This window comes from Bombus vancouverensis, unplaced genomic scaffold, assembly GCF_051014615.1.
Source record: "Bombus vancouverensis nearcticus unplaced genomic scaffold, iyBomVanc1_principal scaffold0022, whole genome shotgun sequence".
NCBI lineage: Eukaryota > Metazoa > Arthropoda > Insecta > Hymenoptera > Apidae > Bombus > Bombus vancouverensis.
In genome coordinates, this window is record NW_027468913.1 from 1,183,554 (window position 1) to 1,255,642 (window position 72,089).

A 72,089-nucleotide genomic window follows, 5' to 3' on the forward strand; every position below is an offset into this window, starting at 1 on the left:
GGAATGCGAAGATCGATGGGTGTTTTCGATAAGCGAAAACACCGTTTGCACAAGCCAACACAGCGAACGATCCTTTGGTTAAATTCTCGAAGGGAAATTGTTCTGTTATATCTCTCTTACAATCGCATGCAATGATGGCAAGAATATCAGTTAATAGCAATGCCGGTATTGTTCTTAATTTTCGATTGACCCCGACGATGTATTTAATAGTCCTTTCTGTGCGGGACTTGTGTGATTTCGCAAGCCTTGCCCAAAGACGGGCAATGTTTTGCCAACAATGGGAGGAGGAATGCGAAGATCAGTGGGTGTTTGAGTAGCTGAAAACACCGTTCGCACAAGCCGACACAGCGGACAACCCCTTTGTTTAAAGTTTAAACAATGATTCTATCCTCAAAACCGTTCACGAAAATAAAACGAGATCGATGGTAGGAAGTTCTAATTCGATTCTCGAGGGCAACGAAATTATCAGAGAAGAAGGAAATTTTCAAAATTAATTTTCTTACCTTGAGGAGTAGGTGCTGTCTGGCGCCATTACCTCAGCTGCTCCGGTGGTCGTCGATGTTTTTGTTGGGTTTATTACTTGAACTCGAATATAGTTTACTATCAACTTTTACTTTATTTATCTATTTCGATACAGACTGAACAATTTACTAACTGGATTAATATCGCAATTACAATGCCCGTTTCTGTCTAAGCGATGAAATGAGGACTTCAAAGATAAAATTTTCTTTTTATTTAGTCGCGGCTCTCTTTTCTTGACCGAAAAATTAAAGACCCCGAAACGCAAAATACTATACAAAATTTTTAAATGCAATGATGAGCGCAATAACGAACGTAGTAACAATGAACACAAAGAGTGAACAAAATAATAATGAACCGTAATAACAATGATCACTAAGAATGAATACAAAAATAATGAGCACAATATGGTACGTAAATTATAATGAGCACAAAGAATGATTAAAATAATAATGAGCGCTGCGCTATGTTGCTACGCTTATTTATAATGCCATCCCCCACGGAGTGGTGGTCCACTGGGGCTTCACTTCCGTGGGAATCGGGATGTTGCAGTTTGGGTTTCCTGAAATCGTACGTGGGACTGTCTTCTCATATCTATGATTCTTACCTCTGAATGAAAATCGACGCATCATAATAGTGTGATGCTGGTAGTGAACATCTTAAGAGAATCTTAATTAGCCTAGGCCCTGTTTTTAATATTTGATTTCATTCGACTGCATGTGGCCTTCTTTCATCTACTGGCCGTCGGTTTTTCGTAATCGCCACGCAAACACGTGTTGCCGTACGGGTATATGTGTCGCTATCGAGTTTTACTGCCTCGGCTCCCATTGTTGGCATAACATACGGTCAGCGTTACAGTTACGTAATTATTTCATTCTAACCACTTCTAGTTAATTATGATTGCGACAATAGATCATGGGAGTTGTGGTGTCTTCACAAGAGATACCCTGCTTTCTCCCATGGGTTATTTACATTTTCCATTTCTGCTGCTATATTTTTATTGATTGTAGTATAATTTGACATTAGTTGATGTACGGTACAAGGAGAAATGAGAACATTCTCCCATAAGAATATTATATGTTTTACCAGTTTATATTTTTTAAATGTTATATTTTATAAATTATATGCATGCAGAAAAGATATGAAAGTTATAGAAGGAAATCTAAATAGAATCTTGTTATATTTTTTATTGATTACTATTAAGGTGTTTTGAACGCAAAATGATAGCTTATACGCAATATTTTATTGTTTTACTTCTCATTAAATTATGCAAGTAAATCAGTTAGTCAATCAAAGTAAGACTATATATACATTACAAATAACTGTAAAGTCTTAAAAATTACAAAATTCATTAATGGATATTGAAACATGGTAACATAATCCTTAGAAAGGTCTGTGAAATATAACACAAGGGTGAGCAGAGAGCAATCGCCGGTATCAACGAATGCCAAAGGATATGCCAAAATAGTAGGTCTTATTAAACGATCTTTTATTAAACGATCAACGCTTTTGCAACGATGTAAACATTTGAAACATCCAACACTGAAACGCTGGATATTTCTCGCCTCTCGCCGTAGAGAAAAGCTATAGAAATTACGAAAGTACGTATGCAGTGTAGGAAGTATCGAAGAAAGGATGTATTTAGTGATGGAAAATAATTCGACTCGAATGCGTTAGATGTTCCTAAGAATCATGCAATACTAAACCATTATTCAGATAAAAGGAAAGGAGAAGAAAAGTGGAAAGATTAGAAATGATATACTTGCGTTGCGAACTTTGGGACGGAAACGGAAAGAAGATGCGCATGATACGTTTAGAATATGAACATGTTGGGTAGTGGAGAAATGACACTTATAGATATATGGAAGGAAAAAAATAATAACGGATGGATTCTTTCGTTCGTGCACTTAAATCAGATGATCATGTGGTTAGTATGAATTTCTGTAATAACGTCATTGGAAGAAATGGAGTTAATTATTCCTGCGCGATATAAAATGCAGCATACGCCAACCTCCTAATTATGGAAATTTTCATCACTTTATAGACGAATATATTTGTATGATTTGAATGTACAACTATCTCTAAAGAAATTACATGTAGAATTTTAGCATGTTTCTCTTGGCATAAAAATTGTGCAATATGATCAAGCAACAGTGATATAAAATAATATCACGTTGCAGTTTATCTGAACGAAAAAACGAAATATTTACTTGTGTAATATTCACAAATAAAACTATGCAATTACCAGAGATATCGCAATCGATCGAAAATGTTGCACGATTCAAAACAGTTTCTTAAAAAAAGTTGAAAGAAGTGTTGGTTTATTAGATCATGTGAAACAAGAAAGTATTCACATAATGACAACTCCGAGGCTCTACTTCCTAGGATTATAGGATTTGGAGGTGCAGTTCTACCCCAGAAATGCTTGTAGAGCCTCTTCACCTCCCTTGCCTCTGGCGGTTGCCTGCCTGGTTCTAAGTAAGCCAAGTCATTGTTAACAATTACATCGGCCAACATCCTTGGACACATTTTAAAGATCTCCTGACAGCATGCGTTGACCCAAGATGACGGCATGCAGATAGGTTGTGTTCGCGTCGCTTCGTACACTGTCCGTGTGTACAAACAGTACGCCACGAATGTAATCCAGATGTCTTCACGTGGGCAGACGCCACCCGCCACCCGCCACCCGCCACCCGCCACGAATGCAAGCATGGTTTTGCAACCCTTGAAAACGCAAAAGCCTGAAAAAGGGGCAGAGTGGTCAACCCCTAAAGATACTAATATAAGCGCTACACCGATAAAGCAAAACAGCCCAGAAATCAAGAAGCGGTCTGATGAAGAGAAGGAGGATACTAAAGAAGAATCGCGGCCAATACCCGACATAAGGGAACGAGCTAGCGATATGGAAAAGAGGGTCCTACCATTCTGCCACGACCCGAGCAACAAAGTTAACAAGGGCAAACCGCAACGATAATGCGTTACTTTAAGGATATGAGAGGATTTGTGGAGAATCTCCTGCTCCACAACTGTCATCTAGCCGGAAGGCTAGAACAAGCTAAAAGCTAAGAATAAGGAAACTGCGATATTAAGCGCTGTGAGTAAGTCGCTGGAAGCCAGCAAGCGGCTTAAAACGGCCGTTAAGAAAACAACGAAGGCCGAGTCAAAACAGCTCTCGTACGCGGAAAAAGTGAAGATGGCCAGCAATAAAGCGGACAAATAGCGGTAAAACCACCGAGAAATGTGGTTATAATCCGGTCGGAAGTTGAGGATGGTGAAATAAGAACCAGCGGAGAAGCGCGCGACGCGCTATTCGCGCTAGTAATCCCCCGTAAAGGGGGAATACAAGTCACAGCAGTTGAAAACAAAATAAGCGACACCGGCCTAATCGTGGAAACGACGAAGGACTGAAGCCGGAAGGACTGAAAGCGTTCACAGAGGATGTACAGAATACACACATAACGTACGGACATTCGGAGAAAAAATAAAATAATCAGATGACTCATGCGAAAAATCGTTCTTCACATAAGTGGATGAATATCTGAAAAATATTCGAAATTCGAACATCTTACACATGTTCGCACATTTATCGAGAAGTGAGTTGTGTATTATACAATTTTTCTAGATGTATATGTTTTTTTGTCACATAAATGTTATTAGGCCAGTTGCTGAACAAGAGCATAAAGATTCATCACTTTGAGCAGAGGCATATGCTTGTACGAGTTTAAAATAATCTTCTTACCATTGAAATCTATCCATAGTTACGCTATAAATTATAATACAATTTGTATATTGTATTTGTATTCAACAGTACATCTCAACTGAACAAATGTATTGCGTAACAACTATTTATCACTAAAGCGAAGATGTCTAACCCAATCGAATTTTATTGTCAATGTTAGTATTATTTTAGAAATGATATAAATAGTAAAAATGAAAAGGAAACAACTTTTAATTCTCTGATAATTTAATAAGAGGAGCATCTAACGCTCCTTTTCTCTCGATCTGTTTAGCAATAATTTTATTCACTAATTTTTCGAGAGCTTCCAATATGATCTCACTGCGCTCAAGACTGTCAATAGACAACGTGCAGAGAAAACTTTGATGCCTCATCTGTGAAATGCCGTCAAAAAGGCTTTAAGTGAAAACATACATACATGCCTGTATGAAAACTGCAACTGCTCATGAATTCAATTTCGACTCGGATTTGAGAATCCTATAAGATATCATTTTAAACTATACTAAATATATAGAGTACGCTGTCCCGCGTATCCTGAAGATATCTTTAAAATGACGGTCCTACCAAATTAAATTCAGACTGTTTTCTGAAACTGCTTAATCAAATGATGCATTGATTTATTTTTATAATAGTAAATCTGGGCATCAGAAATTTGCTCCGTCCATTTGAAAGTCCATCGAACTCGGTCTATTTATCACCGTTACGAAACATATATACTCTAGTAGGAACATTCCTAACACGATAATGCTTAGAGGAAAGCACGCCAGAATCGCTGTCTCTCAAATCCATTCAATGAATAAGAGACGAATGAAGATGCGTATTATAGTTATATGCAAGTATCTGTAAAGTGGTGTGAGACGTTCGAACAGGTTTGTTCGATGAAAATCAGCTACATACTCTGTTCCGGGTGAAGAAATGAGCCGCAAGTGGAAAAGGGTGAAAAGGGAAGGGGAAATAAGGAGAATACAAAGAGTTGATGAATGTAAGGAATGGAAGCTGAATCTCAAAATAAAGAACAAGAAAAAACAAGCTACTTACGATAACACGATTGCTAGTCATCTGTTCTCGATGACGATTGCCTATACCACCGCCCTTGTTGAATATTTTAGCAGTTCTAGTATATTTGAGCATATTATATTTATATTTCGATGCACACTACCTCTTCGACCATTTATTTCCGTGATTATGACTGAAGAACAAACAGAAGATACTTATCGTAAATGAAATTTAAGCAAGAAGGAACTTTTTGCGATGTTAACTCCAAATGAGAAAATATGTATATATCAGTATGGATCATGACCTGCCTATTTTTACATTAAATGTTTTGAAAAGTTGTATTTCAAAGCATGGCATGGTTTTCGTCGAAGGAAATCGTTTCGTGGAAGGAAATAGTTTCAAATAGTGAAAGAGCAAAATTATATAACTCTGAAAGAATAATATAATTTAACATGAAAATATTAAAAAACTGAGTACATCGAAATATAATAGATATTTTACAAGGGAAGTAAAAATATAGGTAAATAAATATAAGTAAAAAAGTATAAGAAATCATTTATTTTTTCTAAAATATATTTTGTATATATTTTATCTTCTATTTATATTTCTTTACATAATTTTCACAATATATTTATGAATTAGATGTATTTTCATAACCTACTACTACCGTTCTACTAGCGAGTTTTCGCATGCTCAATGAGATATGCAGTATAGGAAGTGCATAAATATATATTTTTTATGTATCTTCAAACACGAACTAGAATATCGAGCATGTTATCATTTTCCTGTGGATTGTAAAATGATCAACCGTGGTTGATAAATTAACAAATTGTAAAAATTTGTCGATTTGTAGTACGAGTGCGGAGTGCGAGTAGTAACGATAGTGAACACACAATTGAATACCCAAACGACAAACTCCTGAGCTTTATACTTATTTTTACGTGGGTCCAAACTTTATAGTATATATAGTAGTAGTAGATATAGTATTAGTAGTAGATATAGGCTCTGATCGCTCTGGGTTATTTAAAATATATGTCGGGTTAAGATCGGAATTTTGGGCGCGTGACAACTCTTCGCGTGGACTAGCCATCGTTTCACAAAGCCGAGATTATATGTACGCGTATATACAAGACTATCACAAAGCTTAACAAATAATTAAGTCTAATGAATAATAAATTTGATGAACAATGAAGTTAATAAATAATAAATTATACGAATAATTAAGTTTAACAGATAATAAGTCTAATGAATAATAAGCTTAACGAATAGTAAGATTAATGAATAATATGATTTACGAATAATGAATTTAATGTACACTATTAACAATGTGTTTGTTGGGTTCAAACGAATCCACGGCCAACGAGATAACTCTTTACTAAGCGTAAAAATAATCTTAGGCGCAAAATACGATTGACGAAAATGCTCGAGGTGTCACTCTCCAAGGCAATCGCACGAATTTGATACGCACTCGTTAGAAGCATCGAGAAAGTTCCGAACGCCGTTGCTAGGCAGTTTCTGCTTGGAGTTTGGTTATTGATACAATGTATGTCCCATTGTATCGGCACCTCCGAGGTAACCTCACACGTGGCTAGGCCCGCTCTCGAGGCCGCATGCCGCCACAATCACACTTCTCGGAAAACCCATACAACCACTCGTCAGACCTCCGTTAGGCAAAACGTTTATCTCGTGACCGTGGCTACGTTCGGCGACCAATTGTCACCTCGAAGCCAATCTCGCTATCACTAATTTTAAACAATTACAGCTATAATAAAATCTAGGCTAAAGTACTAGAGGATGTTCCGAAAATTTCCAAGGAAAGACTTCGGCTTTCCTTTCATCTCCGACATATAGGTAGAGAAATAGGAAAGGATAGGGGAAGACGTTTGGATATAGTGGATTTGAAGTACAATTTCATTCGCAAAATATAGCGAACCAAGAAAGAACCGTGGAAAGATTTGGACATTTGTGCGCTTCATGTGACGCTGGAGAGAAGAAAAGAAAAAAGAAACGAGAGGGAAGAGACCAAAAGAATGAAAAATGAAACCTTTCTTCACAAAAGACAGAAAAGATTCACTATGCATATTATTCGCTTCGCCTTATCGTTATCCACGTACGCACGCACGCACGCACGCACGCACGCACGCACGCACGCACGCACATTCACGGTTTCACCTTATACACTTGTTGTCTACTATCGTATCATTTTACCGACCAGTAGCGGTTGAAAATCCTATGTACTGTCTACCTCTCACTCGGTCGCAGATACATCGTTGAAGCCAGTTTAGACTCTAGCTCTGTTTAGACTCTAGGATATCGCGCGGGAATATACGCGCTTTTTCTCATACCTATAGAAATGTTAACTCAAATTTGGCGAAATTACTTATAATATTTATATTGATATTTATTTGATCTATTAGAATCGTTTTTAGATTAATATTTATATAATATTCCATAATCCATACAATGATTTTCCTCAAGCAAATAATAATTTAATATTTTTTTAAAAGTGTGATATCGTCCAAAACAATCGCTTCTGTGTAATGGAACATTGCAAAATTTACAGACAAAACATATTCTACTTCTTTTCTTTTTTAATTGTGCAAATTCTACATTGGGGTTTTGGGGCTTTTTTACTCCGACGACTAGACACTATGTTTATAAGTTTATGTTTTCCGAAATTTGGTAGTCTTTGTGGGTGATCTAGTCTGGATGATCTGCTTGTCATATGTCTCATAAGTGTTTGCTGTACTAGATATTTCTTCGTCGTTTTCCTTTGATCCACAATCTTCTATCCACGAAATTATCACTTTTTGCAGGAAATTTTTTATATGTATTCTTATTCTATGGCCCATAATCATTCCCGTTGGGGCCCCGGGAGCATCTTCTTTCGTCCCCTCGTAGTGGTGATCCCCACCGCTTGCCCTTCACCGTCGTTACTTCTGAGGTGATGGGCGTGATAGGTATTGAAGGAACACTCGAATATGTTTAACAATAAATATTTATTAACAAAATATATTCGGTGAGTATACTTGACGTAAAACTCGCGGTTATTAATTTCGGTTCGCGGTTCGCGATTACAAGTTCGAACTCGGGTAGATTCGGGTAGATACGATTCGATATGCGCTACGAGTTCGGACGATGATTGCCTGAGATGTCGAGCAACTCGGATCAGTGATTGCTGCCAACTATCAACTATCAATTCGGACAGGCGTCTCGCGACTGACTTTCCGTCACGATGATGCTGGATAGGAAAAACTATGATGGGGTGTGTCTAAGGATACGAGATCATCGGATTCGTTTAGGAAAGCGTTGGTTCGGAAAGTGAGGGAAGTGGACGTCGTTGTTAATTGGCTAAATTTTGAGTTGGTGGTTGGAAAAGGATACTAACCATCCTTGAGAGAAAGATGCTAGTAGGAAGCGTCGTACGTGAGAAAAGCAGATTTCCCGTATCTTCCCGTAGTAGGTGGTAGATTTAGGGACTATTGGGATAAAGACTGTTTGTCCGTTTGAAGGACCTTAATTAACAAAATCCTAAGATTGGGGTTAGGTTGGGGTTAGGTTTAATTAATTAATTTAAATATTTTAAAAAATAATAAATTTTATTTTATAAATAAAATTTTTTATTGATCATTTATTAATATTTTTTATTATACTTACTTGATTAGGAAAACAAATAACTGAATACCCATATACTAATTTAAATATATTATTTACATCATTATATTTTATATATTTAATTTTATCATTTTTTATAAATAATATTTGAGATACATTGAATACGAATTAGTTTCAACTTATTAACTACGAAAATAGGAATGGGGAAATATGAAAGAAAGTAGGAAACTAAGAAGTATGTTTTCATGCGGTCATAAAATTTGCTAGGGTATAAAGCCAGGTATAATTCCTTAGGAAATTTTGAAAACATTTGGGGGGGTGCAAACCCTTGGAGGCGGAGCAAAAGACACTTTTGCTGGACTGCAATGTCCGTCTGTTGCGATTCTGTCCTGCTTCTGTCGTCCTGTTTCTTAAAAACTCTATAATTTTCACTGCTTTAATACTTTTCTTGAACTATCAATATTATATAGCAGTGCACTATATCCAATTAATAATAATAGCAGGATACTCTGAATTGAAATTAATACGTACGGTACATTGAGTACATAAAAAATAAATATTATTGTTGTTTAATAAAATAATTAAAATTAATAAAATTAAATTCACAATAACAAATTCTAAAATAAATTTAATGTTAACCAACTTAAAAAAATTAAATTTCTTAATATAATATTAAATTTCAAAAAAATTTTATAAAAATATCTATAATTCCCAAAATTATTGTTTTTATTTAAATTATTTTTTGTTAAATTTATATATTAGTTATATAGTTTAACAAAAACATTAATTTTGTAAATTAAAAATTTAAAAATATTAATATAACTATAGATAATTTTAATATATTAATTTATTATTAATGAAAACTTTTATAATTCTATTCTTCCTTATATTTATAAATTTAAATATTAATTTAATTTTAATTTTAAATTATTTTTATATAAATACCTTTATATCACCTTTAAAACAAATATTATATTTAATTTTTTATATTATTTTTATAAAAATAAATATCATTAACATATAAACAAATAATTTCATTAAACTTATATATCTTATTAATTATTTTTATTAGAGGAATTTTAATTTTATTTTCTTATTTTATTAGTTTAATTAATGAACCATTTAAAAAAACCAATTATTTAAATTTATTTTTTACAAATTTAATTTTAATATTAACTTTTTTATTCTTAATTAATCATTATGATATAAATATTAAAATATTAAATTTTAATTATTACAAAAATAATAAAATTTATAATATTAAAACATTATATTTAAATCCCAACTATTACATTCTTTTAATATTTATTATTTTCTTAATTATTATATTATTTATTATAACAAAAATTTGTTATATTAAAAACAAAAACTTACGAGCAAAAAAATGAAAAAAGTAATTTCATCAATTTATAAAATTCATATAATAAATTTACCAATATCATTTATTAATTTACCTACTCCAATTAATATTAATTACTTATGAAATTTTGGATCAATACTTGGAATATTTTTAATCATTCAAATTATCTCAGGATTATTTTTATCAATACATTATTGTCCAAATATTAATATTGCATTTTATAGAATTTCAAATATTATAAAAGATATAAACTCAGGATGATTAATTCGATTAATTCATATAAACGGTGCATCATTTTATTTTTTCATTATATATTTACATATCGCACGAAGTATATATTATTATTCATTTAAATTACTACAAGTTTGATTAATTGGAGTTTCAATTCTAGTTTTATCAATAGCAACAGCATTTCTTGGTTATGTATTACCATGAGGTCAAATATCTTTTTGAGGAGCAATAGTAATTACTAATTTAATTTCAGCAATTCCCTATATTGGACAATTTACAGTTGAATGAATATGAGGAGGATTTTCAATTAATAATGATACATTAAATCGATGTTATTCATTTCATTTTATTTTACCATTTTTAATCTTAATAATAGTATTCATACATCCAATTATTCTTCATATTACAGGATCATCAAATCCAATTCATTCAAAACTAAACATTTATAAAATTAATTTTCATCCATATTTCTCAATTAAAGATTTAATTACAATCATCTTAACTTTTATTTTATTTATATTAATTAACTTACAAATACCTTACATCTTAGGTGATCCAGATAATTTTAAAATAGCAAATCCAATAATTACACCAATACATATTAAACCTGAATGATATTTTTTATTTGCATATTCAATTCTACGAACAATTACAAATAAACTAGGAGGAGTAATTATACTTTTTATATCAATTTTTATTTTATATTTAATTCCATTAATTAATTTAAATAATTTACAAAATAATAAATTTTATTTTATAAATAAAATTTTTTATTGATGATTTATTAACATTTTTATTATACTTACTTGATTAGGAAAACAAATAATTGAATATCCATATACAAATTTAAATATATTATTTACATCATTATATTTTATATATTTAATTTTATCATTTTTTATAAATAATATTTGAGATATATTATTAAAAAAAATAATTAGTTAATGAACTTGGATAAGTATATGACTTGAAATCATATTATAGAAATAAAATTTTCCATTAACTTTAAATAAACAATTATCTAAGTATAAATTAAAATTTAATTATATAATTAAATTATTATAATTATTAAACATAAATAATTTATTTAATTTAAATCAAAATTAATTATATTCACATTTTTTTTTAATTTTAAATTTATCTAATAAATTTATAATTTATTTAATAAAACCTATAAATAAATTAAATATAAAAAATAAAAAATTTAATTTATATACATATATATATCTATAAATATATATGTGTATATAAATATTTTAAAATTTAAATACACATAAATTTATATATATATATATTTAATATATTTAAATACACACACAAATTTACTTATTTATATTTATATATATATATATATAAACACAAACTTACTAATAATATTAATATATTTATATAAATACATACAAATTTATTAATATACACACATATTTAAATATATATATAAAATACACACACACACATATTTAAATATAATTTTTAAAATAAAATTAATTTTTAAATTAATAATATTAATTAGAAATCAATAAATAAATATTAAATAATTTATTTATATATATATAAATTTAATAAAAATTAATTTTTTAATTAATTAAATTTATATAAACAAACTTATATATTTAAATATAATAATTAAAAACTTAATCTATATATATACATATAAATTTTTATAATTGTTAAATTAATAAAATTAATTTAAAATTAATAATAATTTATTATAAAAAAATTTTATTAAAAATTAAATATTTTTTTAAATACAAATTAAAATACTATCAAAACAATAAATCCTTTTATTAAATAAATTAATATTAAATATATTAAAATTAACACTAATAATTCAACCCAACATATTATTATTAATTTATCATATCGAATACGAGGTAATACATCACGAATTATAATTAATAAAATTAAATGAAATAAATAAACTAAAATAAAACTAAATGATCATCAATTTAATCCAAAAAACATTATTGTTAATAATAATCTTATAAATATAACATTTAAATATTCAGATAAAAAAAATTAATACAAATAATCTTCTATAATATTCAACATTAAATCCAGAAACTAATTCTGATTCACCTTCAATCAAATCAAATGGAACTCGATTTAAATCAATTAATGCTCTAATTATAAAAATAATATATAAAGGATATATATAAAAAATATATATATATATTATATTGAAATTTTATAAATATAAATAAAGAATAATTCTCAATTAAAGTTATTAGTAAAAAAAAAACAAAAATAATAAAATTTCAAATGAAATTATTTGAGAAACTGAACGTAATGAACCTAAAATTGAATAATTACATAAAGACACTCAACCAATTATTATAATTGGATAAACCATTAATCTCAAAATTAATATTAAAAAAATAATTCTATAATGAATAAAAAGAAAAGAATATATTCAAGGATAAATAAATCATAATATTAATGATAAAAAATATAATTATTGGACTATATAAATATAAATTATTAAAATTTAAAAAAAAAATTCCTTTGATATCAATTTTAAAGCATCTCTAAAAGGTTGAAATAAACCTTTAATTATTAATTTATTTGGACCTTTTCGTAATTGAATATAACCTAATATTTTACGCTCAAATAAAGTTAAAAAAGCCACTCTAATCAAAATTATAAATATCATTAATAAAAAATTAAAAAAAAATATTATATATTATAATTTTATTATAATTTATTTAAATTCTAAATTTAATGCACCAATTTGCTAATATAATCAAAATTATTAATTAAAGTTAATAATATAATTTAATTAAAAATTATAGTCCTTTCGTACAAATAATTTATTTATTTTTATAGACAGAAACCAATCTGACTCACGTCGATTTGAACTCAAATCATGTAAGATTTTAAAAGTCGAACAGACTTAATTATTAAACTTCTGCATTTAAAATTTATCTTAATTCAACATCGAGGTCGCAATCATCTTTATTAATATGATCTTTAAAAAGATATTACGCTGTTATCCCTAAGGTAATTTATTCTTTTAATTTATAATACAAGATCATTAATTATTCTTTAATTGAAGTTTATATTTAAAATAAAGTTTTATAAATTTACTAATCCTCCCAATTAAATATTTATATTTAAAAAATTTAAAATCTAATATATGTAAATATAAAATTCTATAGGGTCTTATCGTCCCATAAATATATCTTAGCATTTTTACTAAAAATTTAAATTAATTATATATATATGAGACAGTATATATCTCATTAATTCTTTCATTCTAGTTTTTAATTAAAAAACAATTGATTATGCTACCTTTGTACAGTCAATTATACTGCAGCCATTAAATAATTAAATCACTGGGCAGATAGACTTAAAATTAAAATCAATAAGCCATGTTTTTGATAAACAGGTGAATATATTTAATTTGCCTAATTCCTTATATATATATATATATATATATATATATATATAATTCAAAATTTATTAAAAAATAAAAATTTTAAACATAAAATATTACTAATATAATCATTATACTTAATTTAAATAAATTATAAATTATTTTTTTTTAATAAATATATATTATTCAATTTTATATAAATTTCTTAAATTTTTAAAATAAAATTATTAAATTATTAAGTATTTATTAATAAAAATTATTACTAAATCAATATAATTATAATATAAATTTTTAAATAATAATAACAATAATAATTTAATTACATATTTAAATTTATAGATTATCCCATAAATTTTTTATATAAAAATAAAAAAAATTATAAAATAAATTTTTTATATTTTTTATATATAAATTAAATTCATTTAAAAAAAAACTAGATATAAAAATAATCGATTAACATTTAATTTCTAAATATATATTATAATTTTTTATTCAACAAAGACATAATTAAATATTTAACTCTTTTTCTTTCGAGAATAATAAAATTATTAAATTATATTAATTAACCCTGATACAAAAGGTACAAAATTTATTTTACTTATTTAATTCTTTAAAATTTCATTCACATTACTAAATCTATAAATCATTATATTATTTCATAAATTATTACTTTAACAATTATTTATTATACAACTTTACAAAAATATAATTTAATAAATTTTAAACTAAAATATTAAATTTATTATTTAAAAAAAATTCAATTTAAATAATTTTCATTAAAAATGAAATATTATAAAAACTAATTTTTTATCTAAAAACATTTTCCAATATTTTTACTATGTTACGACTTATTCCACAAATGAAATTGACGGGCAATTTGTACACTTTTCAAAACTATTTTCAAATTAATTAATTTATTAATTTTACTTTTGAATCCTCTTTCAAATTAATATTAAAATATAATTATTAAAAAATTAAATTTATTATAACTCATCAATTCTTAAATATACTACGTTTTGATTTGAATTAAAATTTTTTATTAAATTTTTATTAAAATTAATTTTATATAATAATATACAACAATACATAAACATCTACTTAAGTTTATCTTATCGTGGATTATCAAATTAAACCACAAGTGGCAGATAGCGCGGAGACAATGTATCTATGTGCTGAATCAAAAGTAAAACTTTTTTATTTCTAATTTCTCCAAAATTAAACTTTTACTAATATATTTGTGATGGTAGATTTACTTATTGATATGTATTTAATTATCATTTACTCAGTAAGCAAATATGCTCCAAATTATATCGTGCTTGGTCTTATCTGAATGAGAAAAGTGTGACAAATATGTTGGTAAATGATTTCATTTACTACAATGAATCAAAAATAAAAAGAATTTGATTTATGAGTTGAGGGTCTCAGCTTGTGGGAAGTTTTTAATGTTTGCGTAATGTACGCCTAGTATAGGTGCTCACATAAACGTTGCACTTCATACTACCATTTATTGACTTACAATGTAACCATTCCTTAGACTATGAACTTACAAACTAGTATAGGGAGGCCCGATATTGTATTATGGATCGCTGACATTTTAGGAGGGGGAAGAAAGAGAATAAACGTATGAGATATATAATTACGTATATATGATTACACAATTGCAGGGAACATTTTCTTAATTTAACTGTGTTTGTATAACTGTGTTTGTCAATTCACATCAGAGACCAGGCCACACACCGCGGGCAGGATGGCGCCCAGATGTCTGCACATCCTTGGCGCGTGCCCTCAGTAGTCCTAAGTACCCACCAGGGGTCTTGGAATTTTCATAGTTAAGGTCCTTCAGGCCAAGCGAGTATCTCTTGTCTTAGATTTCCTTTTACGTTTATTGTTTACTACGGGTTAACAGGGAAAGTAGGTTTTCCTCGCGTCTGCTATGTTGCGTTAGCAACTTTCTCACGAGGGCGGCTAAAACCCTTCCTGGTCCACCAACCGTCTTATTATCCAATCGGATATCCAAAGATGTCTACTACCCTCACTTCCTTAACAAAAATTATCATCAACAAGTCCGATAGTCCCGTGTCCTTAGACACACCCATCCCTAGCTTTCCCCAGACACAGTATCGTCAGTAAAACTTCACTTATTCCGTATCCTTAGAATAGTCAACATATCTTTACCGGTCTCTATCCTCATAACAGTCGCGTACTTAACGTATCAGTGTAACTAGGTTTTACATAAGGTGATTGGAGTGAATTGTGATTTGTGTGTGTTAATTCAGTGTGTATTTCATTGTGATTGCTGAATTCATAATAAAGATTAATGAAAACAAAATTAATAGTTGTGTTACGACTCAGCTATTTTATTTTATCGTCTAACCCTCAAGTTTACGTGACATTTGCATTGTTCTTTTGTGATCTTTGCTTACAATCTTTGGTTCATTTACTAACTGAACATACGGTTTTCTTATTGCTATAATTTAATTTTCTACGGTGGTTAGCCACCAATATTTATCTTTATTGTCTTTGAGTGTCTCACTTAAATCTACGGTTGACAATTTATACATAAGTCTTATATTGCTATCCTTATGGTCTATGTCGCTATCGTACAGTATTTTTTATTATTACGTTTCTGCTGTAGTGATAGAATAATGCTAAGTTATTATTGTTTTGGATTAATTTCACGCTATCTAAACAGGTGAAGGATTCCGGGGGGAAATAACCTGTTTTTTGAACGTGTTTATGGTATAACGGGTTTGACTATAGATTGTGGGCGACGATGAAGTTTATGATTATTTTGTGTATCTTTGACCAGTGGTCTGACTAATTTAAGAATGAAGAATCGATATGGATTAATTTGGGCTCTTCGTATAGCTTGTGATTTGCTATATTTGCTAAATTTCAATTCTGGCAATCTATATATTCCTAAACATGCTGTGATGTATTTTCTTTCAATGATCCTTAATTTTTCCGTGGCGTTGACACTTACATTGAAACAGATTTAACGACCATACATTAGAATGGTTGGTCTAATTAGTGTTTTGTAGCAGTGAAGTTTTATTGATCTGTGCGAATCTTTCGAGTAAGGTAGTCTTATGAGGTATAAGAAGAATTTATCTGCTTTCTATAACTGTGTCTTTATGTTGTCGTTGTGATTTAACCCGAAGTTTAGATGGACTCCGAAGCATCTAACTTTGTTTGCATCGGAAAATTTTCCGTTGATATTTTCTGTTGTATGGAAGAATATTTTCGAATTTATTCTCACGTCGTACTTTGCTTTTGAAGTTTTTGAAATATATGGACTGAACGAGATTGTTTCACATTTATGGGTGTAGATTCTTAGCTTCCGTGTTGGAAAGCGTAATTTTCTACTTTCTTGACTAGGTCTTGCAGCTGGATTTTTATTTGTCACGGTTTATTGTTTCTGATGTAATTAACATATCATTTACGAATGCTATTGCTGATTTATTATTTTGATTGCCGTTCTTGTTCATGCCATACATTTATAATAGGACACTAAACATATTATATTGAACAGGATAGGCTGGTTTACCGTGTCTTACTGTAGATCTCGATGCGTTTGGTTCTTTTGCTTGATCCCTCTGAGAGGTAGAAGTATCTATCATTTTCTTTTTAATTTTTCCTTTATTAAACGTTCTTATTTGTTTCTACAAATACTTACATTTTTGTATCATTTGCTAATTACTATAGCATGGGGATTTCTGTGCTATTACCCATAATAAAAAAAAACAAAATAAAATAAGGAAGGTTTTTAACGTTTTAATTAGAATGTATGGGTGTGTGATTTGTTAATAATTCAGGATGAGTAAGGATAACTATTATCATTATTATTATCATTATCATTATCATTATCATCACGTTCATCATCATTATTATTATCATTATTATCATTATTATCATTATTATCATTATTATCATTATTATCATTATTATTATCATTATTATTATCATTATTATTATTACTATTATTATTATTATTATTTTCTGTGTCCCTTGGTTCTCCTGTTATTTCTCATTCTTCTATTACGTGTCTCAGGTCTTCTTTCTTTTTACATAGCTTGCATCTTTTTTCTCCCTCTTCTTTCCAGTATTCCCTTGATTTAGTCTCGTTTCCACATCTGAATCTTGCTAATATTTTTCTGTCCTTCCACTTCATCCTCCCTTCTAAGTATTTTGCTAACTCTTCTTTGGCGATTTTTCTATAATGTTTGTCATATTTTGATTCCCTTATCTTTTCCCCCCTCTCTTCTGCTTCTCTCTTTCTCCTTTCTTCTATAATTTGGTCTAGTGTCATCTTTTCTTGCTCTTCTCTTACTTCCATCTGTGTCCCTCCATTTCTCATCCTTTCTAGTCCCTTCTTTCTCTTTCTTGCTCTTTTCCGTTATTGGCCATTTCCCCAGTTTCTCTCTCTTTCCTTTATGCACTTCTTTACTAGTTCCTTTTTTGACTCTATGGCTTTCCCTTCATACCTTGCTGCTCTTCCTAATACTTTTTCTTTGATTTCTGTTAGCTTACATTCTTCTATCGATATATAATTCGGTGTTGTCATATCTAAACCTAAGCTCCATTTCACGCATCTTCTTTGTATTCTATCCAGCCTTTCTTCCATGTTCCAGCCTCATACCTATGCTCCAAACAGCGCCACGTTCTCTACCAGCGTTCCAAACATCTTCATTCTCCTCTTGTTGTCCTGTTTGGAAATTTTTTCTTCCACGCTCCATGTTTTCTTCATTGCTATTCTTGCTCTCTTTTTCCTGTCTTTCCTGTCTTCTATGTGTTTCTCATCACTACCGTTTTTTCAGTAGTATGTACCCTAGGTATCTTATCTCGTCCACTTCTTCTAATTCTCGTTCTCCCCATTTCCATTTTCTTTATCTCCTCTTGTTCTTTCGTTTTTTTCGAAAACTACACTCTTGGCCTTTTTCGTGCTCAGTTCCAATTCGGTTTCCTTTAAAAATATTTCGAATCTCTTTAGCATTTCCTTTAGCTTCTCCTCTCTATCAGCCATCAGCACAATATCGTCTGCATATGTCAATGACCATACCTTTCTTTCTCCTGCCACTATGCCCCCCCCCCGACTTGTCCTTTCCTTAATTCTTCTTCCAGCCCCGCCACGTTGATGTTAAATAGGGCTCAACGGGCATCCTTGTCTGACTCCCCTCACTGTCCAAAATTCTTTTGTGTTGTTATTCTTGATTCTTACCACATTCTTTGTTTCTGCGTATATCTCTTTATTCCTTCTGGTTAAGTTTTCGTTAATCCCCATTTTTCTCATTTTCTCCTCCAATTTCTTTCTGTTTAGCCTGTCGAACGCCGCTTTTAAGTCCGCAAAGCAGGCATGTAGTTTTTCTTTTTCTCTACTCAACTGTTTGTCTATGATATGGTTTATCACAAATACCGCGTCTTTCTTTTCTGAATCCGAATTGGCTCTCTTTCAGTTTGTTTTCAATCTCTGCCTTCAGTCGTTCGTGCAGTATCCCTGCACAGATCTTGTATGCTGTATCCATTAATGTTACTTTTCTGTAACCCTTCCTGCTCTCTTGTCCCTCTTTTTATATATCGGACATATTTGCTCCTTTTTTCCAATCTTCTGGTATCCTCACCCCATTCCATATTTTCCTTAACAGAGCCCATAACGCTTCACCCACTTCCTTCGGTGCATACTTCCATACTTCATTTTCTAACCCGCCTTCCCCCATTGCTTTCTTCTCCTTCAAGTTTCTTAGTTTGTATATCACCTCTTCCATCTCTATATATTATCTTCTCTCTCCTCCATTATTTTCTCTTCTGCTCGATGCTCCTCTTTTTTCCTGCCCTCTTTGTGCTCTGTTCCTTCTAAAATTTCCATAAAATGATTTTTCCACTCTTCCTCGCTTATTTCATATAATCTTCATCTATATTCTCTCTTCTTCTTCTGTATTTATTTATGTATTTCCACGCTTCTTGTTCTGTTTTCATCTTCTTGATTTTCACCATTTCTTCTTCTTCGTATCTTTCCTTTCTTTGTTTGCACCTCTATTTGAATGCCTTTTTTCCTCCATAAGAGCTTCTCTACTGTATTTTCCTTTCATAAACTTTGTCACCTTCCTTCTCATCTCTCTTTTACTCTCTTTTCCTCTCTTTCTATTCCTTATCTTTACTTTCTTCTTTTGCATTGCTTCGTTTATCTTCTTGTTGATTTCTGTCCACATTTCCGCTACTGTTCTTCCGTTGCAGGTCCAGTCTTTACATTCGTCCAAGTATTTTTCCACACTTTTGTTTGTCCATTCCCTCTTCTCCTTCTCTTCTTCTTCCTTTTCCTCATTTTTTTGTAATTCCGCCCCCCCCCTATTTCTATTTCTAACGGCATGTGGCCTGACTCTGTTCTTTTTCCTATTTTCATGTAAATTATTTCTTCTGTCGCCTCCTGATTGCCAATCACATAGTCTATTACTGAGTTTCCTCTCTCGCCAATATAGGTCCGCTCCTCTCCTTCTTTATCGCTGCCATTGATTATCTTTAGCAGTGTTCTTCCTTCCACGTTTATTGTCTTGTCTTTTGATCGTCTGTTTTTTTCTTTCCCTACGTCCTCGTTTATCGACCCTCCCTCTTCTCCCGTTCTTGCGTTCCAGTCTCCGCCGATGATCACCACTTCCTCTTCTCTTCCGTCTACTCTTTCCTCTATTTTTTTCCATGTCCCTTATGTATCTCGATTATAAACCATCATTATCCTATACGTCTTGTAATTGTATATTATTTTTCTTCCAACTATATTATCACTAATTCCTTTATATCCTATTTCTCTTAGGTTTTTATTTATACCCGTTGTTATTCTTCCCTTTGCTCTTCCTTTTTTCCTTACTGTCATTGCTGCCCTGCATTTCCAGTCGAATTCTTTGGGTAGTCTATATTTTAACTTTTCTCTTTTGTCCTTACTTATTAGCTCTGCTACATTTCAGAAGCACGTTTTCATCCCCATTGTAGTCCCCCCTCCTGTTCCTCTTTTTTCATTTTCCTTCCCCTCTCTTTCTTTCTTCCTCCAGCCTCTCTCCGTTTTCGTTCCACCTGTACCATTTGTTCTCTATTGTTAGTTTCTTGTATCCTGTCCTTACATATTCGCCTTGTTCCATTCTTTCTCTGGCTACCCTTCTTATGTGTTGCTTCCCATCCCTTTCTTTTTTTGTCAGATCATCGTCCATGTATACACCCTTTTCCCATTTGCTTTTCTCCTTCATTATCCTTATTTTTTCCTCCATTGATTTCATCGTTGCCACTATTATTGTGTTCTTGCCCCCCCCACCCCACCTTTATCATATGTGCTTTTTCTACTTCTGCCCCTATCCTCATTTTTTCGTTTATGAACTCCTTTACTGTCTCTTCATTGCTTCCTTCGTTCCAGTCCACTCCCTTGATTACTATGTTTCTTCTTCTTTCCTCTCTCTCTGCCCTGTCCTGATCCTCTCCAATTCTTCTGATTCTACCCAATAATTCTTTCTTTTCCCATTCCCACTCTCCTTTCTCTCTGTCTGTCTCTCTTTCCCTTCTTTCCCTTCTTTCCCTTTCATTTCTCTCTTCAGCTCCTCCACTTGCTTTTCCAATATATATATATTTTATTTCCTCGATCATTGCCTCGAATCCTCTTTCCATTTTCTCTATTTCTTCCACCACTGCCTCCATTACTTTCTCTCTGGCTGGTGTCTCTTTTTCTGTCGAACTGTATTTGTCCAGTGTATTTTTGAAGACTGCGTTACCAGTACTCCTTGGTCTTCCCCTGTTTGTCGCCATCTGCCGTCTCCCTACCTTACTTTGTTTTGCCGCGCTTCTAGCCTCCTAACCTCTTCTTTTCTAGTTTTTCTTATTTGTAGCTTTCTCTCGTTCTTGTCTCCTTTTTCGCTTTTCTTTTGCCTTCTCCTTGTATGCTCACTCTTTATTTTCCCTTCTTCATGCCTCTTTATGCTTCCTGTTCCTTTTTCCCTTCACACTTCACTTTTTCCACAGAGATCTCCGTCCGTGTGTTACCCTCGGCCCGAACCGAACCGAAAGCCCAAGTAAGGATTACTATTTTTGGCAAGCGAGTTTATGTAATTGTCCATTTTCTCGTGATATGCTTTAGAGAATTTTGTGTGCACTTAGTATCGATGTTAGTATAGTTGATATATACATATACATATATATATATATATTTATATATATATATTATATATATGTATTTATATTATATATATATATATATATATATATGTATATGTGTATATTAGTTAGTTAGAGGAGGTAGAACAAGAATTTTCGCGTTGATGGATTGGATAAGAATGTGAATATTCGTTGTTTGATATATATTTATTCCTACGTTTGCCTTCTTCTTCTCTTTTAATTTCGCTATAGTAGTTTGTCATTAGAACCAAAGCTCAGTTCATTTACTACGATGGTTTCTATTGCCACAATTTTCTTGCCCGTCGAGTTTAATAATCGAGGATGATTCCAACGATCCTCTCTGTGTGGGGTTCGTGTGGTTTCGCAAGCCTTGCCCAAAGACGGGCAATATTTTGACAACAGTGGGAGGAGGAATGCGAAGATCGATGGGTGTTTTCGATAATCGAAAACACCGTTTGCACAAGCCAACACAGCGAACGATCCTTTGGTTAAATTTTCGAAGGGAAATTGTTCTGCTATTTCTCTCTTACAATCGCATGCAATGATGGCAAGAATATCGGTAAATAGCAATGCCGGTATTGCTCTTAATTTTCGATTGAACCCGACGATGTATTTAATGGTCCTCTCTGTGCGGGACTTGTGTGATTTCGCAAGCCTTGCCCAAAGACGGGCAATGTTTTGCCAACAATGGGAGGAGGAATGCGAAGATCAGTGGGTGTTTGAGTAGCTGAAAATACCGTTCGCACAAGCCGACACAGCGGACAACCCCTTTGTTTAAAGTTTAAACAATGATTCTATCCTCAAAACCGTTCACGAAAATAAAACGAGATCGATGGTAGGAAGTTCTAATTCGATTCTCGAGGGCAACGAAATTATCAGAGAAGAAGGAAATTTTCAAAATTAATTTTCTTACCTTGAGGAGTAGGTACTGTCTGGCGCCATTACCTCAGCTGCTCCGGTGGTCGTCGATGTTTTTGTTGGGTTTATTACTTGAACTCGAATAATAATATATTTAAATATAATAATTAAAAACTTAATCTATATATATACATATAAATTTTTATAATTTTTAAATTAATAAAATTAATTTAAAATTAATAATAATTTATTATAAAAAAATTTTATTAAAAATTAAATATTTTTTTAAATACAAATTAAAATACTATCAAAACAATAAATCCTTTTATTAAATAAATTAATATTAAATATATTAAAATTAACACTAATAATTCAACCCAACATATTATTATTAATTTATCATATCGAATACGAGGTAATACACCACGAATTATAATTAATAAAATTAAATGAAATAAATAAACTAAAATAAAACTAAATGATCATCAATTTAATCCAAAAAACATTATTGTTAATAATAATCTTATAAATATAACATTTAAATATTCAGATAAAAAAAATTAATACAAATAATCTTCTATAATATTCAACATTAAATCCAGAAACTAATTCTGATTCACCTTCAATCAAATCAAATGGAACTCGATTTAAATCAATTAATGCTCTAATTATAAAAATAATATATAAAGGATATATATAAAAAATATATATATATATTATATTGAAATTTTATAAATATAAATAAAGAATAATTCTCAATTAAAGTTATTAGTAAAAAAAAAACAAAAATAATAAAATTTCAAATGAAATTATTTGAGAAACTGAACGTAATGAACCTAAAATTGAATAATTACATAAAGACACTCAACCAATTATTATAATTGGATAAACCATTAATCTCAAAATTAATGTTAAAAAAATAATTCTATAATCAATAAAAAGAAAAGAATATATTCAAGGATAAATAAATCATAATATTAATGATAAAAAAAATATAATTATTGGACTATATAAATATAAATTATTAAAATTTAAAAAAAAAATTCCTTTGATATCAATTTTAAAGCATCTCTAAAAGGTTGAAATAAACCTTTAATTATTAATTTATTTGGACCTTTTCGTAATTGAATATAACCTAATATTTTACGCTCAAATAAAGTTAAAAAAGCCACTCTAATCAAAATTATAAATATCATTAATAAAAAATTTAAAAAAAATATTATATATTATAATTTTATTATAATTTATTTAAATTCTAAATTTAATGCACCAATTTGCTAATATAATCAAAATTATTAATTAAAGTTAATAATATAATTTAATTAAAAATTATAGTCCTTTCGTACAAATAATTTATTTATTTTTATAGATAGCAACCAATCTGACTCACGTCGATTTGAACTCAAATCATGTAAGATTTTAAAAGTCGAACAGACTTAATTATTAAACTTCTGCATTTAAAATTTAACTTAATTCAACATCGAGGTCGCAATCATCTTTATTAATATGATCTTTAAAAAGATATTACGCTGTTATCCCTAAGGTAATTTATTCTTTTAATTTATAATACAAGATCATTAATTATTCTTTAATTGAAGTTTATATTTAAAATAAAGTTTTATAAATTTACTAATCCTCCCAATTAAATATTTATATTTAAAAAATTTAAAATCTAATATATGTAAATATAAAATTCTATAGGGTCTTATCGTCCCATAAATATATCTTAGCATTTTTACTAAAAATTTAAATTAATTATATATATATGAGACAGTATATATCTCATTAATTCTTTCATTCTAGTTTTTAATTAAAAAACAATTGATTATGCTACCTTTGTACAGTCAATTATACTGCAGCCATTAAATAATTAAATCACTGGGCAGATAGACTTAAAATTAAAATCAATAAGCCATGTTTTTGATAAACAGGTGAATATATTTAATTTGCCTAATTCCTTATATATATATATATATATATATATATTTCAAAATTTATTAAAAAATAAAAATTTTAAACATAAAATATTACTAATATAATCATTATCCTTAATTTAAATAAATTATAAATTATTTTTTTTTAATAAATATATATTATTCAATTTTATATAAATTTCTTAAATTTTTAAAATAAAATTATTAAATTATTAAGTATTTATTAATAAAAATTATTACTAAATCAATATAATTATAATATAAATTTTTAAATAATAATAATAATAATAATTTAATTACATATTTAAATTTATAGATTATCCCATAAATTTTTTATATAAAAATAAAAAAAATTATAAAATAAATTTTTTATATTTTTTATATATAAATTAAATTCATTTAAAAAAAAACTAGATATAAATATAGTCGATTAACATTTAATTTCTAAATATATATTATAATTTTTTATTCAACAAAAACATAATTAAATATTTAACTCTTTTTCTTTCGAGAATAATAAAATTATTAAATTATATTAATTAACCCTGATACAAAAGGTACAAAATTTATTTTACTTATTTAATTCTTTAAAATTTCATTCACATTACTAAATCTATAAATCATTATATTATTTCATAAATTATTACTTTAACAATTATTTATTATACAACTTTACAAAAATATAATTTAATAAATTTTAAACTAAAATATTAAATTTATTATTTAAAAAAAAATTCAATTTAAATAATTTTCATTAAAAATGAAATATTATAAAAACTAATTTTTTATCTAAAAACATTTTCCAATATTTTTACTATGTTACGACTTATTCCACAAATGAAATTGACGGGCAATTTGTACACTTTTCAAAACTATTTTCAAATTAATTAATTTATTAATTTTACTTTTGAATCCTCTTTCAAATTAATATTAAAATATAATTATTAAAAAATTAAATTTATTATAACTCATCAATTCTTAAATATACTACGTTTTGATTTGAATTAAAATTTTTTATTAAATTTTTATTAAAATTAATTTTATATAATAATATACAACAATACATAAACATCTACTTAAGTTTATCTTATCGTGGATTATCAAATTAAACCACAAGTGGCAGATAGCGCGGAGACAATGTATCTATGTGCTGAATCAAAAGTAAAACTTTTTTATTTCTAATTTCTCCAAAATTAAACTTTTACTAATATATTTGTGATGGTAGATTTACTTATTGATATGTATTTAATTATCATTTACTCAGTAAGCAAATATGCTCCAAATTATATCGTGCTTGGTCTTATCTGAATGAGAAAAGTGTGACAAATATGTTGGTAAATGATTTCATTTACTACAATGAATCAAAAATAAAAAGAATTTGATTTATGAGTTGAGGGTCTCAGCTTGTGGGAAGTTTTTAATGTTTGCGTAATGTACGCCTAGTATAGGTGCTCACATAAACGTTGCACTTCATACTACCATTTATTGACTTACAATGTAACCATTCCTTAGACTATGAACTTACAAACTAGTATAGGGAGGCCCGATATTGTATTATGGATCGCTGACATTTTAGGAGGGGGAAGAAAGAGAATAAACGTATGAGATATATAATTACGTATATATGATTACACAATTGCAGGGAACATTTTCTTAATTTAACTGTGTTTGTATAACTGTGTTTGTCAATTCACATCAGAGACCAGGCCACACACCGCGGGCAGGATGGCGCCCAGATGTCTGCACATCCTTGGCGCGTGCCCTCAGTAGTCCTAAGTACCCACCAGGGGTCTTGGAATTTTCATAGTTAAGGTCCTTCAGGCCAAGCGAGTATCTCTTGTCTTAGATTTCCTTTTACGTTTATTGTTTACTACGGGTTAACAGGGAAAGTAGGTTTTCCTCGCGTCTGCTATGTTGCGTTAGCAACTTTCTCACGAGGGCGGCTAAAACCCTTCCTGGTCCACCAACCGTCTTATTATCCAATCGGAGAAAGATGTCTACTACCCTCACTTCCTTAACAAAAATTATCATCAACAAGTCCGATAGTCCCGTGTCCTTAGACACACCCATCCCTAGCTTTCCCCAGACACAGTATCGTCAGTAAAACTTCACTTATTCCGTATCCTTAGAATAGTCAACATATCTTTACCGGTCTCTATCCTCATAACAGTCGCGTACTTAACGTATCAGTGTAACTAGGTTTTACATAAGGTGATTGGAGTGAATTGTGATTTGTGTGTGTTAATTCAGTGTGTATTTCATTGTGATTGCTGAATTCATAATAAAGATTAATGAAAACAAAATTAATAGTTGTGTTACGACTCAGCTATTTTATTTTATCGTCTAACCCTCAAGTTTACGTGACATTTGCATTGTTCTTTTGTGATCTTTGCTTACAATCTTTGGTTCATTTACTAACTGAACATACGGTTTTCTTATTGCTATAATTTAATTTTCTACGGTGGTTAGCCACCAATATTTATCTTTATTGTCTTTGAGTGTCTCACTTAAATCTACGGTTGACAATTTATACATAAGTCTTATATTGCTATCCTTATGGTCTATGTCGCTATCGTACAGTATTTTTTATTATTACGTTTCTGCTGTAGTGATAGAATAATGCTAAGTTATTATTGTTTTGGATTAATTTCACGCTATCTAAACAGGTGAAGGATTCCGGGGGGAAATAACCTGTTTTTTGAACGTGTTTATGGTATAACGGGTTTGACTATAGATTGTGGGCGACGATGAAGTTTATGATTATTTTGTGTATCTTTGACCAGTGGTCTGACTAATTTAAGAATGAAGAATCGATATGGATTAATTTGGGCTCTTCGTATAGCTTGTGATTTGCTATATTTGCTAAATTTCAATTCTGGCAATCTATATATTCCTAAACATGCTGTGATGTATTTTCTTTCAATGATCCTTAATTTTTCCGTGGCGTTGACACTTACATTGAAACAGATTTAACGACCATACATTAGAATGGTTGGTCTAATTAGTGTTTTGTAGCAGTGAAGTTTTATTGATCTGTGCGAATCTTTCGAGTAAGGTAGTCTTATGAGGTATAAGAAGAATTTATCTGCTTTCTATAACTGTGTCTTTATGTTGTCGTTGTGATTTAACCCGAAGTTTAGATGGACTCCGAAGCATCTAACTTTGTTTGCATCGGAAAATTTTCCGTTGATATTTTCTGTTGTATGGAAGAATATTTTCGAATTTATTCTCACGTCGTACTTTGCTTTTGAAGTTTTTGAAATATATGGACTGAACGAGATTGTTTCACATTTATGGGTGTAGATTCTTAGCTTCCGTGTTGGAAAGCGTAATTTTCTACTTTCTTGACTAGGTCTTGCAGCTGGATTTTTATTTGTCACGGTTTATTGTTTCTGATGTAATTAACATATCATTTACGAATGCTATTGCTGATTTATTATTTTGATTGCCGTTCTTGTTCATGCCATACATTTATAATAGGACACTAAACATATTATATTGAACAGGATAGGCTGGTTTACCGTGTCTTACTGTAGATCTCGATGCGTTTGGTCCTTTTGCTTGATCCCTCTGAGAGGTAGAAGTATCTATCATTTTCTTTTTAATTTTTCCTTTATTAAACGTTCTTATTTGTTTCTACAAATACTTACATTTTTGTATCATTTGCTAATTACTATAGCATGGGGATTTCTGTGCTATTACCCATAATAAAAAAAAACAAAATAAAATAAGGAAGGTTTTTAACGTTTTAATTAGAATGTATGGGTGTGTGATTTGTTAATAATTGAGGATGAGTAAGGATAACTATTATCATTATTATTATCATTATCATTATCATTATCATCACGTTCATCATCATTATTATTATCATTATTATCATTATTATCATTATTATCATTATTATCATTATTATCATTATTATCATTATTATCATTATTATCATTATTATTATCATTATTATTATCATTATTATTATTACTATTATTATTATTATTATTATTTTCTGTGTCCCTTGGTTCTCCTGTTATTTCTCATTCTTCTATTACGTGTCTCAGGTCTTCTTTCTTTTTACATAGCTTGCATCTTTTTTCTCCCTCTTCTTTCCAGTATTCCCTTGATTTAGTCTCGTTTCCACATCTGAATCTTGCTAATATTTTTCTGTCCTTCCACTTCATCCTCCCTTCTAAGTATTTTGCTAACTCTTCTTTGGCGATTTTTCTATAATGTTTGTCATATTTTGATTCCCTTATCCTTTCCCCCCTCTCTTCTGCTTCTCTCTTTCTCCTTTCTTCTATAATTTGGTCTAGTGTCATCTTTTCTTGCTCTTCTCTTACTTCCATCTGTGTCCCTCCATTTCTCATCCTTTCTAGTCCCTTCTTTCTCTTTCTTGCTCTTTTCCGTTATTGGCCATTTCCCCAGTTTCTCTCTCTTTCCTTTATGCACTTCTTTACTAGTTCCTTTTTTGACTCTATGGCTTTCCCTTCATACCTTGCTGCTCTTCCTAATACTTTTTCTTTGATTTCTGTTAGCTTACATTCTTCTATCGATATATAATTCGGTGTTGTCATATCTAAACCTAAGCTCCATTTCACACATCTTCTTTGTATTCTATCCAGCCTTTCTTCCATGTTCCAGCCTCATACCTATGCTCCAAACAGCGCCACGTTCTCTACCAGCGTTCCAAACATCTTCATTCTCCTCTTGTTGTCCTGTTTGGAAATTTTTTCTTCCACGCTCCATGTTTTCTTCATTGCTATTCTTGCTCTCTTTTTCCTGTCTTCTATGTGTTTCTCATCACTACCGTTTTTTCAGTAGTATGTACCCTAGGTATCTTATCTCGTCCACTTCTTCTAATTCTCGTTCTCCCCATTTCCATTTTCTTTATCTCCTCTTGTTCTTTCGTTTTTTTCGAAAACTACACTCTTGGCCTTTTTCGTGCTCAGTTCCAATTCGGTTTCCTTTAAAAATATTTCGAATCTCTTTAGCATTTCCTTTAGCTTCTCCTCTCTATCAGCCATCAGCACAATATCGTCTGCATATGTCAATGACCATACCTTTCTTTCTCCTGCCACTATGCCCCCCCCCCCCCGACTTGTCCTTTCCTTAATTCTTCTTCCAGCCCCGCCACGTTGATGTTAAATAGGGCTCAACGGGCATCCTTGTCTGACTCCCCTCACTGTCCAAAATTCTTTTGTGTTGTTATTCTTGATTCTTACCACATTCTTTGTTTCTGCGTATATCTCTTTATTCCTTCTGGTTAAGTTTTCGTTAATCCCCATTTTTCTCATTTTCTCCTCCAATTTCTTTCTGTTTAGCCTGTCGAACGCCGCTTTTAAGTCCGCAAAGCAGGCATGTAGTTTTTCTTTTTCTCTACTCAACTGTTTGTCTATGATATGGTTTATCACAAATACCGCGTCTTTCTTTTCTGAATCCGAATTGGCTCTCTTTCAGTTTGTTTTCAATCTCTGCCTTCAGTCGTTCGTGCAGTATCCCTGCACAGATCTTGTATGCTGTATCCATTAATGTTACTTTTCTGTAACCCTTCCCTGCTCTCTTGTCCCTCTTTTTATATATCGGACATATTTGCTCCTTTTTTCCAATCTTCTGGTATCCTCACCCCATTCCATATTTTCCTTAACAGAGCCCATAACGCTTCACCCACTTCCTTCGGTGCATACTTCCATACTTCATTTTCTAACCCGCCTTCCCCCATTGCTTTCTTCTCCTTCAAGTTTCTTAGTTTGTATATCACCTCTTCCATCTCTATATATTATCTTCTCTCTCCTCCATTATTTTCTCTTCTGCTCGATGCTCCTCTTTTTTCCTGCCCTCTTTGTGCTCTGTTCCTTCTAAAATTTCCATAAAATGATTTTTCCACTCTTCCTCGCTTATTTCATATAATCTTCATCTATATTCTCTCTTCTTCTTCTGTATTTATTTATGTATTTCCACGCTTCTTGTTCTGTTTTCATCTTCTTGATTTTCACCATTTCTTCTTCTTCGTATCTTTCCTTTCTTTGTTTGCACCTCTATTTGAATGCCTTTTTTCCTCCATAAGAGCTTCTCTACTGTATTTTCCTTTCATAAACTTTGTCACCTTCCTTCTCATCTCTCTTTTACTCTCTTTTCCTCTCTTTCTATTCCTTACCTTTACTTTCTTCTTTTGCATTGCTTCGTTTATCTTCTTGTTGATTTCTGTCCACATTTCCACTACTGTTCTTCCGTTGCAGGTCCAGTCTTTACATTCGTCCAAGTATTTTTCCACACTTTTGTTTGTCCATTCCCTCTTCTCCTCCTCTTCTTCTTCCTTTTCCTCATTTTTTTGTAATTCCGCGCCCCCCCCCCTATTTCTATTTCTAACGGCATGTGGCCTGACTCTGTTCTTTTTCCTATTTTCATGTAAATTATTTCTTCTGTCGCCTCCTGATTGCCAATCACATAGTCTATTACTGAGTTTCCTCTCTCGCCAATATAGGTCCGCTCCTCTCCTTCTTTATCGCTGCCATTGATTATCTTTAGCAGTGTTCTTCCTTCCACGTTTATTGTCTTGTCTTTTGATCGTCTGTTTTTTTCTTTCCCTACGTCCTCGTTTATCGACCCTCCCTCTTCTCCCGTTCTTGCGTTCCAGTCTCCGCCGATGATCACCACTTCCTCTTCTCTTCCGTCTACTCTTTCCTCTATTTTTTCCATGTCCCTTATGTATCTTGATTATAAACCATCATTATCCTATACGTCTTGTAATTGTATATTATTTTTCTTCCAACTATATTATCACTAATTCCTTTATATCCTATTTCTCTTAGGTTTTTATTTATACCCGTTATTATTCTTCCCTTTGCTCTTCCTTTTTTCCTTACTGTCATTGCTGCCCTGCATTTCCAGTCGAATTCTTTGGGTAGTCTATATTTTAACTTTTCTCTTTTGTCCTTACTTATTAGCCCTGCTACATTTCAGAAGCACGTTTTCATCCCCATTGTAGTCCCCCCTCCTGTTCCTCTTTTTTCATTTTCCTTCCCCTCTCTTTCTTTCTTCCTCCAGCCTCTCTCCGTTTTCGTTCCACCTGTACCATTTGTTCTCTATTGTTAGTTTCTTGTATCCTGTCCTTACATATTCGCCTTGTTCCATTCTTTCTCTGGCTACCCTTCTTATGTGTTGCTTCCCATCCCTTTCTTTTTTTTGTCAGATCATCGTCCATGTATACACCCTTTTCCCATTTGCTTTTCTCCTTCATTATCCTTATTTTTTCCTCCATTGATTTCATCGTTGCCACTATTATTGTGTTCTTGCCCCCCCCCCACCCCACCTTTATCATATGTGCTTTTTCTACTTCTGCCCCTATCCTCATTTTTTCGTTTATGAACTCCTTTACTGTCTCTTCATTGCTTCCTTCGTTCCAGTCCACTCCCTTGATTACTATGTTTCTTCTTCTTTCCTCTCTCTCTGCCCTGTCCTGATCCTCTCCAATTCTTCTGATTCTACCCAATAATTCTTTCTTTTCCCATTCCCACTCTCCTTTCTCTCTGTCTGTCTCTCTTTCCCTTCTTTCCCTTCTTTCCCTTTCATTTCTCTCTTCAGCTCCTCCACTTGCTTTTCCAATATATATATATTTTATTTCCTCGATCATTGCCTCGAATCCTCTTTCCATTTTCTCTATTTCTTCCACCACTGCCTCCATTACTTTCTCTCTGGCTGGTGTCTCTTTTTCTGTCGAACTGTATTTGTCCAGTGTATTTTTGAAGACTGCGTTACCAGTACTCCTTGGTCTTCCCCTGTTTGTCGCCATCTGCCGTCTCCCTACCTTACTTTGTTTTGCCGCGCTTCTAGCCTCCTAACCTCTTCTTTTCTAGTTTTTCTTATTTGTAGCTTTCTCTCGTTCTTGTCTCCTTTTTCGCTTTTCTTTTGCCTTCTCCTTGTATGCTCACTCTTTATTTTCCCTTCTTCATGCCTCTTTATGCTTCCTGTTCCTTTTTCCCTTCACACTTCACTTTTTCCACAGAGATCTCCGTCCGTGTGTTACCCTCGGCCCGAACCGAACCGAAAGCCCAAGTAAGGATTACTATTTTTGGCAAGCGAGTTTATGTAATTGTCCATTTTCTCGTGATATGCTTTAGAGAATTTTGTGTGCACTTAGTATCGATGTTAGTATAGTTGATATATACATATACATATATATATATATATTTATATATATATATTATATATATGTATTTATATTATATATATATATATATGTATATGTGTATATTAGTTAGTTAGAGGAGGTAGAACAAGAATTTTCGCGTTGATGGTTTGGATAAGAATGTGAATATTCGTTGTTTGATATATATTTATTCCTACGTTTGCCTTCTTCTTCTCTTTTAATTTCGCTGTAGTAGTTTGTCGTTAGAACCAAAGCTCAGTTCATTTACTACGATGGTTTCTATTGCCACAATTTTCTTGCCCGTCGAGTTTAATAATCGAGGATGATTCCAACGATCCTCTCTGTGTGGGGTTCGTGTGGTTTCGCAAGCCTTGCCCAAAGACGGGTAATATTTTACCAACAGTGGGAGGAGGAATGCGAAGATCGATGGGTGTTTTCGATAAGCGAAAACACCGTTTGCACAAGCCAACACAGCGAACGATCCTTTGGTTAAATTCTCGAAGGGAAATTGTTCTGTTATATCTCTCTTACAATCGCATGCAATGATGGCAAGAATATCAGTTAATAGCAATGCCGGTATTGTTCTTAATTTTCGATTGACCCCGACGATGTATTTAATAGTCCTTTCTGTGCGGGACTTGTGTGATTTCGCAAGCCTTGCCCAAAGACGGGCAATGTTTTGCCAACAATGGGAGGAGGAATGCGAAGATCAGTGGGTGTTTGAGTAGCTGAAAACACCGTTCGCACAAGCCGACACAGCGGACAACCCCTTTGTTTAAAGTTTAAACAATGATTCTATCCTCAAAACCGTTCACGAAAATAAAACGAGATCGATGGTAGGAAGTTCTAATTCGATTCTCGAGGGCAACGAAATTATCAGAGAAGAAGGAAATTTTCAAAATTAATTTTCTTACCTTGAGGAGTAGGTGCTGTCTGGCGCCATTACCTCAGCTGCTCCGGTGGTCGTCGATGTTTTTGTTGGGTTTATTACTTGAACTCGAATATAGTTTACTATCAACTTTTACTTTATTTATCTATTTCGATACAGACTGAACAATTTACTAACTGGATTAATATCGCAATTACAATGCCCGTTTCTGTCTAAGCGATGAAATGAGGACTTCAAAGATAAAATTTTCTTTTTATTTAGTCGCGGCTCTCTTTTCTTGACCGAAAAATTAAAGACCCCGAAACGCAAAATACTATACAAAATTTTTAAACGCAATGATGAGCGCAATAACGAACGTAGTAACAATGAACACAAAGAGTGAACAAAATAATAATGAACCGTAATAACAATGATCACTAAGAATGAATACAAAAATAATGAGCACAATATGGTACGTAAATTATAATGAGCACAAAGAATGATTAAAATAATAATGAGCGCTGCGCTATGTTGCTACGCTTATTTATAATGCCATCCCCCACGGAGTGGTGGTCCACTGGGGCTTCACTTCCGTGGGAATCGGGATGTTGCAGTTTGGGTTTCCTGAAATCGTACGTGGGACTGTCTTCTCATATCTATGATTCTTACCTCTGAATGAAAATCGACGCATCATAATAGTGTGATGCTGGTAGTGAACATCTTAAGAGAATCTTAATTAGCCTAGGCCCTGTTTTTAATATTTGATTTCATTCGACTGCATGTGGCCTTCTTTCATCTACTGGCCGTCGGTTTTTCGTAATCGCCACGCAAACACGTGTTGCCGTACGGGTATATGTGTCGCTATCGAGTTTTACTGCCTCGGCTCCCATTGTTGGCATAACATACGGTCAGCGTTACAGTTACGTAATTATTTCATTCTAACCACTTCTAGTTAATTATGATTGCGACAATAGATCATGGGAGTTGTGGTGTCTTCACAAGAGATACCCTGCTTTCTCCCATGGGTTATTTACATTTTCCATTTCTGCTGCTATATTTTTATTGATTGTAGTATAATTTGACATTAGTTGATGTACGGTACAAGGAGAAATGAGAACATTCTCCCATAAGAATATTATATGTTTTACCAGTTTATATTTTTTAAATGTTATATTTTATAAATTATATGCATGCAGAAAAGATATGAAAGTTATAGAAGGAAATCTAAATAGAATCTTGTTATATTTTTTATTGATTACTATTAAGGTGTTTTGAACGCAAAATGATAGCTTATACGCAATATTTTATTGTTTTACTTCTCATTAAATTATGCAAGTAAATCAGTTAGTCAATCAAAGTAAGACTATATATACATTACAAATAACTGTAACGTCTTAAAAATTACAAAATTCATTAATGGATATTGAAACATGGTAACATAATCCTTAGAAAGGTCTGTGAAATATAACACAAGGGTGAGCAGAGAGCAATCGCCGGTATCAACGAATGCCAAAGGATATGCCAAAATAGTAGGTCTTATTAAACGATCTTTTATTAAACGATCAACGCTTTTGCAACGATGTAAACATTTGAAACATCCAACACTGAAACGCTGGATATTTCTCGCCTCTCGCCGTAGAGAAAAGCTATAGAAATTACGAAAGTACGTATGCAGTGTAGGAAGTATCGAAGAAAGGATGTATTTAGTGATGGAAAATAATTCGACTCGAATGCGTTAGATGTTCCTAAGAATCATGCAATACTAAACCATTATTCAGATAAAAGGAAAGGAGAAGAAAAGTGGAAAGATTAGAAATGATATACTTGCGTTGCGAACTTTGGGACGGAAACGGAAAGAAGATGCGCATGATACGTTTAGAATATGAACATGTTGGGTAGTGGAGAAATGACACTTATAGATATATGGAAGGAAAAAAATAATAACGGATGGATTCTTTCGTTCGTGCACTTAAATCAGATGATCATGTGGTTAGTATGAATTTCTGTAATAACGTCATTGGAAGAAATGGAGTTAATTATTCCTGCGCGATATAAAACGCAGCATACGCCAACCTCCTAATTATGGAAATTTTCATCACTTTATAGACGAATATATTTGTATGATTTGAATGTACAACTATCTCTAAAGAAATTACATGTAGAATTTTAGCATGTTTCTCTTGGCATAAAAATTGTGCAATATGATCAAGCAACAGTGATATAAAATAATATCACGTTGCAGTTTATCTGAACGAAAAAACGAAATATTTACTTGTGTAATATTCACAAATAAAACTATGCAATTACCAGAGATATCGCAATCGATCGAAAATGTTGCACGATTCAAAACAGTTTCTTAAAAAAAGTTGAAAGAAGTGTTGGTTTATTAGATCATGTGAAACAAGAAAGTATTCACATAATGACAACTCCGAGGCTCTACTTCCTAGGATTATAGGATTTGGAGGTGCAGTTCTACCCCAGAAATGCTTGTAGAGCCTCTTCACCTCCCTTGCCTCTGGCGGTTGCCTGCCTGGTTCTAAGTAAGCCAAGTCATTGTTAACAATTACATCGGCCAACATCCTTGGACACATTTTAAAGATCTCCTGACAGCATGCGTTGACCCAAGATGACGGCATGCAGATAGGTTGTGTTCGCGTCGCTTCGTACACTGTCCGTGTGTACAAACAGTACGCCACGAATGTAATCCAGATGTCTTCACGTGGGCAGACGCCACCCGCCACCCGCCACCCGCCACCCGCCACGAATGCAAGCATGGTTTTGCAACCCTTGAAAACGCAAAAGCCTGAAAAAGGGGCAGAGTGGTCAACCCCTAAAGATACTAATATAAGCGCTACACCGATAAAGCAAAACAGCCCAGAAATCAAGAAGCGGTCTGATGAAGAGAAGGAGGATACTAAAGAAGAATCGCGGCCAATACCCGACATAAGGGAACGAGCTAGCGATATGGAAAAGAGGGTCCTACCATTCTGCCACGACCCGAGCAACAAAGTTAACAAGGGCAAACCGCAACGATAATGCGTTACTTTAAGGATATGAGAGGATTTGTGGAGAATCTCCTGCTCCACAACTGTCATCTAGCCGGAAGGCTAGAACAAGCTAAAAGCTAAGAATAAGGAAACTGCGATATTAAGCGCTGTGAGTAAGTCGCTGGAAGCCAGCAAGCGGCTTAAAACGGCCGTTAAGAAAACAACGAAGGCCGAGTCAAAACAGCTCTCGTACGCGGAAAAAGTGAAGATGGCCAGCAATAAAGCGGACAAATGGCGGTAAAACCACCGAGAAATGTGGTTATAATCCGGTCGGAAGTTGAGGATGGTGAAATAAGAACCAGCGGAGAAGCGCGCGACGCGCTATTCGCGCTAGTAATCCCCCGTAAAGGGGGAATACAAGTCACAGCAGTTGAAAACAAAATAAGCGACACCGGCCTAATCGTGAAAACGACGAAGGACTGAAGCCGGAAGGACTGAAAGCGTTCACAGAGGATGTACAGAATACACACATAACGTACGGACATTCGGAGAAAAAATAAAATAATCAGATGACTCATGCGAAAAATCGTTCTTCACATAAGTGGATGAATATCTGAAAAATATTCGAAATTCGAACATCTTACACATGTTCGCACATTTATCGAGAAGTGAGTTGTGTATTATACAATTTTTCTAGATGTATATGTTTTTTTGTCACATAAATGTTATTAGGCCAGTTGCTGAACAAGAGCATAAAGATTCATCACTTTGAGCAGAGGCATATGCTTGTACGAGTTTAAAATAATCTTCTTACCATTGAAATCTATCCATAGTTACGCTATAAATTATAATACAATTTGTATATTGTATTTGTATTCAACAGTACATCTCAACTGAACAAATGTATTGCGTAACAACTATTTATCACTAAAGCGAAGATGTCTAACCCAATCGAATTTTATTGTCAATGTTAGTATTATTTTAGAAATGATATAAATAGTAAAAATGAAAAGGAAACAACTTTTAATTCTCTGATAATTTAATAAGAGGAGCATCTAACGCTCCTTTTCTCTCGATCTGTTTAGCAATAATTTTATTCACTAATTTTTCGAGAGCTTCCAATATGATCTCACTGCGCTCAAGACTGTCAATAGACAACGTGCAGAGAAAACTTTGATGCCTCATCTGTGAAATGCCGTCAAAAAGGCTTTAAGTGAAAACATACATACATGCCTGTATGAAAACTGCAACTGCTCATGAATTCAATTTCGACTCGGATTTGAGAATCCTATAAGATATCATTTTAAACTATACTAAATATATAGAGTACGCTGTCCCGCGTATCCTGAAGATATCTTTAAAATGACGGTCCTACCAAATTAAATTCAGACTGTTTTCTGAAACTGCTTAATCAAATGATGCATTGATTTATTTTTATAATAGTAAATCTGGGCATCAGAAATTTGCTCCGTCCATTTGAAAGTCCATCGAACTCGGTCTATTTATCACCGTTACGAAACATATATACTCTAGTAGGAACATTCCTAACACGATAATGCTTAGAGGAAAGCACGCCAGAATCGCTGTCTCTCAAATCCATTCAATGAATAAGAGACGAATGAAGATGCGTATTATAGTTATATGCAAGTATCTGTAAAGTGGTGTGAGACGTTCGAACAGGTTTGTTCGATGAAAATCAGCTACATACTCTGTTCCGGGTGAAGAAATGAGCCGCAAGTGGAAAAGGGTGAAAAGGGAAGGGGAAATAAGGAGAATACAAAGAGTTGATGAATGTAAGGAATGGAAGCTGAATCTCAAAATAAAGAACAAGAAAAAACAAGCTACTTACGATAACACGATTGCTAGTCATCTGTTCTCGATGACGATTGCCTATACCACCGCCCTTGTTGAATATTTTAGCAGTTCTAGTATATTTGAGCATATTATATTTATATTTCGATGCACACTACCTCTTCGACCATTTATTTCCGTGATTATGACTGAAGAACAAACAGAAGATACTTATCGTAAATGAAATTTAAGCAAGAAGGAACTTTTTGCGATGTTAACTCCAAATGAGAAAATATGTATATATCAGTATGGATCATGACCTGCCTATTTTTACATTAAATGTTTTGAAAAGTTGTATTTCAAAGCATGGCATGGTTTTCGTCGAAGGAAATCGTTTCGTGGAAGGAAATAGTTTCAAATAGTGAAAGAGCAAAATTATATAACTCTGAAAGAATAATATAATTTAACATGAAAATATTAAAAAACTGAGTACATCGAAATATAATAGATATTTTACAAGGGAAGTAAAAATATAGGTAAATAAATATAAGTAAAAAAGTATAAGAAATCATTTATTTTTTCTAAAATATATTTTGTATATATTTTATCTTCTATTTATATTTCTTTACATAATTTTCACAATATATTTATGAATTAGATGTATTTTCATAACCTACTACTACCGTTCTACTAGCGAGTTTTCGCATGCTCAATGAGATATGCAGTATAGGAAGTGCATAAATATATATTTTTTATGTATCTTCAAACACGAACTAGAATATCGAGCATGTTATCATTTTCCTGTGGATTGTAAAATGATCAACCGTGGTTGATAAATTAACAAATTGTAAAAATTTGTCGATTTGTAGTACGAGTGCAGAGTGCGAGTAGTAACGATAGTGAACACACAATTGAATACCCAAACGACAAACTCCTGAGCTTTATACTTATTTTTACGTGGGTCCAAACTTTATCGATTCGATATAGGCTCTGATCGCTCTGGGTTATTTAAAATATATGTCGGGTTAAGATCGGAATTTTGGGCGCGTGACAACTCTTCGCGTGGACTAGCCATCGTTTCACAAAGCCGAGATTATATGTACGCGTATATACAAGACTATCACAAAGCTTAACAAATAATTAAGTCTAATGAATAATAAATTTGATGAACAATGAAGTTAATAAATAATAAATTATACGAATAATTAAGTTTAACAGATAATAAGTCTAATGAATAATAAGCTTAACGAATAGTAAGATTAATGAATAATATGATTTACGAATAATGAATTTAATGTACACTATTAACAATGTGTTTGTTGGGTTCAAACGAATCCACGGCCAACGAGATAACTCTTTACTAAGCGTAAAAATAATCTTAGGCGCAAAATACGATTGACGAAAATGCTCGAGGTGTCACTCTCCAAGGCAATCGCACGAATTTGATACGCACTCGTTAGAAGCATCGAGAAAGTTCCGAACGCCGTTGCTAGGCAGTTTCTGCTTGGAGTTTGGTTATTGATACAATGTATGTCCCATTGTATCGGCACCTCCGAGGTAACCTCACACGTGGCTAGGCCCGCTCTCGAGGCCGCATGCCGCCACAATCACACTTCTCGGAAAACCTATACAACCACTCGTCAGACCTCCGTTAGGCAAAACGTTTATCTCGTGACCGTGGCTACGTTCGGCGACCAATTGTCACCTCGAAGCCAATCTCGCTATCACTAATTTTAAACAATTACAGCTATAATAAAATCTAGGCTAAAGTACTAGAGGATGTTCCGAAAATTTCCAAGGAAAGACTTCGGCTTTCCTTTCATCTCCGACATATAGGTAGAGAAATAGGAAAGGATAGGGGAAGACGTTTGGATATAGTGGATTTGAAGTACAATTTCATTCGCAAAATATAGCGAACCAAGAAAGAACCGTGGAAAGATTTGGACATTTGTGCGCTTCATGTGACGCTGGAGAGAAGAAAAGAAAAAAGAAACGAGAGGGAAGAGACCAAAAGAATGAAAAATGAAACCTTTCTTCACAAAAGACAGAAAAGATTCACTATGCATATTATTCGCTTCGCCTTATCGTTATCCACGTACGCACGCACGCACGCACGCACGCACGCACGCACGCACATTCACGGTTTCACCTTATACACTTGTTGTCTACTATCGTATCATTTTACCGACCAGTAGCGGTTGAAAATCCTATGTACTGTCTACCTCTCACTCGGTCGCAGATACATCGTTGAAGCCAGTTTAGACTCTAGCTCTGTTTAGACTCTAGGATATCGCGCGGGAATATACGCGCTTTTTCTCATACCTATAGAAATGTTAACTCAAATTTGGCGAAATTACTTATAATATTTATATTGATATTTATTTGATCTATTAGAATCGTTTTTAGATTAATATTTATATAATATTCCATAATCCATACAATGATTTTCCTCAAGCAAATAATAATTTAATATTTTTTTAAAAGTGTGATATCGTCCAAAACAATCGCTTCTGTGTAATGGAACATTGCAAAATTTACAGACAAAACATATTCTACTTCTTTTCTTTTTTAATTGTGCAAATTCTACATTGGGGTTTTGGGGCTTTTTTACTCCGACGACTAGACACTATGTTTATAAGTTTATGTTTTCCGAAATTTGGTAGTCTTTGTGGGTGATCTAGTCTGGATGATCTGCTTGTCATATGTCTCATAAGTGTTTGCTGTACTAGATATTTCTTCGTCGTTTTCCTTTGATCCACAATCTTCTATCCACGAAATTATCACTTTTTGCAGGAAATTTTTTATATGTATTCTTATTCTATGGCCCATAATCATTCCCGTTGGGGCCCCGGGAGCATCTTCTTTCGTCCCCTCGTAGTGGTGATCCCCACCGCTTGCCCTTCACCGTCGTTACTTCTGAGGTGATGGGCGTGATAGGTATTGAAGGAACACTCGAATATGTTTAACAATAAATATTTATTAACAAAATATATTCGGTGAGTATACTTGACGTAAAACTCGCGGTTATTAATTTCGGTTCGCGGTTCGCGATTACAAGTTCGAACTCGGGTAGATTCGGGTAGATACGATTCGATATGCGCTACGAGTTCGGACGATGATTGCCTGAGATGTCGAGCAACTCGGATCAGTGATTGCTGCCAACTATCAACTATCAATTCGGACAGGCGTCTCGCGACTGACTTTCCGTCACGATGATGCTGGATAGGAAAAACTATGATGGGGTGTGTCTAAGGATACGAGATCATCGGATTCGTTTAGGAAAGCGTTGGTTCGGAAAGTGAGGGAAGTGGACGTCGTTGTTAATTGGCTAAATTTTGAGTTGGTGGTTGGAAAAGGATACTAACCATCCTTGAGAGAAAGATGCTAGTAGGAAGCGTCGTACGTGAGAAAAGCAGATTTCCCGTATCTTCCCGTAGTAGGTGGTAGATTTAGGGACTATTGGGATAAAGACTGTTTGTCCGTTTGAAGGACCTTAATTAACAAAATCCTAAGATTTGTAGCGGGCCCTTAGGTTAACTGAAAATATTCTGTAAGAATGTATCGGCATCTGGCAATCATCTTGTCTTGTATAGGGTCTTTGTGTAACGAGCCACGGGACAGAAACCGTTGGAAAGTTTGCTGTCGAGTGTCGCTACAATTCCTTCTGTTACTGCCCTCTTAGTACACATTCCTTGGTCAGCCGTTCCACCGTCTTCTGGAGACGACTGACCTCACTCTCCAGAAAGCGCACCGTCCTCCGCAGATATGCGCTGTCCGCGTGTTCATGTCCGTGAATCGGTTAGCTGTCCTTCTCGGTCCCTTCTCTTTCATCCGATTCCATCTTTATATCCTCTTTCCGCGTGTCGTCGCCGCCAACGGCACCGTCGCGGATGCAGAGACGGCAGAGATCGGCCATTGTTGAGGCGACGGCGGAGGTGGTGGTGATGTCACGTAAAATAACAAAATAAAAAAGGAATTTGAGGTGAAAAATAAAAAAAGAAAACTTTGTTTTTTTTTCTAACATCAATACACTTTACAATCTACCTCCGAACTCTAGGCGTGACTTTCTAAGACTGACTCTTATGATTTTACTTTCGATCGGATCCGATTACTTTCTTTTGTCATCCCTCAACATCCTCACCGTCCATGCATTTGTTAGGCGTCCGCGATCGTTGCCACGTGCTCTTTCTTCTAGAACCTTCGGTGGAAGGACCGTTGGGATGTTGATGGTTCATTAGGCACTTCAGCGATATACATTGTCGCCGAGTGCCGCCACATCTTTATCTCTATCGTCAGTCCGTCGGATTTGAAGTATGCCGGTCGTGACAGTGACCACGTGCGCCGTTGGAGTTCAGCGCTGGACGCTTTCGCCCTCCGTGAGGCCAACCTTGACCCAGTAATCTTCCGGTATGATCGCTTGCCGAGCGCGTTCACAACGGTCGAAGAGGAAGAACACGATGACATTTCGTCGTCGAATTGTTGCAAAAATTCCAACTCTGCGTTATTTGTAAAAATCTGTTTCTGCTTATTACTTGCGAGAAGAATGGAGTTTCCATACATGGATCAGTTGACCAATAGTCGTAGAGAGCATTCATTTTTACTTGTCTCGTTAGAACTGCTAGGCCTTAAAATTTCTTTTTTTCTGTTCATTTCTTTGTTTTTGATGTAATTTTGTATTTATCTATAACTTAATAATGATACCTATTCGGTTCTCTCACCAGATACTCATTAAAAGAGTCATTTCCAATGAATAAATTTGCACTGCCTAAAACACATTCTGGAGAATTCGGCATGATTTTTATGTCGGGATGTCGTGGGACGACGACGCACTCAGTGCACTCCGCTTGTTTTCTTTTTTTTTTTTTTTTGTACGTGGAGAAATACTCGTGGACACTCCACCTCTGCGGCAGCAGCAGAGCAGCGTCGGTCTCTTACCGACTAAAATTCCACGGTGGTCATCCTGACGTTTGACAGAAGTGTTCCCGGGGTCTCTCATGAATTACTAACAGTGCACTCCTTGCACTCCGATCCTTTTGATCGAGCCAACAATGCAAATTCCCTAACCGATTAATTTGTCGCTAGGGGAGGCCATCGCCCCCGAGGAGACCGCGCGAAGCAGATCTTCGTCCCTCTCGCCCAATATGTGCTAATAATGAGAAGAGAAACACGGAGACCATAGGTGTTTTCTATGATTGAAAACACCGTAATTAGCACAACGTTTCGGCTGCGTCAGATCACTAGTTAATGCAGAGAACGGTCGTTGTGAATCCAAAATGTCTTGGGCAAAATCCGCGTTAATCGTGTGCTTGATATTCTTGTTCGTTGATTGTAACTGCCAACGGATACTTTTATTCCGATTTCAAATATCGTACAACTGCGAAGTTATCAGAGAAGAGAATATACAAACTTTAAAATTCTCACCTTAAATGTATGCGGAGTCAATCGTGTTCTATTATACAATTCGGCGGTTAATCGAACTTTGGCACTTATTTCGCTTGGGCAACCTTCGTAGTTAACACTTATAAATTTCGTTTGAAACAATTATTCGAGAGATAACTGGCAGAGTGACGGTGTAAACACTTCTATCGAAAGATGGTAGCTCTTGTTAATACTTATAAATTTCTACTAACTTGATTCCGATTAAGACAAACTGTAGTTAATACTTATAGATTTCAATTGAGACAGACTGACAGAGTGGAGGTGTAAACGCTTCAATTGACCAAATGGTAACTAACTTGTGACAAAATGTGAATATCGTAATTGCTAGCTTAAGCTGAGGTTTCGTTTTTTTGGTTGTCTTGTTTACGCTGTGTCTTAATTTCTCATATTCCCTTTTACCTGAGGAAACGCGGGTGCTGCTTATCTTCTGCTGAAGTTTCGTCTTCTTGATTATCCTATTTACACCGCTTATTGCATAACCTGAAGCGTCTGTCGTAAAGTTAAAGGGTTTGGAAAGATTCGGACATTGCAGAATAGGTTTTGTCATTAGCGCTGTTTTTAAATTGTTAAATGCATTTTCTTGATTCTCCGACCATTTAAAGGTGATGTCTTTGTTCAATAGTTGTGTTAATGGTTTTGCAATTTTGGAAAAATTAGGTATAAATCTTCGGTAGTATCCCGCTAGTCGCAAAAACTGTTTGATATTTTTTGCTTTCTTTGGTCGTGGAAATTTCGATACGGCTTCGATCTTCTGTGGATCGGGTTTTACACCATCTTCACTGATTATGTGTCCCAAATAACTTCGTGTCGTAGGAATCGGGTTGCAATCGCAATTTGGCTTCCTTTAGTATTTCTATTAACTCGTTAAATTTAATTTCGTGTTCGTGAGGAGATCTTGAATAAATCACTATGTCATCCAGATTGTTCACAGAGAGTATAGTTTCAAAATTGAAATAATCGTTCTTGCTCAAGATTTAATGAATTGTCTGGAATAAAACAACTCTATCAACTTTCGATCTATTTCGTTCACAATTGTTCGCTGTATCAACCAGTGATTACGGTGTTTTCAACGCAAAAAACAAAACATATCTTATTAAATAAAATATAAGAATATAGACAAAATCACTCCAATAAAATAACACCCGCTGGGAACACATTTAGGCATATATACACACATGAACAAATAAGGCACTGTTACCAAGTAAAGTCAAAATCCACACACGGAGCATCCGGATACATCTCACGAAACCTATTTAAACACCATGAGAGTACGTCCGGACAAGTACCCCCCTGACCTGAGGAATGGTGGCGTAGGTAAGCCTCCATCACTTGATCAGGGATCTCCTCCCAAAAACGAACCTTGGCACAGGCATCTGTATCAACCACTTCGATCGAAGGAGAACTTGGCGGCAACTGAAGGGTGTCCTCATCGGAGAAGGTTAGATCAATAACCAAAAGGATCACCGAGACTCGACGATGGGGCTGGAGCCACACTATTGCTACCCTCTGTGGAAGACGATCCCTCCAGCCTCCTTAACCTCTGCCCACGAGCTTTTGCGCCGCCCCGACGACCACGTTTCCTAGAACGTTTCGGAGGAGGTTTGAACGGCCTACGACTTTTTTTCTTCTTCTCACACTAAAATAAAACACACAAGTTTAAGAAAACGAACAACAATACGAAACAGGATGAAGTCAAAACAAATTAAAATAATACATACTTCTACAGCTTCAGACATATCAGTATCCATGATCCAACATAACCTGTATTCATAAGGGAAAACATGAAAATGCAATAAACAAAATCGACACTACCAATCATACAAAATATCGAATAATCAAACACTATCAAAATCACTTATTACTATGAATTAATGCATATTATTACCTAAAAGGAAAAACTAACCTAAAAACTCGCCAAGCAAATCAAACTCGCCAAGCAAATCAAACTCGCCAAGCAGAACAAACTCGCCAAGCAAATTAACAATTATTACAAACTACCACTTGGCGCCACCTCCTATGGAATGAAGTATTAAAAACTTGCCATTGGAATTTTAATAATTCTTGGGGAACATAGGAAATAGAGCACGCCTTGTACGTTTCATTGACATGAGCAAGGAAATTACCAAATACATCACAAATGCAACCTCAGCAAGGACAAAGCTGCCACGCGCCTGGCACGTTCCACTGGCATCAGTAGGGAAGGCCTGGGAAGCATCGCAGACGAAACATCAACAAAATACGAGCTACTACAATATCTACATTTTATCACGCACCTCGTATGTCACTAACACCAAACGAAACATGAGAAATTAAGAAGACGAAACTTCAGCAGCATCTACGTGTCTCAAGGATGTGCAAAATTAAAAATAGCGTAAACAAGATAATCAAGAAGACGAAACTTCAGCAGACTCCGTGCGTCCAAAAAAAGGTGAGATAATCAAGAAGACGGAACTTCAGGCGGCGAGGCGAGGTTCTCAAATTCTTTAATTACTATTGTAGGTGTGATAAATTCGTAATCTTTCGATGTGGTATTTATTATTCTTGTATATCCTTGTCCCTTATGGTTCTTCGCACCTACATTACCAAAATAGACTCCCTTGATTGGCTCGATTTTGGGAATAAATCCCTCTTTTATCTCCAGATTTGTAACGTTAATCGAACATTTGTAATGGTACCGAACTTCGTTTCCGCACGATTATCTTTTCTCTTGTATCGAAGGGGATATAAATATTTCCCCACTTACATGCTTTCGCTCGTAATCCAAACGAGCCTTGCATCCTGCGAAAAATTCGGATCCTAAGATTCCATCTTGATCGATCAGCAATGAGTCAACTACGTGAAAAATAACTTTTTTTTTATAATTATTATTATTAACGTAGAGGAAATCCGCACGGACACCAGGTCGCTTCTGGGGAAAAGCGGCGTGGTAATGCCGGACTCCAACCGACTAAAACCTCCACGATGACCGTCCCGGCAGCGGTCGAATAGGAAGAGCATGACGACATTTCGTCGTCGGATCTCACCGCCCCGCCGCGATTGCGGCGTCGCCGCATCCCATCCCGTGAGGGTCCCGGGCCGACGGTCATAACGTCGAGTTCCTCCAACCCTCTCCGAGACCCCCCAGTTTGTGTGTCCCCTTCGCCAGACGCATGAGCGTGTTCGGGGGCCTGGCGGCCCACCCCCGGACGGTCACGGTTGCTCGATGACGACTCGGGGCCCGTTTTACAACCCGCGGCTGCGCCGGTACTATGGTATCCCTCCCCTGCGCTGTAAACGATTTTTTGGTTCGTTTCTCTGTCCATTGTGATTCTGAAGTCGCCGAGGTCGTCAACAAGGGTTTTCATCCTGGTGCCACTCACTCTTTCGCACCCTGCCCCAGCAAAGGCCGGCGCAGGGTGACGGGGAGCCCCACAAGAAGGTGAGGTGAGTGGTCTTGGCAGATACGGGCCCACCAACTTCTCCGAGGTTCTTCGCACCGGATCGGCAAACTGGCGAGGGCCGAAGACGCCGACCAGTCACCACCCGGCTATAGGAGAACATTAGATTCATCGTGGTTTCCCGATGGGACCAGGGCGTGGTCCTACGCCCTGAGAACCCGTAGCCGCCTCGTGCTCCCCACGTGAAAAATAACTGGATTTCCCGCAACCTGCATTACGATTGCATGATTGCTGCAGCATGATTGCTGATTCGGATAAGGCAGGTTTCTTGATGACATTGATTTCTGATCCGGGGTCTAATAGTAAATTTGTCTTAGTTTTTAAATCTGGGAAAATTATTCTAGCGGTGGGAGTACTTGGAGTTTCGTTTATTTTTATTGAAATAATCCGGAGAGGTCGTCGTCCAAATCTGAGTCCGGCCGAACATATCCTTTAATTTGTTCCCGAAATCGTTCAAACTGTTTAGCTAACTGTCCTGTATGGCGAGGAACGCGTGTCCGCGAAGCTACGCCGCGAAGCTTACAGAAACCTGATGCCGCGGAATCATGTTTCGTGCGCGCTCGCATGCTCTTAAATATTGAAATACTGAGGGTCGATATCTGACGAATATTGGTACTGAATCGATCGCGTCTTTTAACTTAATTGGTTGGGGGCTACCGTCTGTCGGTATTGTCACCTAGGGAATTATCGGCGGTGATGCGGGTGTCTCGATTTCCTTTTTTGTCTTGAGTGAACGCATGTCGTCTTTTAATTCATTTATTTTTGTACTCATGTCGGCTATTACTCGTAAATTCGCATCGCATTCGCATCTCGCGTCTCCCCTATCTTCCGGTAGTTGGGACAAAGACTGTTTGTCTGTTTGAAGGACTTTAGTTAACTAAACCTTAAGATTTATAACGGGCCCTCGGGCTAGCCGAACATGTACTGCGGAGACACATCGACATCTGGCAATCATCGAAGAATAGGGTCTGCGTGTGGCGAGCCACGGGACAGAAACCGTTGGAATGTTTACTGTCGCGTGTCGCCACGAATATTTCTTTTAAGGAGAGCTATAGAATTACTCCATACCTTTGTTAAACAAAGCGTTCATCCCGTGACCGCGGCTACGTTCGGCGACTGACTGTCGCCTCAAGCCCAAGCTCATTATCACAACTCTCGAACAATTACAATTGGACTGGGTGACTGCAATTATTTAATTACAGCTATGGTAGATTCTGAATTACAATGTTACGGGATTTTCCCAAAATACCAAAGGGAAGGCTCCGGTGTTCTTTCATCTCCGACATATTAATAAGGAACCATTTGGCTGAATAACGAAAAAACATATAAAGATTTCTTTAGATTATGTGACGCGGTCAAAATCAAATTTCAGGAGTTGAATTTAAAAACATTTTGTCCCTATGAATTCACAACCTCCCAAAGCTTCGAAATCCACACATATTTCTTCCTTCAGATGATTCTGTGATTACATTAGGGTTGTGAAGACATATTTTAAGTGAAACTAATTGTTTTAACTCGTAATTATTGTTAAAATAAGAATATTTAATGACAATTAATTGTTATTAAAAAATGTATAGGTTTCACTAATTGCTATTAATTTTTACTAACTAAAAATATATTTTTAGCATAAGAATATTTAATAGCAAATAATTTTTAATAATTTTTATTGGGTAAAAATTAACTCTTAAAATAAAAGTATTTAATAAAAATTAATAGTCACTAATTCGGCTGCAGTGGTCGGATCGCAAAACAGCTTCCAAGCCAGTCAAATGCGTGTGTCACGTCGAAGACAGAAGAAATCATGAAACCAATAGATCGCTGGTGATCTCCTCTCCTCGCGTCGCAGTAAATATATTCGTACGTTTCACGAATAACGTGAAGGAATTGAACTTCGTATAAGATGATGGAAATTTTATTGTATAAATCCAACGGAGTGACGGTTCAAAGTGTTACAGAATAATTAACAGAATAATGTGTTGAGCGCTAATGTAGGAGGGTTTTTATATGGAGGTTTTAGTCCCTTTGGAGGGGTTATCGTCCGATGTATATCAGAGGCGGCTATTCAGTTGCTGTTTTGTTATTATTTCGATAGCTGTGGCATGCAGGATGTTTCGTCTACTTTATTACTGTTTCTGAGCGGGTGACAGGTGCATCAGACGCAATGCAATACTTGAAACTTGCTTGTTGAAAAATAGAAGCAGTGCTGTCCATGATATTAACGCTGTGGTATATGTGTCAACACAAACATGGCATACATATGTTGGAACTAGTGCGGCTATGGATATCGCCCATGTGATTCGAGTTTTAACAAACGTAGCCGCGTATGGCGCGGGGGTACCGGAAGAAATCCGTCCTTAATTAAAGCCTTAATTAAAGCTTACCGTCACACCGACGAATATTTTTTCCTCGATTCTGAAGTTTCATAAGGCTGCTTTTTAAAATATTGTAACAAACTAAAAAGAAAGCACTGTTTGCAAAAATTTTATCATTTCTTTAATTTTTGTAGTAATAACTCTTAAATTCATAATAAAACTAGTAGATGATTTTATATAGACGCAATGGGAAGGTTATCAATTCTTCACCGGTAGTGTGTATTTTACAAAACAATGAGTATAAGTATTTTCTTACACCATTAGAATATGTAATACCACCAGAAAACGGCGGTATAATATACATACATATATACGTACATAGACAGTTCGAATGAAAATAGAAAAACGTTTGAGAGGCGTTCCCTACATACTAAACAAGATAATAATCAATATTGACACTTAAAAATAGCAGAAAATATTCTAAGGCTCAATAAAGATTTTGAACTAATGCATGATCCATTTTTTAATATCACTCGTACTTTATTCATACAAATTGTTATGTATTCTATGGCTTCTTTCAATATATATAGTTTCATAGTTTTATACGTACGACAATAAATATGTCAACCCTATAATTCATTATTATAAAAGTATATCAGATTTGCCGGCGAATCTGTGTTTAATATTTTTTTTACTATTAGATGATTCAATATTAGATACGTTAATATTACCCGAATATTTACACATTACATTTTCAAATATTATATCGCTTCCGTTCTTGTTCCAGTAAGGTTTTGTCACGTTATCGGAAGAAGGAAACATTACAAATAAAAGAGACCAAAAAATTTCTTTGGAAATCGTTTCATAAGTAAACAGATTAGGGATATATGTGTTTCCAGGACGAGATTTATTAATTCATTCGTACTATAGTTAACGATAATATTGTTAAGATATTAAAAATTTATTTCTGATTTAGTGTGCGAGATTTACTTTAATTCTATTTCTTCATTTTCATTCATTCACAATCAATCTTTACAACTTTGCCTTCACAAAGGCTTGAGAGAACTATATTCATCAAATTATTTCTTGACGTCCATATCCATCACATGAGATTTTGATAAAGTTTTTCTTAAGATATGTCACTGAAAAGCATCCGTAAAAAAGATTTAAAAAATTTTTCACCTGCTCTACATAAACTTCAGCTTGTTATAACTTGCAGATCTATTAGGCTAATCCTTCTTTCCAATTTTTTTTATGTGTTTGTTAGATAAATAAGCCTGCTGGAAGAATCTGACAAATAAAATGAAATAGCTGAGGTACATCAGCATAGCAAGTTTGATGTTCAAAGGCGTAACGTGACATTCAACTTGGGCACTGTGTACATAGTAGTAAGCTGATGCAGTTAAAATGCAACCCACAACCATTTGTGATAGCTGTAGCGTAGTAACAAACATGGCGACCCATTTTGGTATATTGAACCGCATTGCTTTCAGAGCATAATAGGAGTACATCCAGGCATGAACGAAAGAGTTTACCAAGCCAAACCACTTGCCATTTTCTGTGGCCTCTGCATAAGAGAACCAGGTATAGAGAAGGACTGTTACGTGATGGTACCAATGTAGAAAAATCAACGGTTGCTTTCGTAACACAATGAAGGCTGTGTCGCAAAATTCTACTAGCTTCGATAGGGCAAAGGTCCACGACCAAAAACCGAAAACTGGATCTTGAGTAAGATGGCTGGAAAGAATATAATTACATTTCTATTATGATATAATATTTTGGAAATATTGTTATATGTTATGAACATGATATATAAATTGAAGTTACATAGTGTGTTTCTTAATATCTGTCTGATGTTGTGTATTTTTCATATTACAAACAATTTACTTTTATGTTGGAAGTGGCTGAATTTATTTCAAGTATAGTACAATAATAACAAATGCAGTTATTTTTGTTATAATATCAAAAATAAAAATTTCCATTTATCCATATTTTATACATTTCTTTGAAGTTTCTCAATTTTCCACAGCATCGAACAACATTTTGCAATAAAAGTTAACAAAAAGACGCGAATTTCTAGTATTAAAGAAAATTTGCAGATAAAATTAAATTATAGATTAAAACTGTTTAGCTGAATTCCTTGCTTGTAGACAATTGCTACGTTTAAACTGTCTTTCTAAACGTAATAATTTCCGGGATATTCCGTAAAATATGTTTTCAGTCTCAATTTTGCAGGATATTTTTGCTCCTTCGACATGGATTTTCCCGTGTAAAGATAATATGTGTCAAATATATTACGAATCCCCTGTTAGATACGTATGCTATCGCAAGGCGGATTGAGCATGTACAGATACTTTTAGCATAAAATCAAATTCTGTATGCATTTACATTTAAAACGTTTCGGGCTAATATTATTAAAAAGAACAGTTTTTAAGGTAAATGAAGTTTTATTATCTATTATTCAACACACATCCCTTCCTTGTCATATTTTTCTGAATTGCTTCTACAGTATTGAGTTGATGTAATGACCCACTTGAGAGGCTCGAATTGCTTGACTGACTATTCCCTCTTATGTTTTTCCGGAGGAAAGTTTGGCGTGGGTGTGCCCTTTGAACGAAGAACGCGGATTCGTTGTTCACACTTTTCGTCAAGGAAGTGAGGGTAACCATCCGCGATGCCGATTGGTTATGAGCCATGCTAATGAAAAAGGATATGAGGTAGTCTCCCACCAACGTGGATCGGGGGGTGACTTCGTTCCTGGGGAAAACCAGTCCTTTTCGATAAACATGTGTTCGGTATTCCCATTCGGTGACTACACGCTTTCTCCGTGATTTCTAAGAGCCTAATAAACTCAAGGACTTTTCCGAAACCCGAAAATAAACTGAAAATACTTACTTCTAGACAAACAGTTTGACTGGCAAACATGTGGAAACAATGAAGCCAAAGTTGACGGTTTATGGTGGGTCCTTGAGTTTATTGAGGGCCGCTGGCTGCCAGGTAGCGTCGGCTGGAGTACAGCTGTTCCATGCGACGTAACAGCGTGGGAAGCTAGTAGCGCTGTGTCGTCAGCAAATGTTGCTATTGTTATCTCTGTTGATGTTGGTAAATCGGTAACAGTGTAGATGGAGAACAGCAGGCGTCCGAGGACACTACCTCGGAGTATGCTAGATTCCATTGGGAACGCTGTGGAAGTGACGTCTAAGTATTTAACCATGAGTTGTCTATTGGTTAGGTAGGACTTTAAGATGGAGTAGTTGGTGTGTGGTAGGACTTTTTTAAGTTTGTATAGTAGTACTTCGTGTCATACTTTGTCGAATGCCTGTTGAATGTTTAGGAATATCGCTGAGCAATATTTTTTCTTTTCAAGGGATTGGTTGATAATGTGTGTTATGCGATGGATTTGCTCTACTGTTGAATGCTGTTTCCGAAAACCGAATTGATGATCTGGGAGTATTTTCAAATCCCCCAAGAGTGGAAGGAGTCTATTCGTTAGCATTTTCTCGAATAGTTTTGACAGGATAGGTAAAAGACTAATTGGGCGATAGAAGCAGAGTTTCATATATTGGTTTTCCGAGTTTAGGGATGAGAGTAATCAGTGAAATTTTCCAGGCCTTAGGAAAGTATTCAAGGCGAAGAATTGCGTTAAAAATCGATGTGACGAGTGCAATCCCTTTTATGAGAAGTTCATTGATTGCTCTATTGCCTATTAGGTCATGCCCCGCTGCTTTCTTGGGGTTTAGGCGACTGATTGATTCTATAATCTCTGCAGAAGTGAAGGGTTCAATAGGAGGAGACATTTAGAAGGGAGAGTGCAGGTGTTCAGTAATGTCTGCGGCAGCTTTGGAGGAATGGGGTTTAAATACTTTAGACAAGTATTTAGCAAACAGGTTGGCTTTACCTATAGGGCTACACGCCCATCCACCTTGCGGATAGCGGATTGATGGGATTATTTGCGGGGAGCGCGTGAGTTTCCTGGAAGCCCTCCATAGTGAGTAGTTGGAGTCAGCTGTGGGGGACAAATTGGCGAGATATTTATGAAAACAGTCGTTTTTATAATTTTTGATGATTGTGATTGGCTTTCTAGTTGCGTTGTTTAGTTTGCGTTTGTTATCCGGTGTTCTATGGGACTACCATACTCTTCTTAGTCTACGTTTTTCTGCTATTTTTTTAAATATGTAATGGGGATATTCACGTTTGCTGATAGAAGTCTTAGTAGGTGTGGAGGAGCGGATAGCGTTTATTATGCTCGTGTTTAAGTATTTCGTGACTGCTTCGATATCTTCATTAGTTTTTAGTGAAATTAAGGCTGAAGTTGAGTCATTAAAGACTTCTCTAAAGAGCTGCCAGTTGGTGAGTTGATTATGAATAAAGCCATTAGGTGTATTCTCGATACTTGTTGAACTGACTGTTGCTATCACGGGCGAATGGTCAGAAGAGAGATCAGCCGAGGAGTTGATTTGGACATATTTTGGCGAGATATTTTTAGTTATGAAGAAGTCAAGTAAGTCAGGTATTTTGTTAGTGTCAGTGGGCCAGTGTGTGGGTTCATATGTGGTGAAGTAGTCGAGATTGTTGGTGATTATGCTGTTTAAGAGATTTTTGCCTCTTACTGTGACCTCTGCCCCATTGGGTAAGTTTGGCGTTATAGTCTCCTCCAGCTATGAATCTATTGCCCAGAGTGCCAAGAAAGTTATCAAAATCTTCTTTGGCGATGGAGTGTCTGGGAGGGCAGTATACTGCTGAAGTGGTGATTGTACCATGGTAGTCTTCTATTGCTACGTTTGTTGCTTGGAGGTAATCTTTCTGGAATGATGGAAGTTCGTAGTGCTTAATGCTGGATTTGATAATGATTCCGGTGCCACCGTGGGCCTTTCCGCTGGGATGTTGGGTATGGTAGAAGTTATAACCATTTATTTTCAGATAGTTTTTGTCGGTGAAGTGGGTTTCAGATACGAGCATTACGTCGACTTGCTGTTGCTTTAGAAAGAGTTCTAGTTCGAATTTGTATTGAGCTAGCCCCTTGGCATTCCAAAGAGCTATGCGTCTTGATTTTATTTTGCGTCGGGGCGTATTAATTTATCCATGGTGAGTGTTAATAGTGATAGCAAATTATTTATTTGTTCAGATTGTTTTTCTATTAACTTTTCAACTCTAATGTCACGTTGATTCGGGATTATTTCACATTCCGCACGTAAGGTGAGAGATTCGTATTCCAATTATGATCGTTATTACAAAATTTATTAGAAACTGACAAAGTAACGATACAGAATGTTATAACAGAACAGAATAGAATGTCGAGTACTGACTTGGGAGGTTTTTTTATATCAAGGGGTTGGCTCCTGTGGAGGGGTTATCGTTGGATGCCGGTCACATAGGGATCCTGTTACTGCTTAGTTACTGTTTCGATGGCTAAGGTATGTGAGAGATATGATTATCCTATTGCTGCATTCGCGGGGCCACTGTGACACTAGAGACGTTGTCTGTGTTCTATGAATTGGAGACATTATTTTGAGAATGGTCCCTGTGGTTATTTGGATTATTTTGATTTCCTTGTACTGTTTGGGAGTAGTATAGGAGATTGAAGTAGTAGTGAATTTCGGAAGACTGGGTATTTGATTGGTTGTCTCTTTGGCTCTAAGCTTGGGATACTTATTTATACATAAGGTTTTGTAGGCTGAGCGGCCTTTGTAGTTAGCAGAATGGTCACCTTGACAGTGGATGCACTTCGTTGGGGTTTCCGGTGATTTAGTGCACTGGTCAGTGGGGTGTGTACCTGCACATTTAACGCAGCGGATTTATATGCAATCGCTTCCTCTGCAATGTTTGCATTTTTCAAAGCTTTTGTTCATGCAATAGCTCTAGTGTTTTGTTCTCGTGTTTTCGTTCTAGTTATCCTAGTTGAACAAGTTTTGAAGTGTCCGTACCTGTGTAACGTCAATTCACATCAGAGACCAGGCCACACACCACGGACAGGATGGCACCCAGATGTCTGCATATCCTTGGCGCGTGCCCTCAGTAGTCTTAAGTACCCACCAGGGGTCTTGGCATTTTCATAGTTAAGGTCCTTCGGACCAAGCGAGTATTTCTTGTCTTAGATTTCCCTTTACGTTTATTGTCTACCACGTGTTAGCCTAGAAAGTTGGTTTCCTTCACATCTGACATGTTCCGTTGGCAACTTTCTCGCGAGAGCGGCTAAAACCCTTCCTGGTCCACCAACCGTCCTATTATCCAATCGGAGACGGTATCTACTGCCCTCACTTCCTTAACCAAAATTGTCATCAACAAATCCGATAGTCCCGTGTCCTTAGACACACCCACCCCTAGCTTTCCTCAGACACAGTATCGTCAGTAAAACTTCACTTATTCTGTATCCTTAGAATAGTCAACATATCTATATCGGTCTCTACCCTTATAAGTCGCGTACTTAATATATTGTTGTAACTAAGTCTTACATAACGTGGTTGGAGTGAATTGTGATTTATGCTAATTCAGTGCATGTTACATTGTGATTGGTGAATTCACAATAAAGGTTGATTAAAACAAAGTTAATTGTTGTGTTACGACTCAACTATATTTTATTTCCACCAACCAACCCTAAAAATTACGTGACACCTGCCTGTTCAAATGGATCGAATAGAGCATTCTCTCTTCCTCCGAAGATGGTTGTATTTCATCTTCACTCAATATGTTGCGTCGTGCAACACTCTACCTGGACCCGGCCATACACCGCGGGCCAGACAGGCCCCAGATGTCCGCTCATTCTTACGGCGTACCCTCAATAACCTTAAGCACCCGTCATAAATCCCACTAATTTGCTTGCTAAGGTCCTTCAGACCCAACAAACATCTGTTTTCTGAATCATTTCTAAAGATTATTGTCTACCACGGCTTGACAAGGGAAAGTTGGGTTTTCCCACGTACGATGCTTCCTAATAACAACTTTCTATCGAGAGCAGCTAAGACCCTTCCTAGTCCACCAACCTTCGTTTAACCAATTAACAACAAATCCGATGGTCCCGTGCGCTAGACACACGCATCCTTAGCTTTCCTCCGCTACAGCATCGTCACCGAACATCACTGATTCTTCAACCTTCAAACATACAACATCCTTCGACCGGGTCTACACCCGAAGATCAGTCAGTCACTTATCTTATACATACGCACCAGCGTAACTATCTTCTTCACAAAGTTGTTGGAATAAACTGTCATTCACACCTTGTTACATCAGTGTCATATTCAATTAACCACCTCTATTATCCTAATCGAAATAGGGGATCGATCATTTCGTGGCGTCGATTATCTAATCGTGACGGGAATTTACGACTCCCGTTGGCGTGCTTCCTCGCGATCGCGTCTCTCCGCGATCGAAACACAATGTCATAGATCTGTTTTGCCGCTTTTTAATTTCTTGTTTCTGAATATTTGCTTGAAACTTTTTCACTTCAGGGAATGACTCATCTTCTTCTTTTAGCTGATGCATCTTCGTGTTTTCACTCTGTGAAAAAGTTCTCTTTCTATTACTATTTCTTGTTGTCATTGAACACTTTTCTGGCTGTATTGCATCTTCTCTTATAGGGAATGTGTCTGTGAAGTACCCGCGATTTTCCTTGAAATTGTTTCGCTTAAAACACTTTTCTCATTTACTATGTTTTGTAGGGCTTTGTGTTATTTCTTCTTCTGAGCTACTTCTAGCACTTTTCCTTTTTTTTAGATCGGTTTTCACGTTTCCTCTAAAAATGTAGGATATATTTAATTACGTTATAATAGAATTTATATGCACAATGTACATACATTGAGCGATTAGATTTCAACATATTAATTAACCGATATCAAGCATTATTAAGTACTATATATAAAGGTTAGTATTGATCAGTAACATGAGATTCGGGGTAAGATTAAAGATATTAAATTTCATCATAATATGATACAAACATTTACATTACTGTCATCGTCACGAATTAATGGCTTTCGTAATTTTGCAACAAGTGACATTGACTGTTGTTTTTTAATATTAATTGCAGCTTTCCTTCAACCCTCTCTTTTTGCTCGGCTCTTCAAAACTTTTGGCGTAGTTGTAGTTGAAGGGCCAGGTTGTGGTGTTTGAGCAAAGTATCTCCAAAATGGTCGTTAACAGATTTTTTAACACCCAAGCAACGTATATTCAATATATCTTTGGTAATTAGTGCTTTAATCCGATTCTTTGATGTAGTGCCGATATTCCTACAACCGATAAATCTACAAATAAATTCTTTATAAGTGTAGTATCGTGGAAAGAAGGGCCTGTGGTGGCACTCGATAGTTAAATAGCACCACTCGACACTAACTAGTGTCGGACGACGAAGTGGTTAGCGCCTTAGGTTACGAACGTAGGAGTCCGATTTTTCTTCCACGGTACAAAAAATGAGGAAAAGAGCGGCCGTACCCAGCAGCGACCTCTACAGCGCTGAGCACAGCTCAACGATACTACATAAGTATTTAATATATACATTAAACTATAGTTTGTAATAATACATACCATAATTTAATATTGTGGTTGAAATTATGACATATGTAACAATTAATACAAACACTTAACTTGGAAGTATATGTAAATTATTTTTCAAAAAAAATATTTATATGAAACAATAATAAAATAATGAAGTAACGTTGAGAATAAAATCTAGTTTAATTACAAATATATGCACTGTTAACAATACCGTTCTTATCAATTTTATTAAATTTACAGTGAAGCTTGCAATTACACTAATGTCAATGAATATTAACGTATATGTTTATTATTACACCAAATAAAAGTGAAAGTACTCTAATGAAAAATACAATATACTTTAATGGAAATAAAACAAGTGAAGCGTTTATTAATATTATTATACAGTACTATATTATATTATTATAATATTTATTAATATTTACTTACCTTTTACGTTTGCATAAAAACTACAAAATTGTAAATATCAACTTTTATAACAGAGATAAAACAAGTCACAGAAATTCGTGTCTTTCAATGGCAAAATGCGTTAAAGGAAGGGAAACGATAATCTCCGTTTCGCGTCACAAGCGGGACTGTGCCAGTTTTGCTCCTTGAAAGTACATGTAGCGGTACATGAGCTAGAGGACAATTCAAATTATGTTGTTTTTTTGCCTCGGAGTATCAATATCGTTAGGACATACATAATGTAGCAATAAATAAACTCCGAACAAAACTATGTTGCCGCTACGTGCAACTGTCGAACGAAGACGAATTTGAATTTTCCGATTCTCCTCCGACCAGTTTATACTGTACCAGTTTAAACGGACGCAATCGTAAAGAGTTATCGATCATGTAGTGGATCGTGTGAGGATCAATAATTTAGAGAATACGAGAAATTGCTGCTGCAACGCCTCAAATATATTTAGAATAAATAAAATAAATACGAATAAATATAAATACCGTCGAGAGACGCTCGTACAAATGTATTCGCGAAGCTAGGGTATGGTCGCTTGCGAAAAACTCGATAACTATAACTCGGATGACTCGGATAATAACTCGTAGATATTGATCGATAATTCGTAGGTACTCGGTATATACAAACTCGCGATCACGTCCGTTTATTTATACTGGGGGAGGGGGGGGGGGAGTCGGAAAATTTGAATTCATCTTAGATCGACGATTGCCCATAACGGTGACTTTGTTTTGTCCGGAGTTTACCTATCGATATGTTTCGTGCGTCAAGGCGATGTCCGTGTTCCGAGGCACAACAACATGAGTCGCTCTCGATCCGCCACGTCCTATGACTCTACCGACTATCTACCGAGTATTGATCAGTTACTAACGAGTTATGAGCGAGCGGTTATACACTGTCTTAGCGAATCCGTTAATACGAGCGTCTTTGCGAACATTATCTGTTCTTATTTATTTAATCATTTTAAAATATACTTGACGGTTTCTACAACGGGCAATCTCGTCTAATAAATCTCTCGATTAACCATCCTCTACACACAAGTCCCTTAATACATAACGACTTTTCAGTTCAATTGAGATCATTGCGTTTAACGCCATCTATTCGCCCGGGCGCGCCATTTTTCTCTAGAATATAAATTGTACCGCATGCTTGAATATGTACCGCATGCTTGAATATGTACCGCATGCTTGAAATAGCCAGCCATGTTGATATGGAAGAGGAGGCGAAAGTGGAGCATATTGTAGAAGGAATAGTAGATGAAGAAAACAATAAGTCTACTACATCCATTAAAGAATTGAGGAAGAGATTAATCATGTACGAGGAACAGAATTATCGCAGAGCAAAATTGATTGTGAAGCTAGCCAAAATTGAAAGGAGCAGGATGCCCAGTCAATCTGGAGATATGAAGAAGACGAGATGTTACAATTGCGGCGACGAAGAATATGAGTGTGCAGAGTGCCCGAATAGGTCGAGAGGACCCAAGTGCTTTAAGTGTAGAGAGTACGGACACATCGTATCGAAATGCGACAACCTGAGCGAGTCCCATAAAGTTGTTTCTAGCACGTGGCAATCGTTGCAGACGAAGCGTGGTAAAGACTTCAAGATCGGAAATTTCGAATTGAGCGCGCTAATAGATACCGGTAGCGAACTAACTTTAATGAGAGTGAATCAGTATGTGAAAATTGGTATCGGGTCCGGAAGAAATTGTACACTCGAAGAATTTTCGACGAATATTGTGATAGATGATGAGTCGTACGTTGTAACGATACATGTAGTTTCAGATACTTTGATGCAACACTCGTTCATAATTGGCACATACTTCCTGAATACCGTCGAATTAAACATAAAGGACGGAAATGCTTCTATTCGTAAAGTAGAGAAAAAAGATTGTAATAGACACCCAGAGGTGTTTAAAGTAGATATAGAAATGCGGCAAGACAAAGTAATTGAGTCTTAAAGTCTTAATCCGACTTTGCAAATCCGATCGTAGTTGAAAAAAGGAACGGATCTCTTCATGTTCCTATCGAGGAGAATAGTAGAGAATGTACGGCAGTTGTAGTTACCATGAGTCCTTATCTCGAGGACACCGTCGTCATGAAACAAAAATTTGTTAGATAAACCGGTTTTTTTGCGTGAAGAGGGAAAAATGCTATTACGCGTACCCAGAGAGATCCGCGTCTCTGGGTTATGTAGGACTCGGCAGGTGACATCGCCATACGTCCTAAAAACCCCTCGATCCTTTATTTGATTAGACACGGACAACCCCGGCATAGCCGATCAGCATTCATCAGGATTGTCATTAACCGCGTCTCCGAATATTTAACGTTGCATGCTGGTACCGCTCCTCCTGTTCGCTGACCCCATAGCCATTTCCATTTCTCTTCTGTAATTTATTATCGATTTGCAGAACGCTTTGAGCTTTGTCCAGTATTCGTCCTTGGTAACCACGGTGTCCACCAAGTTGACCACACTTATCCTGAGACCCAGGAAATTCTCGAGTTCGATCGTTATGTTCATTAGGTCCATTTAGGACACACGAACAGGACGTGTTCTGCATCGTCGTTCGGGTCACCACAATCCCTACACTTAGTGTCTACCCCCTTACCGATCCTCTTTCTGCAGCTGTTGAAGATACCATGCCCCGTTAACATTTGCATCGTAAAGTAATCGATGTCTCTCCTTTCCTTGGCGAATATAGACGCATTACCTATCAACTTCCTAGTAAAGTTGTCCTCTTTGTAATTGCCCTATTCCGCTTGTCACTCCATTAGGGCTTTCTTCCTTATGTCATCCAGTTCTTCTTTTAACATGATGTATCTATCGATCACTTCACCTTCAACAGCTAAGCTCTTATAAATCTTCATTCTCTCGTATGATTCTTTCAACATCCTAGCTTTAATGTTGATCGGTAAGTTGCCGGTCAATACACAAAGCACCGCATGAGATACAGTGAGGTAGGCTGTAAATGTAATGCACAGGGCAGTACGTTGGGTCCTTTTTATAATCTTCCTGTTCTTCTCATAGTTCATTGCATCAGCCCACACAGGCGCACCATATGTCACGATGGGTTCCCAAACATTGTAATAGAGCCTGCGCGCCAAGCCAGGCGGACCATTGATATTCGGCAGAATTCTTAGGAAACTAAAGTCCTTCAAACAGACAAACAGTCTTTGTCCCAACTACGGGAAGATAGGGGAAACCTATTGTTACGCCATGCGGCTTACCATAGATCATATTCTTAACTGTCGATCGCGCCACTATAATGTTGCAGACGGATCGTCGCGTCTGCCCGGCAAACAAACATTGTAGTGGCAAGCGCGTGGTTCATTAAGCAGGGCGACTTCCAGAAACGTCGACTCGTGGCCGTTATTTTACCTCGCGTAAAAGAATGTGGCGTGATCCGAACGTAGTGGGGGTCGCCTTCCAGAAAAAACGAAAAAAAATCGAAAGGCGTGCAGAACTTTTCGAGAAGCCGAACCGTCAACACATCTCTTATATCGCGCATTACTTATCAAGCAAAACGCAGTTACATTTCTTTTTGTTGTTCTCTTTATGTCTTCCTAGTTGATAATTTGTTAAAATAAACGTTAATTTATTTGTGTTAATTCTGTGGAATTCATTGAACTACCCTTATTATCCTAATCGAAATAAGGGAATCGATCAGTTCGTGGCGTCGATTATTTAATCGTAACGGGAACTTACAACTCTCGTTGACGTGCTATCTCGCGATCGCGTCTCTCCGCGAACGATCGAAACACAACGTTCAAACGACAATTGATAGTCCTGACGAAATAAACGTCGCTCAGAGAGTCGAAAATTTGTCTCTTCAAATTTTAAGCGGATACGAGTTATCCCCACTACTTCGCGGAACTGATCACTGCATGTAGTTTCCGGTGTTTTCTTTGTCTGCTCCAGCGATAACGCAATTACTCATAAATTGCCAAAATAAGAAAAACGAAATTTTCATATTTTTTATTTCATTGTTATAAAACGATTTAATTGGATTTTTGAGAATCTCACGATCAAAATGATATTGGACGATAGCTAAACTCTGGAAATGCGCAACGTTCGGTCAACTGCACAGAAGACCATGCCTAAGTCCGACACAATTCTTTGAAGTTACAATGAATGTTGATACTAAATCCGTCGTTTAGAGATACCTTGGCTTCTTACGACACTAAGTTAAACAACTTCCGTTATTTGCTGACTAGTCCAAATGGATCCAGACACTGGTTAAATTATATTTCTTTTGACTTTATTTGTCTAGATATAAAATCTGTAAGGTATCTCGTTGTATCTCAATTGCTTCCCTTCTTTCTTATTCCTACATTCACCGTATTCACAAAACAACGATCCAAAGACAAGTAACAGCGGTCAGTTTGTGAAAAGTGCTCGTTAACAAATCTTAAATTACAACGAAACGAAATTGTTCAACACCTTAAAATTGAAAATTACCGAACTAAGTAGGAAAAAGGCCACAATGTTTGTAGAACCTCGATAAGTGTTCGCCGAGACAGTTTCGACATCTGGACTACGTCGGACAGTTTACGACGGATATCCGTCACATAAAAGGGGTAGAAAATAACGTAGCCGATACTCTATCTCGCATCGAAGCGATCGGAAAACCAATAGATCACCATACGCTAGCTGCAGCGCAAGAAAAGGATAGCGAGCTACGCAAAATTATCAACGCTGGCTCGAGCGCGTTGCAGCTGAGAAAAGTACGATTTCCCGATCACAACGTCGAGTTATACTGCGATATTAAAACCGAGACCGTGCGACCGTACGTACCGGAACCGTTACGCCGCACCGTATTCCAAGCGCTACATGGACTTTCCCACCCGGGGATGCGAGCTACGCGAAAATTGGTAGCGACGCGCTTCGTCTGGCCGTCGGTAAATAAAGATTGCCGAACGTGGACACGACAATGCATACCGTGTCAGCGCAACAAAGTCACCAGACACGTATCCTCGCCCGTCGGAACGTTCGGAACGCTAGCGGGCCGGTTCGAGCATATACACGTAGATATCATCACAATGCAATATTCGCAAGGATACCGTTATTGCCTTACGTGTATCGATCGTTTTTCGCGTTGGCCTGAAGCCATACCTATCGCCGATATGGAAGCGTCAACCGTGGCTTCGGCCCTCCTTTCTACCTGGATATCTCGTTTCGGCGTACCCTTGAAAATTACGACTGATCAAGGACGTCAATTCGAATCGCGTTTATTCGAGGAATTATGCCGGTTGCTCGGCGTCAAACATTTGCGTACAACGGCCTACCATCCAGCGTCTAACGGGATGGTAGAACGCCTACACAGACAATTAAAGGCGGCGATCAAATGCCACGACACGAGCAACTGGGTCGGAATTCTCCCGATCGTCTTATTAGGTATAAGAACCGCGATAAAGGAGGACCTAAACGCAACGGCGGCCGAAATGATTTACGGCATCGGCATACGTCTGCCGGCGGAATTCTTTTTGCCAACTAGTCAACGGGCCAACTTGGAATACGCGCGAAAATTTTTGCAAAAATTTCCTAAAGGAATTATAATCTATGAGATAAATGAAATAAAAATACAAAAACCAACTGATATTAAAAGAAGAATGATTATTTTACAAGATAATATGAAACTGTGTAAGGGATTACATATGTAACATATTGTCCCGATGTACACATATCTGCGAAGCGACTTACTACCCTGTATATTCCAGAAACTTCTTAGTTTGCCCCAGCCTTAGCAATTTGAAACTATTTTATTAAAATTAAGAATTTTCCACATTAGATCGAACGCACTTCTAATAGGTACCAAACAGTATATATATATATATAGCAAAATTTCACATATCTCTAAATTATTCACAGAAAATTAATACGGCACATAAATTAGACTTCGGATTGTAAAAATTAAGAATAAATAACCGATACAGTCTCACAAAAATAGAAGGATAAAGATAGAGATAAGGGATCAAAAACAACAGTTATTTTTCAAATTTGTATGAAAAGCCCTTAAGAAAATAAGTTCCTCCTTAAATTGAAAACAGTTATAGAAATCAAACTTGCGATAAAAGTAAAAAAGATAGAAAATAAGAAAATTGTATTTGTTTTTATGACTCACTTTTACATGTAGTATAATTTCCACCGCTATTTTAGCATAGAACGCTATTTTCAAACACGAATTGTTCCAACTCGATAGTCCCTTGCTTTACTGTAAACGGAAAATTCTTTCGTGTTCTCAACCAAATTTATCAAATTCCAGCAATGACACATGCTATGTGATTGTCAGTAGAACATGGAGAAATGTTTCCAGTAAAGTTTCGAGCGACTTATCGGCGATTTTCAGGAAACACGACGCGACGATATCGCGTGTACAGTGCTTCTATCGGTGTTGATGCGCTTTAATACATAGTGCAAGAGAACACTAATAAGATTTCCCAGTGGGCCTGTAAATCCTTATAGATCACTCAAAAATATATCATATTGTTTGTTTCAACTACTAGCAATTTAAAACGTCGTCTACATATATTTAGAAAGTTAGCAAAGACATATATTTGTTCCTGAGCATAATTTCTATCAGTTGAGCGTTGTAGCAAAATGTCCGATACAATTTAATGTTGAATTTGTCTTTTTTTTAGGCTAGCTTGATTGGATTACAGGTAGATTTAAACGATCCGTGTGTTGCATCTCCAAGGCATCTTCGACTCATCGATACGCAGTGATACCCGGCAAACTTCTAGTGGACAAGCGACGTTGCTTGCAGGCAGTTTATATACATGTTTTGGCATGTGTTGTCGGCAGGCAATGTCTACAGACGCCTGTAGTCTGCCCGTACGCGCCTTAAGTTTCACTGACAGACATTGTCCGCCGATTACTACGACATCTGTCTGTGGACAATAGGCCGTCAGTGTGGAGTTATCTTTACCCGAATAATTTAAGAAATATAAAATAAACTTCAACGAAAAGTTGCTAGCTTCGATATCTTACTAATACAATGTTATCGAAATTGAATAAACCTCGTTACTGTATTTAAAAGGAAATTGCATTTATATTTCAAGTTTATAGAGACAACAACAACAACCAAACAAAGAATCGCAACGAAGAAATAAACGGATACAACAAACAGAACACTGGATCGAAGATAGAACAATAAACAAGATAGAACCAAGAAAACAACAGTAACGAAGAACCGGGGCGCAGAAAAAAGCACGAAGCGTGCGAGCTGGAGAGGAAACCTGTGACCGTCGGTGCAAGCGGTAAGCCTACAAAATGGTTGCCGAGCAGGAATAATCGGCTGGAGAGCCAACCTGCTGGGACCGAGCTATATGGTGGCAGGTATCGCGTGGCGCCAGCTAAGCGAGCTGCCGCCCGAAAGGGTAGGTTTAACTTGCCCAATGATCCGCAAGGAGAGGGCAAGTCGCGCGCCGACCATCTATGCGCGCCATTCCCAAGTCGAACGCGAACATCTAAATGCGAAGCCAGTATGCGTTTTTACTGCAGGTATGGCGCGGTCGACCAAAAGGTCGGGCCCTCAAACACACACATTACTTGTACAATTCGAGTGCTGCAGATACGGAAAAGCAATTTATAATTTATCGTAATTTATCGTAATGCGAATTTTGGCGCGTCGTCATAAATAGATTTTTATTTAAAACGAAATTGTTAAATATCCTTTTGTATCAATTCACATAACGTTAATAAATCAATATTAGACATATTACTCATAAATTGTACATATCTTTGTGCATATACGCATAGTTTTCGTGCATATATCAATATTTGTATATTTTATGTGTATAACTTTCATATGCTTTTCGCAAATTTTACATTCATAAACATCTGCAATCTACACGTTACGTTTTTCGTTGTATTTACAAGTACGGACATTAGATATTCTATTACATTCTTTTATTATAATCTTTTGATATATGTAGTATCGTGGACGAAAGGCCTGGGAAATATCGGACGAACTATGAACAGTGTCGCGAGAGCCGGGGCGCCGTCGGGCCCATCAATGTGTCATCGGTCTTTTCAAGTGCATAGTTTCGTGGAAAAGACCTACGTGACCCTGGCCACGAGCGTCTGCGGAACACGTGTGCGGTGGTCCTAGGAAAAGGACAACAGAATGCGACAACGGCCAGAAAGAGTTAGTCGAAAAGCAGAGTGCGAGTCGAGAACGAGTGTGCGAGTCGAGCGGAGACGGAGGTTGCGAGTGGCGTTGCCGAGAGAGTGTGGATTGCGCTGTGTTCTGTACGTTTGGTATGAATAGTTCAAGATAGGCCACAATCGTCTTATCTGTCTGATTAACATCTCTATTGTCCACGTTTTGTAAACATATTACATCACGATATTACATATTTTTGGGGGCTCAGCCGGGATTGGACAAGACAGAAAACGAAACGGTTTAACAGAGCTATTCGAGCTAGTTGTGAATTTACCGGTACGCGGTGCGGTAAAAGACGATATCGTTGACTGTTTAAGTTTGTGTTGTGTGAAAAATGGCCAACGTCGGGGACGAACGATTGTCGGGTGAAGAGGGTTCGACGCTGGAGGAGCTGAGGAATAAGCTCGCGCGAATGAACCTCCCTATATCGGGTGCGAGGTCAGTGCTGATTGCAAGGCTGAATCGGGCGTGTAGGGCTGGACAATCGTATCGTAAGGGATCGACGGGCGGTGAAGAGCTAACCGGTCAACGAGATTTAGAAAATGTACAGAGAGCTGAGCGCGATTGTAACGAAGGTGAAGATGTTGAGAAAATGAATACGAAGGAGTTGAAGGAGCGCCTCGCTAGTTTGGGTTTAAAAACGACGGGAAGAAAAGTAGAATTACGCGCACGGCTACGAGCGGCCATGGATGGTAATGACATATCGTCGGAAGAAGAAAGCGACGACGAAAGTGAGGATGAAGATGACAAGAAAAACGCAAAAGGATACAAGAGAGATACGCGAAGGGTGTATCAGGACCGTGACGAATGTTGTCGAAGGGCATGTGTTGGTTCGACGCTGAGTTTTAGAGACGTCGAAGATGCATTAGAGTCGTTTAGTGGCAACAGAGGTGAAAATGTCGAACGATGGTTCGAGTCGTTCGAGGAAGTCGCTGATACGTGCATGTGGTCGGATGGGCAGAAGGCAGTCTACGCGAGGAAGCTGCTGAAGGGATCAGCGAAAATATTTGCGAGCTTCGAGTGTCATGCCAGGACTTGGCATGAGTTGAAGAGGGGGCTAGTGAAAGAATTTTCGAGGAAAGTCAACAGTAGGCAAGTACATCAGAAACTTGAAGAAACAAAAAAGGAGAGTGATGAAGCATGTTTGGCTTACATGTACCGCATGCTCGAAATAGCCAGCCATGTGGACATGGAGGAGGAAGCAAAGGTGGAATACATAGTGGATGGAATAATAGACGACGAGAACAATAAGGCTGTATTGTACGGCGCTACGTCAATCAAAGAGTTGAGGAAGAGGTTAGTAATGTACGAAGAGCAGAAGAGTCGCAGAGCAAAGTCGATTGTGAAGCCGGCTAAAACCCAGAAGAAAGGGAAGCCCAGTCAATCTGTAGACGCAATGAAGAAAAGAAGATGCTTCATTTGCGGTAGTGAGGATCATCTAAGTGTTAAGTGTCCGGAGAGGGGAGAAGGTGTTAGGTGTTTCAAGTGCAGCGGATTTGGACATATTGCAGCGAGGTGTACGGCACGACCGAAAGAGACTTGCGTAGTGTCAAGATCCGAAAAGGGAAAGTACTTGAAGGACGTGTCGATAGATGGCTGCAGGTTTGTCTCGTTAGTGGATACAGGTAGTGACCTTACGTTCATACGAGCGGATGAGTATGCGAGGTTAGGATCACCACCTCTGGGAAACTGCAAACTTAGGTTCGATGGTTTTGGTTCTGTTGGCAATAGTACCTGGGGCGAGTTTACAAGGGTAATGACGGTCGACGGGTACGACTTTACTGTCACCCTGCATGTTGTCTCGAATAAGGTAATGACAAGACACAGTCTACTCTTAGGTACCGATTTTTTAGACCAGGTAGAGTTGCGAGTCAAACGGGGCGAGGTGACATTTTTACGACTCGACGATCAGACCGACGATCACGAGGACGCGCCGGATGTACTGAGAGTAAACGCGATAGAACAATCCGACGAGATCGACTTGTCGCATGTACGAGAACCTCATTACCGCGAAGCCATTCGGGATATTATTAAAGGGTATAGGCCGGAGAAGAAGAGAGACGTCGGAATAACAGCAAAGATAGCTCTGAAAAGCGACAAACCGGTAGCGCGAAGACCGCGAAGACTGGCGCCGAGGGGGAACGGGCAGCATGTCGACCAGGTTCAGAAATACCTGAATTCCACCGTAAACAGAAGCACAGGGAAGACTCCTTTCCAGCTACTGGTCGGGGTCGAAATGCAAGTCAGGGAAGAGGCGAAGATTAGAAAGCTGATCGACGAAGAGTGGGCCGCGAGGGTTGGAGAACAACGTCGCGAGCTACGTGAGGACGCGAAGAGGAAGATCGCCGCAACTCAAGAGGAGAATCGTCGAAGTTACAAGAAAAGAAGAAAGCGTGCGAAGCAGTACCGAAGGAAGGACCCGCACACACCTCAATTTTATGAAACCTTGGATCCTAAATGCCGAAAGTGACGCATCTGATGACAGCGAGATAGAAGGCAACATCTGAGGGCAGATGTTATTGCAGGATGGCCGAATGTAGTATCGTGGACGAAAGGCCTGGGAAATATCGGACGAACTATGAACAGTGTCGCGAGAGCCGGGGCGCCGTCGGGCCCATCAATGTGTCATCGGTCTTTTCAAGTGCATAGTTTCGTGGAAAAGACCTACGTGACCCTGGCCACGAGCGTCTGCGGAACACGTGTGCGGTGGTCCTAGGAAAAGGACAACAGAATGCGACAACGGCCAGAAAGAGTTAGTCGAAAAGCAGAGTGCGAGTCGAGAACGAGTGTGCGAGTCGAGCGGAGACGGAGGTTGCGAGTGGCGTTGCCGAGAGAGTGTGGATTGCGCTGTGTTCTGTACGTTTGGTATGAATAGTTCAAGATAGGCCACAATCGTCTTATCTGTCTGATTAACATCTCTATTGTCCACGTTTTGTAAACATATTACATCACGATATTACATATTTTTGGGGGCTCAGCCGGGATTGGACAAGACAGAAAACGAAACGGTTTAACAGAGCTATTCGAGCTAGTTGTGAATTTACCGGTACGCGGTGCGGTAAAAGACGATATCGTTGACTGTTTAAGTTTGTGTTGTGTGAAAAATGGCCAACGTCGGGGACGAACGATTGTCGGGTGAAGAGGGTTCGACGCTGGAGGAGCTGAGGAATAAGCTCGCGCGAATGAACCTCCCTATATCGGGTGCGAGGTCAGTGCTGATTGCAAGGCTGAATCGGGCGTGTAGGGCTGGACAATCGTATCGTAAGGGATCGACGGGCGGTGAAGAGCTAACCGGTCAACGAGATTTAGAAAATGTACAGAGAGCTGAGCGCGATTGTAACGAAGGTGAAGATGTTGAGAAAATGAATACGAAGGAGTTGAAGGAGCGCCTCGCTAGTTTGGGTTTAAAAACGACGGGAAGAAAAGTAGAATTACGCGCACGGCTACGAGCGGCCATGGATGGTAATGACATATCGTCGGAAGAAGAAAGCGACGACGAAAGTGAGGATGAAGATGACAAGAAAAACGCAAAAGGATACAAGAGAGATACGCGAAGGGTGTATCAGGACCGTGACGAATGTTGTCGAAGGGCATGTGTTGGTTCGACGCTGAGTTTTAGAGACGTCGAAGATGCATTAGAGTCGTTTAGTGGCAACAGAGGTGAAAATGTCGAACGATGGTTCGAGTCGTTCGAGGAAGTCGCTGATACGTGCATGTGGTCGGATGGGCAGAAGGCAGTCTACGCGAGGAAGCTGCTGAAGGGATCAGCGAAAATATTTGCGAGCTTCGAGTGTCATGCCAGGACTTGGCATGAGTTGAAGAGGGGGCTAGTGAAAGAATTTTCGAGGAAAGTCAACAGTAGGCAAGTACATCAGAAACTTGAAGAAACAAAAAAGGAGAGTGATGAAGCATGTTTGGCTTACATGTACCGCATGCTCGAAATAGCCAGCCATGTGGACATGGAGGAGGAAGCAAAGGTGGAATACATAGTGGATGGAATAATAGACGACGAGAACAATAAGGCTGTATTGTACGGCGCTACGTCAATCAAAGAGTTGAGGAAGAGGTTAGTAATGTACGAAGAGCAGAAGAGTCGCAGAGCAAAGTCGATTGTGAAGCCGGCTAAAACCCAGAAGAAAGGGAAGCCCAGTCAATCTGTAGACGCAATGAAGAAAAGAAGATGCTTCATTTGCGGTAGTGAGGATCATCTAAGTGTTAAGTGTCCGGAGAGGGGAGAAGGTGTTAGGTGTTTCAAGTGCAGCGGATTTGGACATATTGCAGCGAGGTGTACGGCACGACCGAAAGAGACTTGCGTAGTGTCAAGATCCGAAAAGGGAAAGTACTTGAAGGACGTGTCGATAGATGGCTGCAGGTTTGTCTCGTTAGTGGATACAGGTAGTGACCTTACGTTCATACGAGCGGATGAGTATGCGAGGTTAGGATCACCACCTCTGGGAAACTGCAAACTTAGGTTCGATGGTTTTGGTTCTGTTGGCAATAGTACCTGGGGCGAGTTTACAAGGGTAATGACGGTCGACGGGTACGACTTTACTGTCACCCTGCATGTTGTCTCGAATAAGGTAATGACAAGACACAGTCTACTCTTAGGTACCGATTTTTTAGACCAGGTAGAGTTGCGAGTCAAACGGGGCGAGGTGACATTTTTACGACTCGACGATCAGACCGACGATCACGAGGACGCGCCGGATGTACTGAGAGTAAACGCGATAGAACAATCCGACGAGATCGACTTGTCGCATGTACGAGAACCTCATTACCGCGAAGCCATTCGGGATATTATTAAAGGGTATAGGCCGGAGAAGAAGAGAGACGTCGGAATAACAGCAAAGATAGCTCTGAAAAGCGACAAACCGGTAGCGCGAAGACCGCGAAGACTGGCGCCGAGGGGGAACGGGCAGCATGTCGACCAGGTTCAGAAATACCTGAATTCCACCGTAAACAGAAGCACAGGGAAGACTCCTTTCCAGCTACTGGTCGGGGTCGAAATGCAAGTCAGGGAAGAGGCGAAGATTAGAAAGCTGATCGACGAAGAGTGGGCCGCGAGGGTTGGAGAACAACGTCGCGAGCTACGTGAGGACGCGAAGAGGAAGATCGCCGCAACTCAAGAGGAGAATCGTCGAAGTTACAAGAAAAGAAGAAAGCGTGCGAAGCAGTACCGAAGGAAGGACCCGCACACACCTCAATTTTATGAAACCTTGGATCCTAAATGCCGAAAGTGACGCATC

General features: G+C 36.2%; 1 long non-coding RNA gene and 1 pseudogene across 1 annotated transcript; both read right to left on the reverse strand.

Annotated features, from left to right (window-relative positions):
* Positions 1-50,789: 50,789 nt before the first annotated feature.
* On the reverse strand, positions 50,790-52,958 carry LOC117165199 (very long chain fatty acid elongase 6 pseudogene; annotated as a pseudogene).
* Positions 52,959-54,960: 2,002 nt separating this feature from the next.
* Positions 54,961-58,121, reverse strand: LOC143304128 (uncharacterized). Its single transcript, XR_013060828.1, has 2 exons — positions 57,676-58,121; positions 54,961-57,473 (listed from the first exon to the last, which is right to left on the reverse strand). It is a non-coding gene; the product is annotated as an uncharacterized LOC143304128 (long non-coding RNA).
* Between the last annotated feature and the right edge of the window lie 13,968 nt (positions 58,122-72,089).